Source organism: Dendronephthya gigantea, unplaced genomic scaffold (assembly GCF_004324835.1).
Source record: "Dendronephthya gigantea isolate DGI-Jeju-01 unplaced genomic scaffold, DenGig_1.0 000088F, whole genome shotgun sequence".
Lineage (NCBI taxonomy): Eukaryota > Metazoa > Cnidaria > Anthozoa > Malacalcyonacea > Nephtheidae > Dendronephthya > Dendronephthya gigantea.
Window position 1 is genome coordinate 753081 of NW_021163098.1, and position 72089 is coordinate 825169.

General features: G+C 36.7%; 7 protein-coding genes and 1 long non-coding RNA gene across 8 annotated transcripts; 5 read left to right on the forward strand and 3 right to left on the reverse strand.

Annotated features, from left to right (window-relative positions):
• Window positions 1–16373: 16373 nt before the first annotated feature.
• On the forward strand, window positions 16374–22567 carry LOC114533290. The gene is made up of 4 exons (XR_003688037.1): window positions 16374–16626; window positions 16755–16824; window positions 21041–21307; window positions 22412–22567. It is a non-coding gene; the product is annotated as an uncharacterized LOC114533290 (long non-coding RNA).
• An 859-nt stretch (window positions 22568–23426) lies between these two features.
• LOC114533291 (E3 ubiquitin-protein ligase RNF38-like) lies at window positions 23427–28548 on the forward strand. Its single transcript, XM_028554797.1, has 8 exons — window positions 23427–23488; window positions 24308–24487; window positions 25069–25158; window positions 25875–25951; window positions 26548–26617; window positions 26710–26770; window positions 27145–27305; window positions 27547–28548. Exons 3-8 carry the CDS (start codon window positions 25156–25158, stop codon window positions 27592–27594), a joined length of 420 nt encoding a protein of 139 aa, XP_028410598.1. The 5' UTR covers window positions 23427–23488; window positions 24308–24487; window positions 25069–25155; the 3' UTR covers window positions 27595–28548.
• Window positions 28549–34537: 5989 nt separating this feature from the next.
• LOC114533252 lies at window positions 34538–35692 on the reverse strand. Its single transcript, XM_028554754.1, has one exon. The coding sequence runs from the start codon at window positions 35690–35692 to the stop codon at window positions 34538–34540; it is 1155 nt and encodes a 384-aa protein (XP_028410555.1).
• Window positions 35693–35788: 96 nt separating this feature from the next.
• On the reverse strand, window positions 35789–40324 carry LOC114533253. The gene has a single exon (XM_028554755.1). The coding sequence runs from the start codon at window positions 40322–40324 to the stop codon at window positions 35789–35791; it is 4536 nt and encodes a 1511-aa protein (XP_028410556.1).
• Window positions 40325–46181: 5857 nt separating this feature from the next.
• Window positions 46182–50060, forward strand: LOC114533254 (trace amine-associated receptor 7e-like). Its single transcript, XM_028554756.1, has 4 exons — window positions 46182–46700; window positions 47937–47972; window positions 48413–48533; window positions 49054–50060. The coding sequence occupies exons 1-4, from the start codon at window positions 46182–46184 to the stop codon at window positions 50058–50060; spliced, it is 1683 nt and encodes a 560-aa protein (XP_028410557.1).
• Window positions 50061–52569: 2509 nt separating this feature from the next.
• Window positions 52570–53664, forward strand: LOC114533255 (octopamine receptor Oamb-like). The gene has a single exon (XM_028554757.1). It carries the CDS (start codon window positions 52570–52572, stop codon window positions 53662–53664), a length of 1095 nt encoding a protein of 364 aa, XP_028410558.1.
• Window positions 53665–55527: 1863 nt separating this feature from the next.
• Window positions 55528–56487, forward strand: LOC114533256 (alpha-2B adrenergic receptor-like). The gene has a single exon (XM_028554758.1). It carries the CDS (start codon window positions 55528–55530, stop codon window positions 56485–56487), a length of 960 nt encoding a protein of 319 aa, XP_028410559.1.
• A 13527-nt stretch (window positions 56488–70014) lies between these two features.
• LOC114533286 (collagen alpha-1(XII) chain-like) lies at window positions 70015–71440 on the reverse strand. The gene is made up of 3 exons (XM_028554791.1): window positions 71425–71440; window positions 70743–71135; window positions 70015–70584 (listed from the first exon to the last, which is right to left on the reverse strand). The coding sequence occupies exons 2-3, from the start codon at window positions 71089–71091 to the stop codon at window positions 70283–70285; spliced, it is 651 nt and encodes a 216-aa protein (XP_028410592.1). The 5' UTR covers window positions 71092–71135; window positions 71425–71440; the 3' UTR covers window positions 70015–70282.
• Between the last annotated feature and the right edge of the window lie 649 nt (window positions 71441–72089).

The window sequence follows — 72089 nt, forward strand, 5'->3', positions numbered from 1 at the left end:
AAAATATACAAAACACTTCTTGACGTTTCAACCTGAGGGCCTTTGTCAAGAGAGTTAGTACGAAAATAAATAGGGGAGAATACATGTTTTGTATATGGGAGCAAAACATGTGATAAAAATGGGCCAATAGAAAACAAAAAATCAAAACAAATTGGAATACATTACATTGCCAAAGAGACGCCTGATTGTGCGCTAAGAATAGCCCGCAATGAAGGAAGCCTGATCAGCTACGAAAATGCATTACAACCAGCTTCGTTTTGTTGTCAATCAATTACAATCAATTTGTTTTGATAATTGGTTTTCTATTGGCCCATTTTTATCATGTGTTTTTCCCCCATACAAAACATGTATTCTCCCCTATTTATTTTCATACTAACTCACCTGACTAAGGCCTATGGTCGAAATGTGCTTTGTCAATTTTTGGCAGTTGTTATACCACATTTGATGCTAAGTTGTTTGAAGACGCTGCCACGCTGCTCCCTGCATGGTTATATTGGAACTTATATTATCATCAGGTAAAAGTATTTTTTATTATATTGAAGTCAAAAACTGCGTATAACCATGTCAGTCACAACAGAAAAGGTATCCTCTAAAACCATGGCTTCGTGTCCTACTTCCCCAAGACGGTTTATGTCCCAGCTGAGAGTGAAGAATGCATGGTTTGTGCGGCGAGTTACCTAAAAAACAGCAGGAGTCTTATGAATGGAATAAACAGCTCGTGGGAATTGTTCGTTCAACAATGTCGATCTGGGTGATGCATAGGCTATAGCGCTTGACAAAAGGATATAAAAAAGTCGAGATAAAATAGATATAAATATTTGTTTAAGGCAGTTATTCATAGTAAGGACCTTTATGGCAAAAATATATTATCGACTCTTTACCAGAAAATTAATCACAAAACTTTTTCCACAAAAGAGTATATACCTGCAAATTAGCAAAAGAATACAATTGCAATATTTACCCAGTTGTAACCATTCGTTGTCACTATCTTTGACAGCCACCCAATGATCTCCTTGAATAGTTCCACCAGTGGGAGTTTTACTGTCTTTACATATATCTTTAGAGTTACAGAGTTGTTTGCCATAGGACGTGCATATTGAAACTGCTTGTTGATATGAAGTTGTAGGTGGAACTTTCTTCATTGAAATTCCAGCATCTAAAATGAAATCATAATTATACTTTGTGCTAAGATACCACAGAAATTTTGTACCGCGCCAGTAACCATGCAGTGTGTGTAAATTTTAAGGTTGTCTTATACCAAAATTTTTTTCGTTTATTTGAAAAATATAAAAATATTTTCATGCCATATTGAAAGCCGAGTTACTCTGCGTGAAAAAAACTCGTAGGAATCTTCCATCACCATAGTTACCAAGACCAGACACACCCAGTGGTGGAAAATAGGCGATTTTTATAAACAGGACAACAAACTATAGGTTTTAACTCTAAAACGATGGATTTGGTTTTATTTAGATCTAAATAATTTTGCCTCGGAGCTGAACTAGAATAAATAAAACTTGTCGAGCATTTAAAGTTTGCAAGCTATAAATACAAAACTTCTATGATCAATCTGAAATAACCATTTTACTTAGACTCAACGGAATACAAAACTTTTAGTTCAGCTCTGTGCCAATTGTCTTTAAAGTCAACCATGAAAATTTTATCAGGCTAGCTGTATTACTATTTTAGTTATCGTGCGCGAAAGTAAGGGGAGTGAGAATTTTAGTTTGCTGAGAAAAATGACGAAAAAATTTAGCATACGTATATTGATAAATTGTAGAGAAAAATACAATGGAAAAATGGAACAATGGAACAATAGAATAAGCCAATGGACCCCTTTTGTTTGCTCGGGGTTAAACCCTAACTAAGAAAACTTTTTGTTTAATTCTCGCTTTCTTTATATGTTTTTTGAGAAAAAATTTTCAGGATCGAATAGGGAGACATTTCAGTTTGGATCCCTTGAAATTTTAAAAACAGAATAAATCGTGATTTTTTTTTGTATAAGACCACCTTAAGAGTGCAAATTTGAATTTTAAAGAAAGAAAACTTTCAAAGTCGATCACAAATAATATTCCTTATGACGTTAAGTATGGCTGGTTTTGCATGAAAATCATCTGTTTCGGCATGGTTTAACGCATGCATTTCTAGTAATATGTTTGATTATCACAAAACAGTACCTGAATTCCTACTTGTTTCTTCCTTTTTCTTTGTCTATAGCAAATTTATTACAAATAGCTGTAGTAGGAAAAAGTTATTTTAGCTCACAGTTATTTTAGCTCCCTTTTCCCTAAATCAATTGCTATAAAGCTTAAAGCTTCTGAACATCAACAATGTTCATACCCAAGTTAGATGACTTGCAAACCTAAAATCTAAACGTTGTTCGATCGCGACATCTGAAAGAACCTCGTACTTTAAAAAGTATAGAGGTTCAATTGTTCAAAAATGTAAATAAACCGCATGATACGTTAACTTTGTCTTGCACTTTGGAATTCGCGCTTATATAGTCTTCAATCCTGCATGTGCAAACTGCGACGTGTCAACGCGCCCATACACGATCACATCTTGTTAAACGGCGAAATAGCAGCGATATTATTAAAATAGGACCAGTGTATTAAACATGTATTAAATTTATTCTTACTACAATTAAATCTGAACTTAATCGAACAGCATCAAAATAACGGTTTATTCAGTTTGCCTCTTGGAAGAATTGCCGCATCATGCGAGCGAAATCAAATCGCGCATCGGACAATTAGCCAAAGATTTCGAGCTGTGCACCACAACTCTTGGGAGACAAAACTTTGACGTAGATAAATACGGTCAAATACATTTTTCAAATACTAGTATATTTTGCGCCAAAACACACTTCCGACGACGAAAAAAAAATTTAAAAAAAATGAAAAGGCGAAACAAAATGTAGGTGAATTTTCAACTCCGTCGCTGACGCCGGAATATATAATTACATATTAATTAATTATTCCGACAGTAAAGCAAAAGTATCATATAAAAATTGCCTACTTCGCATATGGCTATATTTTCCGTACTACTTCACGTTTTGCAGCCAAACTTGGCAATTATATTAATTTCAGTATGCTCTATTTTATTTATTTAATTCCTTCTTATAACCTAGATCACAAGTTGGTCTAGTATGCAAGTGGTCCATTTTTAGCTACATCGGTTTTTCGAAGCCTGGGGTAATTATTAGCTACCAAATGAATTTCCGTGTATATGAAATAAACAGTTCACAACAATACAGAGCTGACATAAAGCCATTTCTATAATTATTCGCATGCACGCGAGCTTTGATATTTTAATGCTTGTTTACACATGCAATTTTAATTTTGGCAATTTGCTACGATTTTCTTTTTTTGATATATGTAAACGAGTGAATTAGTTACGACTGTTCAAATAGAAACTCGTGCACATCTGATCATTCGTAACTTTATGCTTTTTTGCTTCCAAAGCAGAAAATCGCTCATAAAATTGCATTATTTTATGATTAATACACTTTGCTTGTATTGTTTGTTCAATAAATTGCGTCGCTATAACAACTGCAGGGACCTGTTTTTAGTTTTGGACACAGAATTCAGAGTTTCAATATTTAAGAACACAGAGTTTCAATATCACAAACATAAAAATTTTGAAAAAATCCCGTCTTACAAATTTCATATAACCCACCGCTTCAACGTCATACATCAAAATCCAATCTCCTTTCAAATCGCTACTGATATTGAATACATTGGTCAGTTGACAATTCTCAACATCTTTTGTTGTTTTGTAATTGAATCCAACACACTGAGCTTCGTCTTTGCAGTAAGTATAACATTCTAAGACAACAACCGAAGAGGTGATGTTGTGCTTTGATATTATCTCATGTGGGGACAGTGATGGACCACCTAAAATTCAAAATTTTAACAATGAATAAAAAATTTTAAAAATTCTCTTCCTGAATAATGGGCAGTCTAATAAGAAACTAACCCGATGTAACGATGTAATCTTTCTGTCCACATTGGTTTCCAAAAATGGTTGCAAATTGCAAGCAAAAGTAGAGACACGCGTTAACGATTTTGAGCATGACCGACTTTCTCAAAAGCTATCACGTAACTTCTGGCGGTCAAGCTAGCTGCTGCTGCTAACAAGTCCGTCAAAATCATTTGACACCTGTGTATAGTTTTGCACTAAGAGAACGAAAAGAATCAGTGGGAAAACGAGCCAGTAAGGCCCTTTTTCCACGTTATTTCGAGTTCTCCAAAACGCCAATAAGTCGTTTCTAAAACTGCGTAGACACAGCAAAATGTTTTTTGTGTTTCTTTTATGGTATAACCCATGCAATAAAAGGATTTTAAACAAATTTAGAAATCGATTAACTTAAAAACTCTCATAATATTATAATTCATATAATTTATTTATTTAGTGACACCGCGGAAATTCGTAAGGGTTGATTTCCACTTGCATAGGAATGGTTCGCCAGCGAAATATTTACATACTTTCTTTAGAATTTTAACAGCAGAAATAAATTAGTTCAACTTGAAAATACGCTTATATTTCGCGGGCGAAGTATTTCTCTGCAAGTGGAAATCCAACATAAAGGCGTTAGCATGCGCAAATTTATTTCAGGATTACTTTCGTAATACACTGGCGGTCAAAAAGAACTGCTCAAATGTTGCTATTATCGTATGTAACAGGAATCTTAACAATCAATCTTTTATTGTACACTGGCGGTTAAAAAGAACTGTTTATAGATACAAATTCAAAAAGAAGAAGCTAATAATAGGAAAGAGCTTCATAGGCATTTTAGATAATTCTCTTATTCCAAGCAATATTTCAGTAATGTCATGCAACCTGCCACACATCCAAGATAGTCAAACAATGGTTTCATGGGAAGAGGGAGTTACAGAAATGGATTGGCCTGCAAGTCAAAAACCTTAAACCTATTGAAAATCTGTGGGACAATGTCAAGGGGATAGTGCAAGAAAGGAATTAATTCATAAAGCATCCATGATTTATGCGTTGCTGTAAAGACTGTCCCAAGGATGAATTTCTTTTGACCATTAAGATTACCACCTTAACAAAAAGTATGCCACGCCAGTGTAAGGCCGTCATAAATTATAAGCCCAAAGAAGGGTCAACAAACTATTAATATTTCATATAGCTTAGCATGTAATCTAGTCTATATTTACTCGTATATATTGTTAGAGGGACAGTTACGTTCGTTTGAGAGCATTTTAACTTGTTTTGAGCAGTTCTTTTTGACCGCCAGTGCATGTATATAGTACTTAAGCTCTGAAACAAATAAATAAAAAATAATTAAACCTGTCACACACATAACTCTTCAAACTAACTATGCAAATGGTATTGTAGACGTTCAATTTTGAAAAACTTAAAAAAAGGGAATAAAAAATATAGTGCTTTACAAAGATTTGAACCGGGTTACTTTCACACGCAGCGAACCTCGCCTAACGAATAATAGCGAGGTTCAGATTTGATTTCCACTACAACTACCGCTACCTTTTGCTGACCTATTCAGCATGTGATTGGTTAATCAGGTAGACTGGTCGCATCTGATTGGTTTATTTCCAATTTAAGGTCTCGGTAGTGGTAGCTAGTGGAAGTCAAATCTGAACCTTGCTAATTGCTAAAGCCCAGCGTAGTTTAGGTATATTTATAGTACTCAATGCAACAAATCGGATTGTTTAGTGCCGAGTTTCACCCTCTGCCTTCTTTGTGCTAAGAAATCGAAGACCCAGTTTATTAAAAGGTTTTCGACATTAAGCAGCTGCATCTTTTCAATTAGGATTTTATGGTTGATTCTATCGAAGGCTTTACTAAAGCCTAGAAGAAAGACACGAACGGCCTCACCATTACCATTTCTTTTTGAGTACCAGCAGTGGAGGCTGTGGAGCATGCTAATCAGAGCATCAGTTGGCAACGAACCAAATTGCCTTGGGTCCAGCAGAATGATATTTTGAATAGGAAATGTTTAATGGTTTAGCTGATGTAGGTATGTGTTCTAAATCATGCATCCACCTACGTTTTATTGCCTTAGAGATAACAGAAACTGATTTTCCTGACAATATTTTCAACAGGTGAACAGCAAGCAAAATAACCCACCTTTAATTGTGGCGTCGTATCTCTTCTGCCAACAACTGCTGGCGTTAATATTTGCAGTTACAAGTAACAAGGTCAAGCTTGCGAAAATAAGCGTAATCATCATTGAATTCCTATCTCTTTTGACTGGGTAATACAAAATGTCTTCTTGATTTTGTGAGGAAGGCATGGGTAAAAATAGCGATAGCCCTCGCAATGATTTTGCCTATTTAAAGGAAAGTAAGACGACTGAAACTTTCTTGATTAACTGTGCCAGTGGCCTTGCTAGCCTGACGATCATGTTCCGCTATGTAAATTTCGAGTTATTATAAAATTAATATTCATTTGTTTAGAAATTTATTATTTTCACAGCCAATGAACTCGAAAATATTAGCATAGCGGGATAAATCGTCAGGCTGGATACGCTACTGTAGAGCAGACATAAAAATGGACGTTTCTCATAATTGCGTCAATTGCGTGATGCAAACGTCAAACGAAATTTGATTTGCTTCGCAAAATTATTTAGCTAATCGAAGTAAACTGTAATATCAGACTTCCGTGTTTTATGTCATTATAAGCTAAGTCATTTTGGAATTTGATATTCACCCGTGTGAAATTTGAGGTTTTATGAGGTTTATGCCCAACCAAAGTCCGTGCCGAATTAGGTCACATGCACACCCTGTATACCCTACACAAATTAGCTTGAATATATATATATATAGATATGCAAATCAGCTACAACAATGCACTATAATTTTTGTCAAAAACTGCGGTCAATTGACCAAACTTAGGCTCCAATATATGAATAAAATCTCAAGATGTCAATGCGTATAATCGAGGTTCAGTAAAGACCTATAGGGTTAATAAGATAAATATAAGATTTTGCACCCGAATGAGTCGTATATCAGATTGTTTATCTTTACTGAGCAATTATTTTATCTGAATACACACGAGGATTCGGAAAAGTAGCTTTATTAGACTTGAGATCGCTTGACGTTCATCATTTAAGCCCGTTCTCCTTGACAAGTTTTCCTTCCAAAGTTTTATTTGTTCGTGTGTACGCGAAAAATCGACAAGGAGCCTTGTTCAAAACTAGTCATGCCAGCTTTTCAAGTAGGAAACTGGGCAACAATATCTTCGAGCCAATTGAGCGGTTTTTGGATGTTTTATCATTTCTGTTTGTTTTGAGATTCCATGGTATACTCATTTTATTATAAATTATTGTCGTGAATATACTCGACATAAATATTATCGCAAAACTTGTCAATAAAAGCTTGTCTCCGCAAAACTATTGAGCCAATCAAACTTCGTGTAACATCATACTTTCCGCGTTTGACGTCATTATGAAAAAGATCTATAGTATAAACATCTGCGGAGGAGAAAGGTCTTCATCCCCTCAGCTAATGCACAAAGTAGCAGAAATATAATATTTATGCGACGCTGAAGTTAGCACGAAGAAGCAGGAATTAAGTGAGCTGCTGCATGGCCGTCAATAAGTTGGTAACATGCAAATATGTCACATGCGACCCAGGAGGCCGGGATATAAAATTATTTAGACTGGCAACATGCAATTATGATTGGCCGCGTTGCAGAATAAGTTCTGCGCAAAAAATACAATTATGTTTTCAATTAAAATTCACTGAGATATTAGTTTTCAAAGTTAATGTATCCTTTATGTCATGTGATTTATTTTCGCATCGATATATTGCCAGTCATTAATTTTGCATACCTCCTCCGCAGCTCAGTTTTCTAAGCATCATGCAATAATGACACATTACATTTTTCGCCGTTTTGGGATAATTTTGGCTAGGAGTAATGGTTCTCCTAGGCGCTTTATTTCTATCAAACAAAACTATGATTTATGAATACATCCATTAAAATTTCAAATATTTATGCTCAGAAAAGAGTGGAGGCAAATTACCGATTTTCACCATGATATCACCCGTGTTCTGTTTATTCATGGTGTAATACTCACACACACAGGTTTCATTGAAGTACTGTATATACGCCTACTAAAATCGCTAATTGAGATATAACGGTCATCTCTCTATATAATTATATCAGCTGCTGTAAATCATCCAATGTACACAGTTGCTACTGGATGCTTTGGGGAGGAGGTTGGTTCAACTTTAGAAGAGCTCTGTTTTCTGCGATGTCACGCTTACACTGACCGTTTGTGGTTGAGGTATTCGCTCCTGTTAGTTTTCAAATTGTCGCTGACCTTTGACCACCTTTGCCATATTGCGTGCACTCCATTTCTTCGTAAATATTTTATTATATTTATAGCTTTGTCCAAATTATGCCAAATCGCCGTATAGCAGCAATTAACAAGTGAAGCATTGCTGGCGTTAAAGAATTATTTGGACATTATCTGAACTTATATTTCAATAAACCTTCGAGACAATTTTGTAGTGAGTAGTGCGAGCTTCACTTCAGCAAAGTTTACTGTTATATATTACCACATGCATGCAATCACGCTTGCATGAGTAAATAGAGTTTTCAATCACCCGGAATCAGTACTCTCCTTTCATGCATATAACACATATTTCTTCTTACTGCATATATTCGCGCAAAGAAATTAAAAATATTTTGCCAGACTACAACCTTTCAAATAGTCCTATAAGAGGAGATATTTTTCTATGTCGCCTAATATATGCTCAAAGCCTCAGTTATATCTGCATGCAACAGTACTAAAATTTTCAGCATTAAAAATGTTTGCAAACCTGAAAAGCATCCACAAAGTATATTTACTGTATAATCTCAAATTATTTTGAAAATGAAAAGATTTCTCGGGATACGCCGAGAAGAAAATGACACTTGAATCGAAGCTTCTTTTGTATTCATTTCAGTTATAATGGCGTTGACATTATAACATTGTTGTAGCCGCATTATATTTTGTAATAACTCTTTTGTTTGGTGTTTTGCATTCACCAAATACAGTTCAAAACTTAGTTCACAACATAATTTAAAGAATAAAGGTCAAATAAATTAATTTTGAGTGGTACGCCGAAAAGATTTTAGGTTTTGAGCGTTTTCCCGCCAAAATACGCGACATAATAAAAAATCTCCTCTTAATTAGAACAACAATTTGGCCATTATGAGTCATTTACAGAAAATTCAAAATTGCATTTTTAAATACCTTAAATTGCCGTGGAAAATATTAAAACCAATCGAGTTTATATTCTTAAAAAGGTAAGAAAGCCAACTCACCTCAGTAGTTTCTGCGAGATTTTCGGCGAAGAATTTTAAGGGAAATGTATCACACTGATACTCTTAGTTTTCCGGTCAAAACTTGAACTGATCGATGCAAAATCTGCTATTTCCTTTTCGGAACAAATTCTCCCGTTCATATGGCGACAACAATTCCGTTTGAAAGCAACATACAGCCTCCTACCGTCATTCTTAGCGGGCATCGCTATCACGCAAATTTGCATATCACAGTTTGAAGCAGCATCATGTTAAAAGTTTCTGGAATTCGCCAAATAATTATTTTGTAATCGGCGTTTTTTTGACTCGAAGATTTTTTTCCTGATATTGTCATGAAATTTCCTTGGCGATCATGTAGCCGTATTTAATGGAAAAATGGCAGAATTATTTATGATTAAATGCGTCTTTATATTAACATACTTTATTTACATTAGGCGAATCCGTGACATTTAATTTTGAGTAAAAAAACGTTCGACTACTGCTTTTAATAGTGAATAATTATTAGATGTCTGATCTATTATCGGGTTTGTTTATATTTCGTTCAGTGTTATGACATTTGTTCAGATTAATGATCGAAGCTAGCCGTTCTAATGATTACTATAGCAAGCGGGCTTTCTGCGCAAAACAATACACACACACATGCACACGCGTTTTTTTTTGGGGAAGCACAGGATGTAATTCTTTGTGGTCAATCTATTATCCTTGCTATATCTAAACTCGTATCTAATTACTAAACCCAAGTTTGGTCGTTTTGAGCAAATAAGGTATGCGTTGCTTTGAAGACGTTGAGCGAGGAAGACTATAAGCAGAACCTTTTTTTATGAGATGACAATTTTATATTTCATTAAAAAGCTATTTTTTTTAATCGGCGAATGTGTGTTATCTACTCGCGACTGTATATTAAAAACTTCCTGACACTGCGGGCTCAGGCGGGAAACGGTCAAAAATATAGGAGCAGATATTACAGTATAAAAGGCAGAAAGTGTTGACATTTGAGAACAATGGTGAAATGGATCGAGATAGGCAAAATGTTTGGATTAGACGGTAAAGACTTGTTGGAGTTTGTGAAAGATCAGCAAGAGATCGAAAGATCAGCAAGAGACATATTAAAGTACATTGCCACCGTCCGTTCGTTTTTAGTCACGTAGTCTTCTAAACTATAAAAAGAAACACTGAGAAAAATTAAAAAATTTTAAATTTGGTTCTACCTCGGTAACCGGGTCAGTCCGCTTGGAGTGTTTATATGAAAATATTTTCATCGCGCTTCAAGCGAGATCTCGCCTCTTTCGATTTGAGTTATACTGACCATAATAAATTATCATAGTTGTTAAATTTAAAAATATTAACAAGTTTTTGTGGAAAACCCTCGTCCGGCTGGAAATTTCAAGATGGCTTTTTCTTCGGAATTTGTTTCACTTTGTAGTTCACACAAAGGGGAACTAGACTGTCTGTTGGACTCAGCTTAGTCACAAATTCTTGACTGTTTCTATTTCTTAAATAGCAAGCAAAGGTTCGTCACCCGTGTCATTAACTTTCCTAGGCTAGTATTATAGTTATAGTTTTCTCAATTGAAAATGTCAATTTGAGAGGAATTCAACTAGCTAGTTCATTTCCAAAGGTCCTGGAATCAATCATAAACAACACGCTTCGTTACGATACGGTTGAAGTGGAAAACAGTCTTTAGACCCCTCTATCACTACAGCACCCGATTCGCTAATCACGCCATCGATAATAATGTCGTTCATCAATAAATTTCTCCATGAACACATTTTAGTACACTGATTTTTGTTCCGTTTTGTCAAATGGTGATTCTATAAGCAACTAAAGCATTATTCGAGTAGTGACCCGGACAAAAGACGAATAAATAATATTTGCCCGAATAAAGATGGCATATGTTTTTAGAAAAAGCTTTTGCTCCAGTGACGGCAGATAACACAACATATGGCCATAATGTATCAGAATACGACAACAACGAATCAAAGAAAACAATATAATTAAACGGCAAGTAGGAAGTAAACAGTTATACGTTTCACACTCAATTCTGAAGCATAAAGCCATCGAATTTTAAGACAAGAATTGAATTGACGAATACGCAGCACGGGGTTGAGTAATTACCCTTTCTCACGATGACGTTTTTTGGGGGAAATTTCAATCTTCTGAAATGGGTTTAAAAATTATGTTTAAAATCAAAAGCAATTTTTTTAGACAGGGGCGTAGCCAAGGGGGAGGGGGGGGCAAGAGGGGGCGGTCGCCCCCCCAATGGTCTTTAAAACCGTTCTCATGAAATGTTTAAATCCAGCGGAATATAAGGAGGGGGGATCAAGTTAGGTAAGCAACGAGTAATCAGTAAATCTAAAGAGATTTTCACGTGTATTGTTCGTTGTTCTAATGTAATAATGACAGAATTTTGCTATATGTAACCTTACGATTACTTTTAAAAGCTCGTATCAGAATGCTGGAAATGGCGTTTCTAAGCCTTAGAAATCCAAAATTTTCCCCGGGGGAGCATGCACCCGGACCTCCTTAGGTAGTTCGTGGCTTCCTCACTCACTTGTCGCCCCCCCAAATTTTCTACCCTGGCTACGCCACTGTTTTTAGAATAAACAGACCATTTGAAAAATAAATTCAGCCTAAAATTAAAGACAGTCGTCGTTACCAAATCTTACGCTCACGGTTCAGTGAAAAAAATACCCAAAAAATGGCGGCATATTCGTCATCGTGAGAAAGGCTAATTGTCAACAATTTCCCTAAAATTTACAAAAAAACACAAAGGCAATGCATACAGTGAAGAAGTGAAGAAGTGAATAGTTGAAGAACTGAATAGTTGAAGAACTAAACCACTTCAATGGACGACTTGCGCTTTATGGTCGAAGTAACTAGAAGAAAATAATAAATCATCACAGCTCGAAAGACCTTGCTTAAATTAGCGCAAATGCAAAGTTTGGCTGCGAAATTTTGAAAATATAGCCATGCGAAGTTGGCAAATTTTGTATACTTTTGTACTACGGGCGGAAATGTGTAACTAAATTAGTTACACACTTCAGGTCGTAATACAAAAGTATGCAAAAATCGAAAACTTCGCATGGCTATATTTTCCTTAATTTACAACACGCAGCTAAACTTTGCATTTCCACTAATTTAAGTAAGATCCTTTCAGAAAATGTCCTTTCTATCGCAAAGGTAAGAAATTAGTCTAAAGCGCAAGTCGTCCATTACCTAATCTTGATTTTCAGTTGACCACCAGAGAAATCTATGACGTTTCTGGAAACCTGAGAATAACAGACGAAACATGAAACTGGATTTATTGAGGACTACCGGCAAAGGACGCAGAGTGAGTGACATAGTGCAGAAGTACAAAACAAAACAAATATTTCATTCGAGTTTTCAAATTGTAACTGGATTGAAAACGTGAAAGTTTGTTTGGTGATCCTGAAAATTCAAAATTAATGCATGTTCCACATTTTTTTGACGGCAAAGTAATCTTTAACTGTTTTACTGACCTTGACGGGTTCTCTTCCTTACAATAGTCAAAATACTTCCCTATATAATATCGGTAACCTTTTTAGACACTGAAAAATATATCGTCGCGCGCGGCCTGCTGGGAAAACGTTTGTAATTATGCGGATTGCCGCTAACCTATGATGCATGGTGGTAATTGTTGGTAAGATATTCTGCCCTAAAACTTGTTCGGATACCAAAGAAATGAAGGCCGTATGCATATGTATAAGGTGTGTGGGATGTCACACTCCTCTCCGAAAAGTGTTTTTTAATATCCACTAGCCCAATCCCGAGAAACTCCGAAAATGGCCCTCGACTGAATCAGTCAGCACTAGAAAACCGATTGCGAAATTCAGGCTTTTATACATTATAAAGGATATTCTGTGCGATTGTTGCACTCCTTTGCATGCTTGTTATTTTCATAATTTCATGGCTCTTAGCTCGTTCTTTATTTCGTATGTCATACACTAAAAATAATTGCGAGAAAATAATATCCGGTATGTATATCTGCTTAGTAGATAACTGAAAGAATTTGCGATCTCTATAAGAATGTCATAATGCTATTGTTCACTTATGCCCCCGCGCTAGCAGCTGTGAAGTATGGGATGTATTTGAAGACGCGGAATCAAGCCAGAAAACGTCACAATGAAACCAGTTCAAAGTAGGTATAAATCTTAGTATGATCATTTGAGTTATCTTCAAACTTTGGCGAAACTTGCACCGGAGTCATAGATCCCATATTTGATTTACGAATTGCACTCCTTGCTCTCTTTTGATTTTTTTTGTTTTAAGTGCCCTCTAGCTTTTTGCATACGAAGTGCCTCCCACGAGTCATTTCAAGTGTTCGGCTTTGTCTACCACAACCGCATGTAAATAATACGTCAAGAAATCTCAACTGATACTGATGATGATCACAGCTTTTGTATTCTATTCCCAAACACGTCAAATTAATTACCAAGGATCTAGATCTGCAAATGGTTGTAGATAGCAGAGTTTAACTTGGCAAATGGCAACCAGCCGGAGTAATATGTTGTAATAAACGATTACACAAAACAGCTTGCAGTATGGACTAAATTATCAGCCCTCGTATATAGGAAACATAGAATGCATGGCCCCGTTGACACTGTCGAAGTTTAGACACTCGGAATTTTGCATTGGTCTGAAATACTAACCTTTGAAGGATATGACTGTATAATTAGTTGTACGGCATAACTCAGAACAAGTACGGCGTACAGCAGTGCCATGCTTCCCTATATATGAATATATCCAGCAAATCCTTGAAAACTTACACGTTCGAAATGCTTGGAAATTTTAAGTGAGGTCACAGAAACTTTGACATGCATGCAAAATAACCTTGCCTAAAAATTAATGAACATGCACAGTTGGCCCACTTAAATCGGGGATATGCATGGTATAGTGTAAGGCTAAATCGTTCTAATACTAGCAATTGTTAGTGCTGTTACATACTCGTTATATATACTGAATATTCCTTAAACTGTACTGCGAAAGGCTTGACTCTACATCTTCTTACCCAGGCTTCTTGTGAGAAAAAAGCGGACCACGATACCGATACAAAGATTATAATATTCATAACTGAACACCTTCGTTTATCACATAATTATGATGGGAAGCTTCACATGCACTGATTTATTTTAACGTACGTTTATATGTTTCTAAATTAAGAAACAGACGCATCAGTTAAGATACACTGGGTGTTTACTTTTTGTGATCTCTTTTTCCCCAATCATATATTTAGTTCGTTTTAACTAACAGCTTATTTCAACTCGCAAAGGCCTGATGGCTAGAGCTGGTCAAGATGTTTCACCTTGCATATACAGCCATTTCAGTTACAATTCCCTTTTAATTAAAGTCTGAATGATAAAGCTGAGCGCTCAAAGAATGAGCAATGCTCACTCGCAATAATATGTTTACCTATATTTTTCCCACGAGTGAAAAAAACTAACTTGATAGATAATTTCCTCAATGCCCCGATTGCTGAGTTTTCTCACGAAAATCAACTAACCGCCCACCGTCCACCAAGCTTTTAGCACTACAAATAAACGAAAAAAACTGTTAACTTAGCAAACAGCTCTCATTTGCGACGATGTATTAATTCAGTTGAGTAAAGCGTCACTGGATTGTCGTGCTTATATAGTCATAGACTATAGCGTTAAGACTATAGACTATAGCGTTAAGAATATATATCCTACAGTAAAAACGTCAGTTTTTTCGACTGTGCTGGACTGCTGGTGCTATTTATTGTGGAGTAAAAAGACAAACAACTTTGATAGATTGAAGATGTGTTGAAAATGTGAAAGATTAGATTATTGACCTATAACGCTAGGAGCATGCAGGGACAATTACACTAAATTGGAATTGGGATATTCGTGAAGGCGCAAAACTTGTGATTATATGAAATATATCTAAAAAAGCGATTATATGTATATTTATAGTTCGAATTTGAAATCATTGTCATAGCTTTAGACGTTTTTATCCAATCATCGCCGCCAGCTATGAATCAAGCATGCATGGTGAAGTCAGGAGGAAACTATAATGATATTTTAGAAACCAGTCGATCTCCGGATCAAGCTGATCTGAGATCTTGACGTGAGTGACGTCATGAGGTGCCTCAAAAAACTATTATGCCCCCGTTTTTCCTGGTACATATATATTGCTGAGTGCTGACTTCCCAGCAATTTTTCACTTTCATATTTCAAAGTTTATACTAAATCGCAAAACCGCGAACTAATTTTAAATGCTTTTTCTAGCAGCACTTATATATGAATTATTGCGTTCAACAAGGAGAATGTTTCCTCAGTCTGGATGCTATGTCGTCTTGAGATATCTGTGTGGCATTTGCCTCCATCATTCAGTGTCATTTTCTTCGTTTTTGTTGTCGGCGTCAAGGGCTAGTGTCCCTCCCCTACTTTTCTGAAAAGAAAGAATGAAAGATGAACCCCCTTTTTAGCAAAGATGCCTTTCTTTGAGTCATTAAATGAATAAATGTGTCTCTCTTAGAGCAAGTAATTAAAAGTGCCTTATCAGTGATTGTAAAAAGAAACGCCAAACAGTTCAGGAGTACGTGACCTCAACCAAGATTTGTGAGCCGTAAAATAAGTGGCTAGAGCAAGATACTGGATTTATGTTTTTCAGTGGCTCTAAAATGCTCGTTTTTCGGTGTAACCTGGATCAAACGTTGATATTCTTAAATTGGAGACTCTGGGTGCAAAACTTAACTTTGGGTGCAAAATCCATCTACTGACCCCATTGCTTTCTAGGCCTTGTTTTTCACGCGGTTAAAAATCACTATCCAGCAAGCAGCAGTGGATTGCGTTACGGTACTATATGGCTTTCGTACAAACGGGCATACCAAGCGGCCAAACTGCAGAACAGACTGTATGGGCCATATTGCGAAAGCGTCACAAAACGTACAAAAACGCGTGTTTATATTTCGAATTAGACATTTTTATTGTCAAAGTCAAAATCTCCGCTGTCGTACACAATGACGAAAAATTTGTAATTTTATAAACACTTTAATTAAATATTTTGTGCATTGTAATGAAATGTATTTCTCATTAGCGTCCACGCGTAGTTTAGACAGCGGTCGTCCTCGGCTAATTATAAATTCACCTAAATTAACCGTCGTGATCCCATGAAGCCCCCTGAATCACTGTGACACAACAATTTGAAAGCTGAGAAAGTGCCAGCGAGGGAAGCATTGTTTTGTTGGCCTAAATAGACGCGAAAGCTTTGTCTTGCCGATTTGTTAGCTTTCTCTTTCATCATCTTACCAATATTTTCACACTTGCTGGCAAAGTTTTAGCTGAGAATTCAGGTTGGGTAAGTTCAAAAATCGTTTCTTTATGATGTAAAATGTTTTGTTTCTACGAGTACACGAGTACTCCCATCTATTATATAAATATGTAGCCAAGAAAATTTTGATATCTTTGCATCCTTTTGTTGTTTAGGAAATATATTTGGCCGATTCAACAGCGGGAAAGAGACTTCAATCGCCACTTTTCTGAACTAAATACTAAGGTATTTTCTTTCAGTTGTTCGTCTCGAACTTTAAGCGAGATATTTAGGGCAAAATTGTCTTTGGGCAAAGGAAATTATTATGAAATTTTGTGGAACAACGTAATATAACCTCAGTAACAATTCATGCATTACGTTGTTCGTATATTTTGAATACTTCCTTTATATTTATCATGGGATATTTCAGCCAAATTCTCTGTTTTATATTGAAAAATACACGATAGCTTTCTGTCGAAGGAATTTTTGTCGATGTACTGATCTTTCAGCAATTTTATGCGACTTGAATTGAAATGTTCCTCGCATATTTTAATTTGATTGTTGTTTTTCTGCCGTGTGTGACGCAGTATATTTTCTTTAGCGTATTATCAAGGAAATGTTTTTAAGGAATAGAAAATATTATACACTATCGATGAAATATTTAGCTAAGCGTTCTATGATTCAGCTAGAAAGCTTTGATGTGAAATTGGGCTGTGGTATAAATTGGCCCATATCCAAGCCACATGTAGGTATATGTTCTATTTCAATGCTGTGTGGCTCTTAATATCTAAAGGTTCACTTTCCAATCTTGATGTATATATGAGATACTATTCTAAACATTTTTGTGATAGCAGACTGCCTGTGTTGAAGTACTTTGCATGGCCTTTTTTATTAGAGAGTCTAGCACTGGGCCCTGCAGCTCCTTGTTCAGACTTCACAGCTTTGACTCACTTTTCTAATCAAGGGATTTGGCTCAGATATGACAAATATCAGATAATTTTTGACTTGTGATGAATTATCTCTTGTATGTAGTAATGCTAGTCATTTTCAGATTCACTTTGGGCTAGCATTAACGTGAATATTATAAAGGAAAAATACAAAAAAAACTAGTTGAATTAATTAATACTTGACAATCTGTCTTTATCACCCAGTGTATATTTCAGGGTGAATACAGCCATGTTTTGCTCAAAGACTTGAAGGTTACCACTGTAAAGGTTTATTACTCTTCAACAGTATCGATTTAGCAACAAATGTGGTATAACAACTGCCTAAAATAGACAAAACACTTCTCGACGTTTCGACCTGAGGGCCTTTCTCAGGAGAGTTAGTGTGAAAATGAATATGGGAGAATGCATGCTTTGTATGGGGGCAAAACACATGATAAAAATGGGCCAATAGAAAACAAAAAATCAAAACAAATTGGAATACATTGTGTTGCCAAAGAGATGCCTGATTGTGAATTTCTAATGTCTGCTTAGTTATAGAAGATGGGACATTTTAGACATATTTATCTTTCTCTATTACATGTATATCTATGTGAAACACAATGCCTAAGAAAAACCAGGGTTACTACATTCTGTTTGTCCCAATATGCAGTGATTGTCCATTACTTACCACTTGTAGGTTGTATTATGTGCTACTTGGTTAGTAGGAATCGCTGATTGAAAATTTTTGTATTTATTACCATTGGCAGTACTGCAATAATTAACATTAGAATAGAATTTTTCTCACCAATTTGACACCACCCATCTATTGGGAAGTAAATGTGTTAGCCGTATGACAGAAAAAAATAATAAAGTTGGGGGAAAAGCGAATGAAAACCTTTTTATACAATATACAATGTTCTCCCTATTTATTCCTAGCTTCTTGTGCCACATACTCCCAATTGCTTCATAACATCCCATGCTTGCTTTCACAGTTCCCACTCTATCTATTAAGTCTTGCTATTTGTACAAAAACATGCAAAGAGTTAACTAAGGTACATGGATTAATTGAACTATTTTTCATTTAAATATGGGTTTGGGCTACTGCTATTACTTTTAATTTCATATAGAGAGACACATGTATATATATCTTTGCAATTTTGTTTGAGTATGTGGGGTATGCTGACTGACAATTTTGTGAATTTTTCTAATGTTTGATATATATGCTATGATAGTGGTATAAGGGTACCCTAATTGTTCATTCATTGGGTATCTTACACAAAAGATTACTTATACATTATAAATTCTTCTGTGAACTCAAAGGAATTTAAAAACTAGTGAGGCAGTAGTAGAAGCATTTGGTCAAACATTTTTCTTGAAGTATATATGCATCCATCATTCTGTCTCTAATGCTTTGTGTGGGTTCAAAATATACTGTATGTTCCTGATTAAAATCTGCTTAAGAATTCTTTATAGTTGAATATTATTATATACCCACATGTGTTTGTTAGGGAATAGCAACCAAGAGCTGTTACAAGTGAACAAAACATGCATTGTCATAATTTATTGTTTCAGGTGGTATTCGATATTTATACTAGGCTTGTATTGTCGTCACTGTAGCAGAAAAATGTACATAGACAAAAAATTTTGTATCCCGCATTCTAGAATAATCCTTGCAAGTGGGAATCTTGATAATTACATCCATAAACAGTCAGTGCTTCTTTCTTTTAAATATTTAATTAAGTGCCATGTAATAAAGAATAACTGATCACTGTATGTAGCTCTCCTAGTTCCTCCCAAGTTATGTGTACTAATAAGTAAAGATACATTATCACTGTGTGTAGCTCTCCTAGTTCCTCCCAAGTTATGTGTACTAATAAGTAAAGATACATTATCACTGTGTGTAGCTCTCCTAGTTCCTCCCAAGTTATGTATACTAATAAGTAAAGATACATTATCACTGTGTGTAGCTCTCCTAGTTCCTCCCAAGTTATGTGTACTAATAAGTAAAGATACATTATCACTGTGTGTAGCTCTCCTAGTTCCTCCCATGTTATGTATACTAATGATACATTATCACTGTGTGTAGCTCTCCTAGTTCCTCCCAAGTTATGTGTACTAATGATACATTATCACTGTATGTAGCTCTCCTAGTTCCTCCCAAGTTATGTATACTAATGATACATTATTGTGCACTATGTTGATAGCAGAATGCAATTGTCTAATATTTTGTTAATGTGTTTTATAACTCAATTTATAAATCAGGATAAGTAATGGTCTATAAAAACATCAAGCCACATTTAGGTACCATATGCTCTATTTCAATGCATTGTGGGTCTTGATATCCAAGTGTTCACTTTCTAATTGTGATGTACATATAGGATACTATTCTATTATCTCTTGTAAGTAAGGCTTGTTATTCTCATGAGATTCATGACTAAAGATGCACCGTGTGCTGTGCCATGTTGAGAATAGAATGCAGTTGTTTGAATATTTTGTTAATATGACTGTTATAACTCAATCTATAAGACAAGATAAGTAATGCATAAGTAAAGCATAGTTTTGTTGATTTATACAGCTGCAAAATTACCATTTTCAGTGATATCAAATGTTGGTATAATGTAAATGCAGTTTATAATTTTAAATTGTACACTGTGTAAATTGTTTTATCTTTTTGTGCCTGTATTTTTCATCACTGATGATGGTAATTTTGCACCTAATTTCAATCAATAATAAGAAAATCAAGTTTATGCAGTGGATATTATGTATATTATTTGTACAATATTTTGCAATATATAATATATCTGAATCCCACCATATACGATAAAATGCAATTAATAATCTTCTCTACAATTGTAATTTGTCTTAAAATATTATATAAGAAGTGTTTTTGCATCAAGCCATATATGAAAAAGTAAGATTATAGTTGTGTTTGAGTTTTAAAAATTGCTTTATATAATAAATATTTTGGTTGTGTGAAATAATAGTATAATAAATATTTTGGTTGTGTGAAATATCAAATATGATAATTAATGTGAGATTGTTAGTCAATAATATACAGGGTGTATCAAAAAAAACGCAACCACTTAATATTCATGAATATCCTCTTTGTTCTACAACACAAAAGACGTTTGGCCCCTGGAATGCGAGAAAGCTTGTAATCATGTTCTAGCGGCACAATCGTTGGTAAACAAAGTCGGGTGCGTAAACCAACGAGCTGAATTGAAAGTATTTAACGAGTAAAATTTTATTTACAATTTATCTTACAAGGTCGACAGTTAGCATTCAAGTTATCATGCACGACAATAAAAACTCGTAGCTGCGCCGTTATTAGTTTAGCTGATTTGACCATTAGCAGTTGAACTGTACGATTAGAAGCCATTTTAAAATCCCAGGGGCATAAAATCTATTGAGCTTATAAACAATATGAATTTTAGCCCTGCATGCTTGCTACATTTGCATCCAGCAATACTATGTTCACACATCTAAGGTTTGATTATTCAACTAAAGTACTGTAGTTATCTTCGTTTCTTCTCCAGCACAATGGTAAACTCTTGCAACTCGAGGTCACCTATTCTTTTGGATACACCAGAACGACCAACCGGCACGGGGGGGAATACAACAGTAATTGAAATACCTGACAGTAATGAACGAAGTCACCCGAGAAGAAGACGTCTCGAGTCTGTGGATGGTGTCATCATAGCTGATAACTCAAAGAGAGCCCGTGTTGATGTACCCGTTATTGATCTGACCACTGATAATGAAGATGAGAGCTCCTCCGTTGACAATAACGCTGACAGCCAAAGGTACAGTGTGAGAATTGGCACAGTTTATTTTCCCTTCTCGTTGAATTTCTGACGCGAAAAAAATTAGATTGGAAAATTAAATTTCTTACAACATCGAACACGTATAAAACTTGCGGATTTCAAATTATCGGAGCAAAATACCTTTGGATAGGTTTTTCTAACCTTGGGTTTCTATATGATTGTTAAACTCAAATTCGAGATATGTGAAACGTTTAATAATATATCAAATAAGTGATTTTTTTTACTGTAAAAACGGGTTACTTTTGTGCTTGCTAGCAGGGCCGTAGCTAGTCCGCCCAATTGGAGGGGGGGTATTTATATATATTTATGTTTACATTTCACAGGAACAATAGCGTACAAAAGAAACCAGTCGGGCATAAGACGGACATATATGAGTATACAATCCCCCCCCCCCAAATAAGCATCTAGTACGGTCCTCCTTGCTTGAAAATGGTGCATTTCTCGATTATGGTTACTTTTGGCACATTCGAGACTTTTCACCTGGAACTCAACATCACCAATACAATATTTTTATATTAAACAGCTAGGGCTCAAAATAACGGTCGGTCAACCGAGAATGGCCGACCAAATGTGCTTGTTCACCGTTCAATTTTTTAGCTTGCCAGGCGTTTGCTAAATTTTATTAAACGCTATGTATAAGACGATTCACTAACAATGCATGTTGTACATTTGTAGCGACACACATTCACGAGAATCTGTGCGTCTCAAAACATAGGATTTAGTTTCCGGTTTGATCATGTTGAGTCAATCATAAAGGTACAAGTCGTGGATGTAGTGACACGTCAAACGCCGATTCTGACCGTGTTAGAATGAGGCTGGTCGGTCGTTTTCTCAGGAGATATTACGGATGTTATTTTGAGCCCTGTTTTGCTAAAAAAAATCCGCTATCAAATAAGCTGTTTCCAAAATGGAATTACCTCATTTTTTCCATCACCTCCTTAATAGGCCCCCACGCGGCAATCTTAAAAATCAGTTTTTTAACTTTAGATATTTGATTTCATATGAATGCAATGACACGGAAGATTTTACCGCGTGTTTAAATGAATACTAGCCTTGACGAATTGAACTATTATTTCTTTCTAGTTTCCTTCGAACCCTCGAAAGCTCGCCATATTACGCTGAGATCATGCGTGGTCGCTTCCTCTCAGACCATAACAGATTACGTATAAGACGAGCTATGTCATTACGTCATCGTCAATCATCACACCACGCAAGTCATCCAGTGGAAGAGCGTCATAATGGTAGTTTACCTCAAGAGGCGATACTGCGAGATATAATCATTTCTTGAATAATCTTCGTGTTGATAATTCCGAGCCAACTATCCTTGTTGATGATGTAAGTAGACTGCAGTACTCAGTGTAGCTATAAGGCCTTAATATCTCCCTCCCCTTGTTTTCCCTTGGTCGAATACATTCCGGTTAACTCGAACTTTCGTTTCGAATCATAGATCAGCAAACTTTAAAATGCGAGATAACTGGAAACTATAATGGCCAATACACCGTGTAGAAATACACCGTATACATTACACAACAATTTAATCGGAATAATTGCATAAATGATTATGAATTTTAAAAGATTATCTGTGGTGCCACAAGCGTTATTGATCTAGCGTTTTCAGTTCCGTTTGTAACATCTCTTTCAGTTCCTTTCGTAACATCCCGTTCAGTATTCTTGTTGAGCTTACTCAATTATATACGCCAAAATAGTATGCGTGTACCTAAATACTGTAGTATGTCTGTATACTTAAATAAAACAGGACCGATCTGACCGTTTTTACTGTATAAAGGAAAGAACCCTAAAGGCCCGTGTATACTTTAAATTTCTTTGCAATATTTTGCGATCGTCTTCCCTTAGGAGATGTTAACGATTAAATTAGTTCCGGATGTTTAAATAAGACTTCTTATGCGTCAGAGTATTTATAACTAATTACTCGTTAACAGCTATCAAAATCGCACTTGCAAGTTAAGGCTTTGATTTTTTTTTTCTATGTTGATAGGATGATTCTTCTGGTCAGCCTGGGGTTGCTGGTGAATTTTCCCGCCCTAGCTGTAGTCGTATTAGTCCACCAAGATTAACAACAGACACTGACAATTTAGACCACATTTCCTGCCTAGAAGTGAATGGAGTCGACTATCCACTCATTCAAATCTTCATTCCCAGGTTAGCGGCATGCTTCATGTACCAGCTCTTTTAACCATCAGGAGTGAGTCCTCAGTAGACATTTCTAGTTTCTAGCTTTTCAGTTCTGAAACGTCTGTGACACGAAATTTCACCCCCTAAATATTTGTGCTTGTACTGCACAGATTACGAATTGAATGAAATCACGGGGGTGGATCCTAGCGCCGGTTGTTATAAAAAGTCGGTTATCTTAACCCTTGGTTGATGCAAATCTTAGTACAAAACAAACTTTTCAACAGCTATTTTGTAAGCTGAGTGGGTTGTTTCAAAAATCTTCCTGGTTCAGTAGTTATTGTAACCTAGCTTTAAAGGTTTTTACGACGCCCATCCAGATATACATAGACGGAAACAGAAAGTTAATATTTAAACTTATTATATGGCTTTTCAAAATTTGCAATTTTTTCTTATTGGTTGAAGAGCGGTCCGGACCGTGGTCCGTATATTTCGTTCAACCATATAACAAACCGATTATTGACCTCGCTACTGTGAAATATCAGACCGAGGCTTTTTATGAGTACAGAACTCACGCTCGGTCAAAAAATGGGCTAGGAACAAATTAACAGCTGAAGGTTTCATTTTTCGCTTGACGGGTAGCTATATGAGATAATAAAAAATTGCAAGATGTACAGTATGTACATATCTTCGTATATTATTATATTCTTTACATTTTAAAAATCATTTTGCATGTATAACTTGCATTGTTGAAACCTAGAATTCAACAACAGAAATTTTCCGAAAAAAATTGTCAAGATTATTGAAATATCCGCGTTTAACATTAACCTGTTTATCGAAACGTTCCAGGAATCTCACGAGGGACACAATGAAAGACGTCGTGACGCCAGTCACCAGATACGCGCCGTTCGACGAAATCAAAGACGACTCAGAGAACAAACAAGACAACTTAGAGAACGACTTGAACATATTTCTTCTCCTTTTACGTCTTTCTCAGATGCTGCTGAAAACTTTGATAGAAGTGTTCAGGTTTGTTTCAATGTTTCATATATTTGTCAGCATCGAATGCTGTGTAAAAATGTTACATGAAACAACTTTCAACATGAACTTGCGTTCCGTGTAACATTAACTTACATTTGACTAAAAAAAACGCATCTCGCAGTCTCCTGACGAAATCTCAACATCGAGAAGCGTGTTTTGTCATATTAAAACTTGTTTTAGTTTTGTTCAAGTTATTCTTACCAGTATTTCATATCAAAAATGCAGCTTCAATATTTAGGCACTTGAAGTCAGTTGTATCAGGTCAAGTTTTGATCTTTACCTAAAATGTTTCTGCCAGCTCAAAAAAGATAAAATGACGCCGAAACGTGATGAACAATGTGAACATTTTTCTGGGTATTTTGAAAATAATTGGGTATCTAATTGGGAAAATACAAAAAAAAACTTGGCTTAATAAGGGAATGCCAACTCGACTTCGACAGAGTTTTCTGTTTGAAAGAGTTTCTCTGCCTCACGCAACTTCAAATTGCCCAAATCCCTGTATAAAGAGGATCCGGCTATTTTTATTGCCATAGAGAGACTGAGTGAGGTTACAATTCTTGTTTCTCTAGAACGGAGCGCCTGAACGTCAAGAAACTGGAGTACATTCTAGTGTTTATACAAGGCCTAACCCAACAATTGAAACTAACCCCGTTCGTATGGTAAGTGTTTATTCCATTATAGTGCTGCAAAATAAGGCTTAACTTCATACGACCTAAGGGCTGCTTTCCACTGCCCCCTTTTTATACGCGCACGTACACGCACGTGAAAGTCAAAATCCTTATATATGTCATATTGGGAAAAGCTGCGAAAATAGGTCGAAAGAACTTAGTTTTCCGCATATTTTATTACTCGTTTGTAAACCAATTCGTTAAATAATAACAATTTGAAGGCATTTAAATTTTTCCACGCATAAAAAAAACGCTACAGTGGAAAGCAGCCTTTACGTTAATCACCAATATACCTTTCTTATAATGACGTCAAACGCGGAGAATCTGATGTTACACGAAATTTGATAGGCTCCGCAAAACGTTTGACGTCATTATGAAAAAGGTCTATATTAAAAACGCAATATTAAAACAAGATATTGTATTACGTAGTTTTAGCTACTTCTCTGTGGTATTTCATTCTTGAAGCCTTAAATAAAAATGTATTCCGTAACTGAATCGTCTGTATATAGTTGTCTTCGATGGTTCTGCTCGTAACAATAGGTAGCTACTACTTTTCGTATATCTCTGAACTAAATATTCTAAAAGTTCTTGATATTTGAGAAGATATGTTTTAGGAAATACGTTTGTTCACATTACGGACTGTACCCAACGCTTAGGCTATCGTTGTGTTTTCCGATGTTTTCTAACCTTTATTCAAATGTTTTTAGAATCTTCGAACATCACCTCCGTTGGAAAGAGAATTGAGACCATATGATATACCAGATCTCATGTTGCCTGCCTTGCTGTAAGTATTTTGCAGTCCGTAGCTTTACAATAGTGAGTTAAGCAAATGACGTTTTTGACAACACGTACGTTAACCGAAAGTTAAGTTTTTGTTTTTCAAAAATCATAATCCTTGACCCAGTCTTTTCACGTTACTCATGCCGTTTGTGTTGTCATACCTACAAAAAAGGCTTCATATTCCGCCATCTTGGCTTCAAACTTCCGACAGAGTGAACGTTCCAGTCTTATTTCAGTTCACTTGTTAAGACGCGTTAGAGGCGTTCGCTGGGAACTACCCGTTATTTCGTGAAGTTCTTAGTCGATGTTGTCCTAATCACAGAATATGAAAGCGTTTAAAAATGACATTCTTTAATGATAGCGGTCGCGCGGAAAGTTGTCTGAATGTTTTTTGCTAAAGTTCCGTTTACACTTGGGCACGGTACGGATAAAGTCGCTGCCCCAATCCAATTTTATCCATGCCCAGACTACCAATACTAAAGTGGAGCACTGATAAATGTGGATTGGGGTGCCGACGTCAGCTATACCGTGCTTGTTCGGGTTTGGATCAGTCACTGAGTTGGTTAGTTCATGAAGTACAATTGTTCTTGTTTTGTACAGATCCTGGTGGGGTCCAGATTCGCGATTACGTCATTTTGGTGACGGTGATGAGGAGCGTGAGGATTACGAGGTTTGTACTCCGCGGTCATAGAATACGTATAGCACGGTATAAACCAGAGGTTTAAAACCAGAAATTTAGACTGGAGATTTCCTGCTTTTTAGGCCTTGTGGAGTTTGACGGAAAGATTGGGTCAAGTTAAACCAAAGGGTCTGTCCAAGGGTGGTACGTATATCGTTTTATGACAAAATGTCTTTCATTTGCATTCCCTGAAACACTCCGTCTTATGCCTTTATGATATACAAGTGCCCGAACGAGCTAGCAGTTATGATATATTCGTTACTTGTGCCCTCTCCTCTTTTTTACATCTATCAAAAGAAAAAATCGCACATAAAACGCAAGTTATACCAGCAATAAACCAGCCTGTATATCATATCAAGGTTTACCTATTTACCGGTACCTAATTTGTGCATTCATACTAAAAAATTAAAGATCCATCTAGGTATTTAGGGATTTTTTCCAACACATTCAAGTTTCGTTTTTAATGTTCCTCTTGATGGATTCGTAACATAAACGGTGTCGTCGTTGTTTTATTTCAGAGATGGAAGTCATTCCAGCGTTTCGCTACAGCGCGGCTTCTAAAGATTCCTCGAATGGATCTTGTGTTGTTTGTATGATGAACTACTCTAATAAAGAGAAATTACGACGATTGCCATGTAATCATGATTTCCATGCCAAGTGTATTGACAGATGGCTTAAGGTAAGCTGCTATTTTGTGAACAAGGTGGAATTTCGTTTCATTTCTACTCCTGAGGCATCTAAGGTTGTCAAATGCGAACATTTCTTACGATCGATAACGTCTTCTGAGCATTTTGAGCCATCTTTACAAAATTAGAATTGCATTTCACATTCAACATCCCTCAAAATTAGAATTGCATTTCACGTTGCAAGGAAAGTTGCATAGTGTAAAAGCGCCTTAAAACTATTTTCTCCCATTGTAGAATAACCGATCTTGTCCAGTGTGTCGAAAGGATGTCACAACCAAATAGTTTGATAGTGGTGGTGATGATATAATGTATATATGAAGAGAATATTCTCGGAAATTCCAATTCTAGTTCTACGCACTTAGCTAATGCACATAACAAATATATCCCAAAAATATAATAGACATCTATTAATGGAAACAGAAGTTAAAACAGATAAAAATTGTAAAAATATCGTTTCATATACTTGCTACTTGGTGTAAGTTGAGTTTATAAAGTGTTAGAATTAACGTTTAATATAGCAGCAATATTAGTGACTGTAAAATAGCTGGGTATACATTTTTGTACTAGCGGACTATAATATTTGGAAACGCTGCTTGATGTGGTAATGTATACATAGCATTGATATTCCTTTTGATATAGTTAACTAGATATATCGTGATATATAGAGTGTACCAAACGTGAGTAACCAAACTTTTGAAAGAACCTAGTATTCTCAGGCACAACATTTTATGCTTCTCGTATGTAATAAAGGTTTATTTTTGTTACTCGTAGTGTTAACATAGTGCACAGTCATTAAAGAAAATCCTTCAAATATCACTTCTTTGGGAAGAAACCCTGTATCAAATCATTGAAAGTACAGTAGTATATAAACCTACAGAATCTGTTTGACATCAAGGCTGTGACAGCTTAGTGTGAGGAGTGAATCAACATAGTTTCAATTAAATTTTCCGCAGTTCCAACATGGCCGCTTATGCCTTAGTCGATTCAGGCGGTTTGTTTGGATGCGAAGATGACATAATGCCTCCAGAATTTGGGGTCTAAAAGCGTCGTTTGGCGTGCACCTCAACTTTAAGTTTAAGCACAATATGTTACGTGCCTGATCATACTACAGTCGTTAAAAACCCTCTTCAATTATTGTGTATTGCGTTTTACATTGTGAATATTCAAGATGGTTGCCTTCAGCTAAACCATAATTCAAAGCGCCACCATTTTGAATAGGAGGGAAACTCGATTTGCCAGCATGTAAATAGTTGGTTGGCTAATAAAAATAACCATTATATTAAAAAGCTGCGAGCATCGAAGCGAATATTTTTTGCTTGAGTACACTGTATTCTGTAAAACAATCCCTTGAAAGTTCAAAGACTTAGTAACTATTGATATATGCTCTCATAGTAAAAATTTGGTATAAATCATTGGTGATGATTCAAGTGTTCTCGAATCGATAATTTACTGGTTATTTTCACGTTATACGGGGTAGATAGATAGATAAGCTTTATTTAACCAGGGTGACCCAATCAGTAAAAACTGTTCTCCCTTGGGGCCCTGGAATATTTTTTGCTTGAGTATTCTTGGGTACTAAAACGAGTCAACGACTTTTATTTTTGCCCTTCGAGAAAGATCATTACTGTTGTTTATTTCAGTAATCATGTTTACTGTTTGGATTTTACAGAAATCTACCAAACCCTGAATGTAAACGTACTAGTGTAGACCCCCGTAGGTATCCCTACACAATTTCCCTCCACGTGATTATGCTGGTGATAATTACCGCATACCAATGATTGTTTTGGATCGATGACGCGACTGGTATTTTTAAAATTTTGTTGGTCACAACCCACAAATTTAGTAAATTTCTGTGAAGAAACTACAGAGTATCATTAATAATGACACATTATTGAGGACACAAGAAGTCAAGAACTAAATTTCAACACCCGTAATGTTTGATTTTCAAAATCTACGGTCAGAAGTTGTCAAACTAAGCAAATAATATTCAACAGTATGGAATAGTGACAGGAAATTTTTGATGGTGAGAAGAAATACATGAATAAGGAATAGTTAGTACAGGGATTAGTACCGAAAATTGTTTCCACTGAAACTGATTTGTTATGCAACCCCAAATAATATGTGATTATCTTTCAGTTAAACAGTTTTTTCAAAATGGCGGCGAGTTTCTGCATGAAGAACTAGGCCAACTCATTTGCATATGCGAGATATGACTGTTCTCTTAGGGAGTAACAATTACAAAAGAAAGAGACAAAGAACTTTTGAAAAGACTGCATAATATATCCTATTAACATTGATCCCTCCCTCCCTCGTGGTTGCCATTTGTACCGGGATGCGGTATAATTCATAGTCAAAATTGATAAAGCGCACAGAAACAGGTTTCAACACGACATGTCATATACGTAAACATACAAAATATATTCAAAAATCTTGCTTCTTACAATTAAATCATAAAACTTAATGTTGATCCAAACTTCGACAAACAATAAAGTGAAAAGAAGCCGCTTGATGTTTAAATAAGTCGGTAAAACACTGTTTTGTATCTCTATCTTGAATAATGGCGGGCTTCTCTCTTGTTCTCTTTCCCAAGTCACGTGACTGAATTTGGCGCGATCGCTCGAAACACGCGTGCGGTCCTCGCAATTGCACTATCCTAATACACCATTATTAAGGGAATTTCCTTCAATAGTGGAAGCTCTGAATTTAGGCCTGTGAACTCTACATGAACGGGAACGTTGATCCCAGATAGCCGTCAGTTATCGTTTTACTTCCTGTCCCCGTAGGCTATCGCACCCAACGCTATCTTTCGGCTTCAGAAACAAAGTGAACCGGACTATCCGGATATAATCAAATATTTTGTTAATTTAGGCTCAGCGATGGTCAATATTTTACATTTTGACGCCCCTCAAGGGCCCAGGAACGTTTTTAGTGTCTCTATCGGTTAAACCGTACGGTGGCACTTTTAATTAATTCAGAAAATGGCAATTTCAGAGTATTTGTAAGGAACAAATATTTAATCGGCGGTAACTGACAACTAGCATTTTCTAACATATATGATTTAATAAATAAAATGAGTAAATGAATATTAAATCAATAATAGAGCTTGTTCAAAGTTTGCAACTTTTAAATACGGTCAATTACTCTTTAATTTCACATTTTTCTGCTAAGACATTGGAGTTGCAAATAACTCTGTTTTCTCTTATATTCTTTCGCTGGAAATGTTTGCAAAAACAATAGGATTAGACAGGAGTAACTCAATGGCAATGCCATATTATTAGAATTATTAGAATTAGTCACCGGAACTTTTAACTATACGGTAAAAATACCTGGCCTGGTTTGTTTGATGACGTGATAATCATTCAAAAGCAAGATGACTTGAGATGAACTACTGTTTTTGCCGTTTCTTTGGCCTTTTTTTTACTAAAATATGCCAGATGACACAATAGAAAGTGGAAGAAAAACATCGAAGGGCAGCGAAATGGACAGACAAAGCGAGAGTGAGACACCGCTTACTCTTGAAATGGAACAAGACACAGAAGAAAAGCCGATTGCCTATGCCAGACTGGTTGTGAAATACTCGAAATACGCCTTCGGTAAGCTTTCTTGTTTTGTGTTTATATGTGTTCCTTTCAAATATTATCGACCTGATCTATACTTGAATGACATTTTTGCTTGGCTTTTTTATAATTGTGGTGATTAGTGAAGAAAATAATCGCAAAACATCCGTAGTCGCAGTCATATTCGCAAAATATTTTGTAAATTATATAATTTAAAAAGCACTTCATTTTTTTCGGATAAAAACAGTTTACAGCACGTTTTACTTCTCTTAGGAGTGAACACATGCCTGTAGGAATCATAACTTTATCGGAAATATGTTTTGAAAATGATTGAATTTTCTGAATGTATATTATATTATTTTTTTAAAAATGGGTAGAAAAGAGTTAAAATCGAATTGATTACTTATTTTGCGGCTTATGTGTGTTTCTACTGTTTGTTTTTTGAAGGTATTGGAGTGTGTGTTCAGATCTTCATGATTTTGTTAACAGTAATCTTACTGCTAAGTGGTTATGATATTGTAAGTCCTGATTTCTCAACTCTGCCATTATTCCTGAACGAAGACTCGACAAAATTGCGAACAGATGCTTGGAAGAACGTTCACAGTGACGATTCTATCACACCAAGCTCCTCCGTGACGACTGGGCAGAAGGAAAGAAGTATTCAATACTCTCAGCTGGAATTGTTCTATGAATCCAGAGATGGCAATGTATTCACCAAAGAAAACCTGAGACGAATCAAAGCAAACGAAGATTCACTATTCGAAGACCAAACGTACAAAAGTGAACTGTGTCAAATGCAAACCGTCGGCTCAAATCAGACTTGTAAACCACCATTATCCATCATCAGGTTTTTTGACGGTACTTTTAAATCTATCGATGCTACTTTTGATGATTCGGGCTTCGATAATATAGTTGCAGTGCTAGAAAGAGCAAAAAATATCACATTGACCGCAGCCATCTTGAATTTTCATATCGGAAGAGACGCTGTCATCGACATGAACAGAAACATAGCAATCTCGAAGTACACAAGATCTCTCGTGTACTTCGGTTGGCCCATGAAAGGATACTTTTCAACAGAGCAGAAAGAACAGGAACAAAAAGAGAAGACTGATGATATCATAACTGATGTTTTTAGTGACAGGATGAACGAAATCTACAAAGATAAACTTGGTGATATGAATCTTTATTATTTTGAAAAGGCACTCCTGGGCAAAGCAATGGAATCACAAATTATCTATGACATGGCTTTGGCTATCGCAAGTTTTGTGTTCATATTTGCGTTCATGTTGCTACAAACGGGTTCTTTTTGGATCACATCCTGGGGTATCTTTAGCATCATATCCAGCTTCAATATCGCCAACTTCATCTACCGCGTCGTGTTCGACTACAAATACATTGGTATATTTCATGTTCTCGTCATTTTCATAATTCTTGGCATCGGCTCTGACAACATTTTTGTTTTTATGGACACATGGAAAGAGTACGGTCGCAATTATCCCAATTTGGACCTCACAATTCGATTGTCAAAGGTATTTCGAAGTGCTGCTAAGGCTACCTTCATTACTTCCCTCACAACGACCATCGCATTTCTATCAAACGTCCAGTCACCATTACTTGCAGTCTCATCTTTCGGCCTCTTTTCGGCAATCCTGGTCGCCGTCAATTACTGTTCCTGCACTCTCTTCCTGCCAACGGTCGTTATTTTTCACGAAATGAGACGAAAAGGTCGTTGCTGCTTCTGGCCGATATGCCGCCGCACAAGACCCCAGCAACCGCTGGAAATGCAAGAGGTTGAACAAGCGGACGGTAACGTGGACGGACCAAACGGAAATTTCGTAATCACGTTTCTTGGCGGTTGGTTCTATGAGAAGATCGTTACACAAAAATATACACGCTGGGGGGTCGTGGCGTTTTTCAGCATCCTGGTTTGTGTGTTTCTTGGATTCGCTGCGCAGCTCGGACCGGACAAAGAACAGGTAGGAACTAATCATTATTTCAATTTTTGTATGAATGTTTTCAATCTATTCACAAATTGTCTTATGTGAACAGCGTCACTGTGCTTTTCGCTTCTCATTCTAAAATTGAGTCCATAACATTGGTTGGAAAGATAGCTCGAAATAAGGGTAGTAGATAGATATAAAAATGCTGCAATCACTATTAGATTGATTGATTAAACAAAGCTGAAGTTGATTTCTTAAATATAACTATCAATGCATGCAATTCTGAGGGTCAGAAAATATCGCATGCAACTGGGGATTGAAATCCGGGACAGGGAAGATACGGTGTTCCCCTCTTTCTTGATGCACTAAGATGTGCCCTTTTTTTCAAAGGAATTTCAAAAGTATTAGTTCTTAAGTCATCTTAAGTATGAACATGTCTTATCATCCGTTATTACCCCTGAACTAAAAAAAATACTTATGCTTCCTCGCCAACATGCATGCACATAATTTATGTTGGAAAAATGTGATTACCATTTAGCACGATGAGCTAAACATCAAAGAGGCGAAAAATAGCGAATAAATGACGTGGTGCGTCTATATATGGACATGCCACGCTATTTACTCGCCATTTTCACGTCGTCTTTGACGTTCACGTGTTCATCCTACAAGTACCTATTGAAAAGTTATATTGATGAGTGAAATAATTATAATTTCATAGCAAGAATGTTTTATTTTGTTTCAAAGACTCAGGTGTTCGGTCCGAACACAAACTGGGGAAAAGTCGTTGATTTGCGGAAGAATGCGTTCAAACCAAGCCAAGAAGACAATGTCATTGTTGTGCATATTATCTGGGGTTTGAAAGAACAAGACCGTAGCGATTGTCATATGACTGATTTCAAATGTAAAGGAAGAATTGTGTTTGATGAAAGCTTTGACATGAATCTCATTCCATGTCAAACTTCTCTGCTGGTAGGTTAAGCATCCTTTATTCTTTTCAAGGGCTTTGTGCTGCTCCTTCAGGCAACGTTGAACACGTGTTGCCCTTCAGCAGCCGTATAACGAACGACGAAGCAATAGTTTTAAAATCTTTATTTACTAACGTTTGTCCGTAAAAAGAGTGTACTTGTAAAGCGTAAATAATACACAAGCAAAACGAAGGAAGGGACCCCCCAGGTAGAACCCAGCGAGCCAATGAGAGCCGCTATAGCAGTAAATTAGCGCGAAATGAAGAAACAGGAAATACTAATATGTAAATGTAGTGTAGGGCCAGAAGGGCCAGAACACTCCCCGTCTGGTACAACGGTACCACTATTAAACGTTTAAATTAACTATTCTCAAGTTCAGTTTGTCTTTTGAGCAGGACAACTTCTGAAACAGGCCTTTCATAGGTCTGTTTAGAGCCATTCTTCGCGGTGCTGATTTCCACTTTCCGTACTTTTCCATCGTTGCTTTTTGTCGTTTTGGAGATCAATCCGATCGGCCAATCGTTCCGTGCAGATTCTTTGCATCGAAGTAACACTAAATCACCGACTTCTACGTTTGGTAGAGCGTGCTCCCATTTGCGTCGACGTTGCAGGGTTGGAAGATACTCCCGCTTCCACCGAGACCAAAAACGATTCGCGAGACATTGCACTTGTCGCCATTGCTTGGCATATAGGTCTCGGGGAACAAATTTACCTGGGGCTGCCAGAAGAGGTTGAGTTTTCTGTGTTAGGAGAGCTGCTGGCGTCAATATTTCCGGAGCCGCAGGGTCGTTGGAAACCGGTATGAGTGGTCTGTTATTGACGATCGCCGAGACTTCGCCAAAAAGGTGGATAGCACTTCGTGCGTTAAGTGGGTGATTTGGGATGTCAGTAGTACAGAGTCCAATATGCGTCTGCAGACTCCGATCATGCGTTCCCACGCTCCACCCATGTGCGAGGCGTGAGGAGGGTTAAACTCCCAGGTACAACCTTGCGAGGTAAGGTAGGACTCGATGATATTCCTATCCATTTCCTTTAATGCTGCCTCGAACTCGTTGCGCGCGCCAACGAAGTTGGTTCCACGGTCTGAACGTATCAGTCTAACAGGACCCCTAATTGCCATAAACCGCCGCAGTGCGTTAATAAAGCTTGACGTGTCCATGCTCTCGATTGGCTCGATATGGACGGCTCTTGTTGCTAAGCACGTAAATAGCACCGCCCACCGTTTGCTCGAAGCGTGTCCTCCCCTGGTGCGACGGGCTACGACATACCATGGTCCAAAAACGTCGATTCCGATGTTGGTGAATGGAGGAGAGGGGTGTACGCGTTCTGGTGGGAGATCAGCCATCTTTTGCTGTTGGAACTTTCCTCTTAGCCTTCTGCAGGTGAAGCACTCATGGATAACCCGATTGATCAAGCGTTTTTCTCCGACAATCCAAAATCCCTTTCCCCTGACCATTCCGTGGGTGAAGTGTCGACCTTGGTGTTTTACCTCCTCGTGGAGATTTTCAACGATTAGTCTGGAGATGTGATGTTTCGAAGGAAGAATAGCGGGATGACGTTCTTCGTATGACGAATCAACGTAGTGTAAGCGTCCTCCGACTCTCAGGATGCCCTCGGGATCTATGATTGGGTTAAGGCTCCGTAATTGTGACGATTTCGAGAGAATTTTCTTATTCTTCGAGCAGTGGATTTCGTCCTTAAATGATTCACTTTGCACGCTTCTGATGATAAGCATTTGAGCACACCGCTTTGCTTCGACTACTGATTCTTCATCGTCTCTCTCTTCTTTATTTCTATGGCGTTGTAACCTTCGGGCCAGTCGTATCAGTCGTGACACTCCATTTACGAGGTTAGTCCAACGCGAGAATCGGAGGAATCTGGTTGTACCCAAAATGTTCCTTTTTTCCGGGTCTGCCATGGTGGCAAAGGTGTTTACGGATGGTCGGACTTCCGGGTCGTCGGCAAGTGTCTGAGTCTCCTTGTTTTCTTCTTGAGCGTGGTGGGGTGTACTATCTCAGGAATTTGGACCGTTCAGCCATATGGAATCCCTGAGATCACTAGCCTTGATCGAACGGGTGGCGAGGTCAGCTGGGTTAAGATCTGTCGCTACGTATCTCCATTGATGCGGTGATGAAGACTTTCTGATTCGTTGTACCCTATTGGCGACGTAGACGTAGAAACGTCGTGTCTCGTTTAGGATATAACCCAGTATTACTTTGCTGTCCGAATAATACGTTACTGACGAAGCCTTAATGGGCAACTCTTCCAGGACCAACTCTGTGATTTCGACCGCTAGTACTGCAGCGCAGAGTTCTAGACGAGGGATCGTGGTTGCGTGAGACGGAGCGAGTTTAGCTTTTCCGATCAAGAAGGAGACTTCGATTTTGTTGTCGTTCAGGACTATTCTTAGGTAGGAAACGGCCGCAATAGCTTCTTGCGAGGCATCGCTGAACGTGTGGACTTCAATTTGCTTGGCTTCCGAGAGAGATGTTGCCGTGTAGCTCCTTGGCAGCATAACCTGTCTCAGTTCTGTGAGTGACCTCCGCCAAACTTCCCACGGTTGTCGATATTCTTCCGGAAGAGGCTTGTCCCAAACGTCCAGTGGGTTTCGTTGGAGGCTTGTCGTCATTGTTCTTAATAGCATCTTAGCCTTAATGACCACAGGAGCAGCGATGCCAAGAGGATCATATAGACTGTTAGTAGTAGATAGGACGCCTCTTCTGGTGAATGGCTTTTTCTCATCAGCGACTTGGAAGGTAAAGACATCGTTGTGTAGATCCCAAGATACCCCGAGCGAGCGTTGAACTGGGACGCTATTATGGTGAAGATCGAGGTTACGCAGTTCTGTGGCTCGATCTTCCTCGGGAAAGGCGTGTGCTACTTCAAATTTGTTGGAGGAGACTTTATGAAGGCGGAGGTTAGCGGTGGCGAGCATTTGTTGTGTGCGTTTTAGCAGGCTGATCGCTTCTTCACAGTTGGATGTCGACTTTAGGCCATCGTCTACGTAGAAGTCACGTTCCACGAATTCCCTAGCGTCCGTCCCGTAGTTACGTTCTTCGGTGTGTGCGGTTAATCTCAGCGCAGTGGTGGCAACGGCTGGTGAGGAGGTGTTGCCAAAAAGATGCACTTTCATACGGTATTCGATCACTTCTTTGCACGGGTCGTTCTCTTTGTACCAGAAGAATCTTAGGAAGTCTCTGTGTCGGGCGTTGACAAAAAACGCGTGAAACATTTGTTCGATATCGACTGTGAAGGCGACTGGACCGGTGCGAAAGCGTAAGAGAATTCCTATCAGACTGTTCGTGAGATCTGGGCCGGATAACAACATCTTGTTTAGGGAAATTCCACTAGTCTCTGCGGCCGAATCAAAGACTACACGGATTTTTCCTGGCTTACGAGGGTGATACACGCCGAAATGAGGGAGATACCACCGTGCAGCGTTGGAATTAAGGCATTCGTCGGGGACTGGTTCGGCATGGCCTTTTTCAAGAAGCTTTCCCATGAATTCATGATAATGTTTTTCCATGTCGGGCTTTCTCTGTAACATCTTTCTGGTGTTGTTAAAGCGTTTAAGAGTGTCCTGTCGGTTGTCAGGGAGTTTCGCCGCAGGATTTCGAAAGGGCAGTGGTGCTTCCCAGTTTCCTTGAGCATTCTTTGTCATTTGGGCTTCCATGATTGACGCAAATTTCAGATCTTCGATGGACTGTCCTGGCTTATTGTCGTCTTTCGAGGTGTTGAATACGTTCCAGCCGATGTTGTCGTCAAAATAGCCGTTTCGGAATTCTTCCTTTCGCGTCGAGTGGAGACTTGGGGCTGTACGAAAGAAATTTGGGCAAGGTTCTAGGTTTGAAGGACGTCCGTTTTCTAGGATGTTGGATCTATAGCAGGCAAGATCGGGCTTGTGGGCTCCATTCAGGCAGACGTTGCCAACAATTACCCATCCAAGGTCAAGAAGCTGGGCCCAAGGTGCGTTTTTGGGACCATTTAGAGACTTGTGGACTTTGTGCAAAGGTGGAACGTTACGTCCGATAAGCAGGAGAATGTTAGCATCGTTACATATGTCGGGCATTTCCTTTGAGATGCGCTGCAGATGTGGGTATGCGGCAGCCACCTTTGGGGTAGGTATTTCGTCTCGTGAGTCTGGTATATCGTTACACTCGTAAACGTTAGGTATTTTATATCCTGTTTTTCCATCAAGGGATTCTACGACCAAGTCTTTGGTGCATCTTCCTTCGATCTCGCTGGTTCCACCACATGTTTTCAGTGAGTAAGTGGTTGTCTGTCCGTGGACGTTTAGTACATCAAAGAGTTCAGGCTTTGCGAGGGAACTGTTACTTTGATCATCTATGACCACATACGCCTTTAGCTTGTGTCCAGGATTCCCATGTAGATAGACGTTGGCTAAACATATCTTAGAACAAGACTTTCCACCGCGAGTATTACCACAAAGTTCAGTACATTTCGTGGTTATTTCTTCATGGGTGTCTTCTTTTGTTTCGTTTGATTTCGGCGGGAGCTCCCCGCCGTTCTTCGGATGGGCTTCGCTATGCAGTGCGGCCAGATGCTTGTCACTGTCGCACTCTGTACAGGTAACCTTTGTTTGGCAATCTTTGGCACAATGTTCGCAGGAGGCAAGGCATCGAAAGCAAACACCGTTTTCCTTCACTATCTTTGTTTTCTCTGCTAGGGGTTTGGCCAAAAAGGCTCTGCATTTCCGTAGTGGGTGCGGCTTTTGATGCACAAGACACCAGTTGGATGGGTCACGAGGTGGGGTTTTCACTTCCGTTCTCTTGGTGCTGATAACCTCTCTTGATCGACTTCTCAAGCCTGGATCACGTTCAGGCAAATCGATGATTAGGTTGGGGTTGTTTCTTTCTAACGAGAGTTCCTGGATAAACGTGGAGAATTCTATGAACGGTGGGTAGTCCATTGCTGCATGTTCTTTTAAGTATCGGTATGCGTATCTTTGCCATCTCCCTTGGATGTCTCCTGGTAGCTTTGCGATGATTGGCTTGATGTATATCGGCTCATCTAGGATCTTGAGTCCCGGACATCCGCCGTCTGATTTAGCACATTGGAGTTCTAGCAGCAAATCGCCAAGTTCTTGGAGTTTTCTTATTGTCGCGAATCCTACTTTCGGGAATTCGCTTAGTTTCTTCAAATGGACTTGCGTTACGACTGAACTAGATCCAAACCTCTGATTGAGTTTCTGCCATAGAACTGAAACACCTTCCGCAGGCTTTTGTATGTAGGCATTGCGAATACGTTGGGCAAGTGTATTTGATTCACCGGTTGTATGTTCTATTATGAGATTGAGTTGTTCACTGGGAGAGATGTTGACGCCGCGTATCATTGTTTTAAAGGATTCTCGCCAAGTGCAGTAATTTTGTGGGTTGTTGTCAAACTTTTTTAGTTTGTTTGCTATTAGTTCGCGACGAGCGATGAATTGAATGTAGGGGTTGATAGGGTCGTGCACTGGGTCTGGTGTACGGCTAGGGTGCTGAGGGGCAAATACATTTGCTGATGGATTCAAGGTAGGCAGTTCCTTTTCGCCATGATGGGTGTCGTTGCTCATATTAAGTTGGAGGTTTTGTCCTTCGACCGTTTGTGAGTGGACATAGCGGTGGGTTCTTTCGCTAGGGTCTTCCTCAGGCAGATCTATTTGTTCAGGTTCTCCTAAATTGAGTTCTTGATCTATTGCTTGAGCTTTTGTCACTGCGATTTCAGCTTCTTCTTCTAAGCGTAGCGTTTCCATTCTAGCCTTTTCTTCTAGTTTCCTTTGATTCAAAGCGAGTTCTTGCCTTTGCAGTTCTAATGCAGATTGAGACTCGCGTTCTGACCGTATTTTTTGGATTTGAGCCTTTTTCACTGCTGCCGAAGCTTCGGCTCTAGCGAGTGCTCTAGCGGTCGTAGAAGACATAGTTGAACCACGAGAGCTGCGTGAGCGTTTGAATGAGCCGATTTCGAGGAGTAGTTGGGTTTTACGTTCGTTGGCTTCATTTATGTTAGCTTGAACATAGTGTTGGCGGTTTTCTAATAATCTGCGATTTGTTTCATAGTCCTCTTGATAGTTGGAGTCGTTTAGAGCTAAGAGGAATTCTATAAGGCCTTGAGATACCGTTTGGTATTCGTGGAATCGCGAACGTACTTCTGAGGTATGGAATTTAATTTCATCCAAGGAGTCGGGTGTGTTTTGCAATTTGGATACAGATTGTGTTATATTTCGCCATAGTTTATCTAGTTTATTCGTGTCCGATTGGATTCTATTCTCTATGGACTTTCTTGATGGCTTTACTGTCCTTTTAGGACGACTGTGCGTCTCGACATTCTTGTTATTATCGGTTAAATGTGGGTTTATAGTCCCGTTCGGAGTTATATTCTCGATATTTTCATTATTTTGCGATAAGGCTTCAGCTAATTCTCGACTTTCTCGTACCTGTACGTCTTCTGAAGTCCCCGGTTCGGTAGGACGAGATTCAGACTTCGAGAGAGAGTTTGGGTCGATGTTTGGAGTCGGATTTGTAGCGTTTTCATCTTCGTTTACATCCATGCCACGACTAACGACTATGATTTCTCGATGCAAATATCACGCAAAATTGTACTCTTTTTACTGTGCTGCTCCTTCAGGCAACGTTGAACACGTGTTGCCCTTCAGCAGCCGTATAACGAACGACGAAGCAATAGTTTTAAAATCTTTATTTACTAACGTTTGTCCGTAAAAAGAGTGTACTTGTAAAGCGTAAATAATACACAAGCAAAACGAAGGAAGGGACCCCCCAGGTAGAACCCAGCGAGCCAATGAGAGCCGCTATAGCAGTAAATTAGCGCGAAATGAAGAAACAGGAAATACTAATATGTAAATGTAGTGTAGGGCCAGAAGGGCCAGAACAGGCTTACACAGCAAAGGGAAAGAGGGGATAGCTGCCCGGGCCTCACCCCTTGAAGAAATTTCAACCTAATGAATCTACTATTCTAAACTGGGCAAGGTTACGTACAATACAATTGAATATTATTGTGAAAGGAGCATCACTTCTTCCCAGATTAGAGATCCCGCGTAATCCAGTCTTTTGACTTGGCAATCTGCATGAACCTCATTAATATACAAGAACTGCACCCTTTTTTTGAAAATTTTATGTGTTATGAGAAACGAAAGAGAAAAACAACCGGAGTTGCGCATGTGCATGCTGTTAAAGTCACTGTTGTTTCCTATGGATTGTAGGAAACGTAAGTGTAAGAAAGGTACACGGAGCGTGGGAAACATGAAAGTTACGTAGTTGCCAAATTTTTTACATACATCTCTCAAAAGTAACATTGCACTGAAAATTGCAAGTTGTAACAGAGCCTTTATCCTCCCTGAAACATTCATAAACACAAACAAGTTAGCGAAAATTTTAATTAACTCTAATAATTATTCACCACATTGTAGACATTTTGTGATGATCTTCAAAATTTACGAAGCGAACAAGAGTATGATCTAAGACTACGACGAAGTGAAGTCACCGGAAAGGTTGAAGTACAGTGTATTTTCGAAAGACTGGATGAGTGGTTGACGGTATGTGTTACGTTTGTTTCCACAGAGCAACCTTTCAGATTATTTGTTAATTTTTAAAGGTTCATCTCAGTGTCATCAACTTTTGGAAATTAATTTTTTTGAAAGTTCTTGATAGCGAAGAAAAAACTCGCTGCATGGTTGCAACTTCGCTCAGCGATCGCATTGCCGAATTTTGTTCAGCGGCGTAACTAGAACGATAATTAATTAAGGGGTGGGAGGTGGTTTGTTAATTCATATAATTGTTCAGTTTTGCCCAACTGACGTCTTTTTTATAAGCTATTGCACCTACAAATGAAATCCGTCGGGCAGAACTGAATATTTGAATAAACATAATGTGGCTATATAGGTTCGGTAACTTGGCTACTAGGAGCCGGTTGTATCAAGCCCGATTAACTTAAACGGTGGATAAGTCAAAATTAAATATAACACTCTTACATCTCTCTTGAATGAGTCAACTTGAATATTATGCACTGAATATGTAGTTGTAGACAGTATCTTTGTATTAAGGTAAAGAATATATAAGGTAAAGAGTATTTTGGAAGAGAACGGGCTTTATCCGATTTCGACAGTTCCGGTCACCTTCGTAAAGGTCCGGAATCACAAAATATCCTATTTTTTCTGGGAAATATTTATGTATACGAGGCTGTATTTGCCATTTAGCTTCTAGCTGAATTTATAATCTGTGTGCAAAAATAATAAATGTTTTTGAATAATAATAAACTGAGTAACTGAGATATTCTTTTAAAACTTCATGCACTAGTGATCTTTTGTTCCAGATTGAAAGTAACAAGTCGAAATATCCTGATGGATCTGATTTCAGTCTTCCTACAAGTGGAGAAAAAATACGACAATTAATGATCGCTAATCCTCAACTTTTTAACGTCTCCTTGTTGCCAGATACATACTACAGGTTTTTTGAGGTGGCGCTTGGATTTTTTATTTTTGATGGTAAATCCCCCGAGTACGCAAATAGTTACGATTTTAAAGTGTATAGTCCATTGATTGGAGGAACTCTAGATACCAGCATGGAAAAAGGATCAAAGAATCTCATTCAAGGTGATCAATTAAATTATGAGAAAAAAACAGCAAGAAATTGTAAAGCACAACAACGAGAGGTTGTAAGCTAGCTGTTTGTTTAATCAACCTTGTTTCTTCATTTTGAGCGATTTCATTTGGATTTTTTTAAAATGAGATTAAATATATCGGTTTTGGTAGTCTGAACTTTTATTAGAGAGCTTTAGCAGTGACTACGAGTAAGAGATTCGTCATTTTCGCGCGTTGTTTGCTTACGCCATCAGCCAAAACTCGTAGTCGTTGGGCTTTCGAGTACGAAATTTATCAAGAAACTCGTACTCAAAAGCTCGGCGACTACGAGTTTTGGCTGATGGCGTAAGCAAACAGCACGCGAGAATGACGAATCTCTCAGTCGTACTCGTACTCGTAGCCACAGCTAAAGCTGCCTATTAAAGCAGTTACCGGTAGATGAATTATAAACATTCATTCTCAAAGAACAGTTTTCACGGGTCTAACGTTCATTACATCTTATATTTCTTAGGAAATAAGTACGGTCATCGTTTAAAGTTTATGGCCATTGCACTGAACACAACATTGGACCCTTCTTCCCTATCCTACAAAGATGGATTACCAATCTACAATAATTGGGAGGACTTTGTTAACGAAAAGGTTAAATCATATTTCAGTAGCTGTATATAGAGAAACAAAGTTAACCCTATTTAGTTCAAATGAGTTTGGGCAAAGCAGTAAAACATTGTTGTGTAATTTAAGCTCTGTCATTACTGATGCTCATGCGTACTCTGCTGGTTTGGGAGGAGCATAGGAACCGGAGGGACAGAGGGGGGGGGGGTGGCACGTGCCCCCAAAAAGTTTTCAAGGGATCAAAAAGTGCCCTTTTTGTAATGAAAACCGGCTTTTCGGAGAAGCTAATGCAGCTGCAAACACCATTGTAAAATCGAAGGTGCTCTTTTTGTTTCTGCGCATTACAAGAGCTTCTATTGTTCTATGGTATAAATATATATATATATTACGTAGAGCTTCTATTGTTCTATGGTATAAATACATTAATTTTTTGTTCAGTTGCCTGAAGAAAGTGCCCTGATATACTCCAATTGTTGATGATTTTATTTCGTAACGATCTTCCATAAAAACTTCAACCTGTTCTCTGATTTCAGATGAAAGAGATGCCGCCATCATGTGCCAACGGTTTTCAAGCAACAGTAGGGATTAACAATGCATGGCATTGGTTAAAAGTTCAAGAGGTAACTACACTTTACGAGACTTTTCAAAGCATATAATTATATAATGAGCTACCAGTTCTCTCATTTCTCCTTTTGGGAAAAGTTTGAAGACCACTGGGTTTAAACAGGAATTTAAATAATTTTATACGATCATGTTTAATTTACCAATAGAACTCGTTTAACATTCACTTCCTATAAGGCTCAGATCATGACACTCAAGCACATTTTGGGAACGTCCCTATTAAGGTGTTTGATTTTTTAAGTTGGTAGATACTTGCTGAATATGCCCTTACTGCATAATTGTTATAATTTATTAATTTACCTTTTGGTTTTTAGATTTTAGTGCGAAGTGCAATTACAGGCATTTTAATTGGTCTGTTTTCGTCCTTTGTCGTTCTTGTTATGGCAACAACGAATATCATAGTTGGAACTCTTGCTTCGTTGACCATTTCCCTGATCACATGCTCCGTACTTGGTATAATCGCAATGATTGGCTGGAAGCTCGGAGTTCTCGAATCACTGAATCTCACATTAGTCGTCGTCTCGCAGTTGACTATGTGGTTCATTTGGCAGAAGGTTACATGGACCTAGTTGGTCAAGATCGGCTGACTAAGGTCCGTCACACCCTTACCCATGTTGGAATCTCAGTTCTCTCAGGCGCTTGTTCTACACTCGGGCGTCGGTTTTTGCTGGGAGCGAAAATTGTTTTCTTTTTTCAATTTGGAATTTTCATGTTTTGCACCATCGGGCTCTCAATCTTGTTCTCCCTGGTATTCTTCACCACCGTGCTAGCTCTGGTTGGACCAGAGCAAGATGAGAAAGGCTCGACCAAGCCTCCTCTAAAGTATTGTATCGACCATATTTGGGGAAAGAGAAAGAATAACACATACTGTGAAAGATGCGGTGGAAAAGGTTTTGTTCCGCTGGGCAATGGACAGGATGAAGACGAACGGTAACTTATAAATGGTCACAGTGTCATTGTTAATAAACTGAGTTTAGATTTTTAATCTATTTTTTAAAAGAATATTCCAAATTCTTGTATGATTTTTCAAATAAAAGTGCTTTTTTATGCTTAATCCTATAGATTTAAGGCGATGTATTACCGTATAATTTATATGCATGCCGATTTGAATTTTGCCCCAGATTGATCAACCTGTGTGAATGATAAGAATAGTTTTTACAAAATCTGCTGGTGACTTAAAACACCAACCGAACGTACCTTATGATATAAAACTATGCGTTGTCTGACAATGAGACTTTTCCAGAAATGATCTCTAGAATCCGTGAATACAATAGTTTCGAAACCGATGTTGGTTAACAAATGAAAGCCGCCAGATTATATTCCAATATAACCAAGAGGCAGCGTGGCAGCGTCTTCAAACAACTTAGCATCAAATGTGGTATAACAACTGCCTAAATAGACAAAACACTTCTCGACGTTTCGACCTGAGGGCCTTCGTCGGGAGAGTTAGTATTAGGAGTTAGAGGGCTTTAGTCAGGACAGTTAGTCTTACTAACTTTCCTGACGAAGGCCCTCAGGTCGAAACGTCGAGAAGTGTTTTGTCTATTTAGGCAGTTGTTATACCACATTTGATGCCAGATTAAATTATATAATAATTTATCTAAATTCCTTTTAAACACGTTTCTTCACGAGGAAGGCATATGTCAGTTGAAAGCCTTTGTTTGTACAAAATGCATTTCTCGTCTAGTTATGAGAAAGCAAATTATAAAATTCAAGAGCGTCATCCCTGAGCCAGGTTTCATTTAGGCATTAAATGAAATATAATCTATGTTTTAATTGTCAACAACATGTCAGTATTGATGGAACCTTCATCTGGATTTTATTACTTTCTGCAATACTTACTGAAACATTAATAATCAACTTACGATCATGTTGTAGCTTCATTAAAGCCGTCGTGCAGCTGAAAGTATACACCGGTTTGTAAAACCTTGAACATCGTCAACATCTGAATTTTAACTCAGAGGGGAAAGAAAGTGGGAATATTAGCGATATAAACTAGAAGGTAAAATGCTGCATGGTGCTATTGAATTATCCAGCTCAAATTATAAAGACTTTCATTCTTAGTTTCAGTTCAAATTCGTTCGAAAAATCATGTTGATTTTCGGATTATAGAAAAAGAAAAGCTTCATGTGTTCTAGGTATATATTTGCTCTTTTGTACAATTATTTTAACTCCATAACCATGCAGATCATATTGAAAATTGTGCCTATATTTCTATCCTAAATCATTCGTGCACAGACGCTTCGAAATTTAATGTAAATTTTTTTACCGGGATTTAAATAAAACGATCGAGCAGCTGCCAGGGCTCGTTTGATTATTAACTATACCGATTGTATGAGGACAGAAATGATCTGCCTGGTCCAGTATGGCACAGTATTCTCTACATCATTTTGTGGTGCATCACCTTATTTAAAAGAGCATCTGCCGTATGCGTTCCAAATTGCAAGTAGTTTGGACCTAAAAACATGTTAATGTAAATTTTATTTCAGTTCGGTGAGAAGTAAACGTCGCTCGATCTTTAAATGAAAAGTTGAAGTTTTTTCCATGACATTGATGTCAAGAACTATATGCTGGAAGGATGAACTTGGACTTGGACTTTCAGGAACAAATTGCTCTTTGCTACCTCATTATCTTGGTTTTCATCGCCATCTTCACACTTCTAGGAAATACCTTAGTCTTGATTGTGACCTGGAGGGAAAGAGGTCTTCATCAACCAAATAAATATTTTATTGCTTTTCTGGCTGTGGCTGATCTTCTCGTTGGTGTGTTGCTGATACCATTGAAATTGTACCAACACAATCTAGATCATGAATCACTAAGTACAATGTCTCTTCATCTGTGTAGATTTTTAGTGTGGATTGACACCTTTGCTTTCACAATATCAATTTACACGTTGACATTCATCAGTTTTGATCGATATCTCAAAATCAGTAAACCACTTCAATATAAATCACGAATGACAACTTCCAGATCAGTAAAAATAATTTTCCTAATTCTTATCATTTCAACTTTCATTGCAACATACGCCCGTCACCCTTCATTCAGGGGCATTGGACACTTGGTGAATGGCGTCGGTCCCTGCAAATTACGAACCAAGGTATTGAATGAAATGAAAGGATTGTTCACCTTTTTATCAATTGGTGGTTTTTTTCTTCCCTCCATAATCATAATGATTATGTACGTTCTCATTTTTCTTGTTGCTCATAAACGAAAGAAGATGTTCCTAAATGGGGAACTGGGTCAAATAAACAATCAGAACCAACGTGGCTCATTTCGTCAAGATCTAAAAGTGATTAAAATGTTATTGGTTGTCGTTGGAGTTTTCATATGTTGCTGGGGTCCGTGGGCTATTGTGATGTTGGTGATGTTTTATTATGGAAATGTACTTGGTGTTGGCCACGGATATTATATAACATTTTTTGTAATAAGCATACTTCCTTTACTTAACAGTATGTGCAATCCAATTATTTATGCCTGTCTGGACAAAACATACAGAGAATCTTTCAAACGTCTTTTTCACCGAATAGTGCGATGACCATGCAATCAACTATAAGAACCTAACGTTCGATTCTACGTCAATGTTATAATTTGTTTTCTATATATGAATTAACTTCTTATTGATTTTTGCCGAGATATATCTCAAAATATGTCAAACAAGATTAAAATTCCAGGGTGTCAAAACAGAGTCAATTTCATGGTAGGAAAATGCACTTCGCATTAGTTATACTCAAAAAACATGTAATTTAATTTCAAAGTGATGGTGACGACATGTCCTAAACTTGCGGTTTTATCGACTGTTGCACTCTATTCGATCTCGATTCGGTTTCGGCTCGTTTTCCACCGTCCACATTTGGCCCAATTGGCTCCAAATCGATCTCGGATCGATCTAAATGGCTAGTGTGAACGGCCCCTAAATAAAACCTGGTGTTTATAGTTTCAGTCTCAAAATGGCCATTTCACAGGCAGGCGGCAGGCCACAGATTGCAAAATACGAATTTAGAAAGAAATTTGGACTTGTGTTAATTATTCAGTAGCATTTTATTCAATTAAGAGCAGAACAGAAATGGACAAATATGAATTAGAAATGAGATTCATATAAACATCAATAATCTTGGGTGTCGATTAAATTCAGCTGCTAATGCGGCGTTAATTCGAGCTCGTTGTAATTTAAAGTAGGAATTGATTATCTCAGCTATTGAGCATATTGGTTTAACGTTATATTAAAGAATTTTCCCCTGTCATTTCTGATTGGTTAAATGTAGCGCGTTTTATCATATATAATATAATGACGATACATTTATTACCTAAATCCTAGGTATTATTGTTGTAATAGCAAAATCCATGTTCCTTTTGGCAAAATGAAATGAATGTTAATCTGTACCAAACATAGAAAAGCAAACTATGCAATGTCGAACTGAAAAATATTGTTCTTAATAAACGTTCATTGTTAATAAAAGAGAGATTGATTACAGTGATGAATAAATATTTTTTGAGTTACTCATTTTATTATAATGTCAACGAACGTTAAAACGAAATAGTTGATAATAGGACGTTATCCAATAACGTAACTTCATCGGGGTTTGACTGATGGTGAAGCGAAGCCATAAATTATTACAAAGACCGTCGGTCAGTCAGCTGAAATCTATTGTAGCTGAAAAGTCTGATGTAAAAACAGACGATGAATATATAAGAGTTTGACTGGCGGAAGTCAGGGAAGAGATTCCAAATATTACCTGGTGGATATTCAATGATAAATACAGGTAAAGTCAGCTTTCAAGGTTGTCCTTCCTCACAGTTTGTGTTGCTTAGTTGTTAAATAATATATTAATAATAGCCTTTATTGGACCTTTGTATATCAGTTTATGTTCTGTAATTTTACAAGAGCTTTTCATTTTTAATAATGGCGTAAAGCACAATGTCATTCAATCATGTAAGGACCAACCCATTTTGTTCCTCCACCATGGCATTAAACCAGAATGCATCCACTACCAGGGCAGCTAGCGGAAGAAACAGTTCTACAAATCATGCTTGCTGAAGTCTTAGAAATTTCTTCAAGAAAATAATCGATTTGGCATCGGCCTAAATTTTCATGATTTCATCCGCTCAAATTTTCATCGATAATTGTTGCATATTTTACATAGCGAGAGACAAAACAGAAATTCAAATTTTCTCTAAATTAGAATCGCATAATTTTGTGCTTTTATCCAGGGTTTGTTTTGTTTTAAAGAAACATTATTATGATCGCACCCAAGCATATTCATTTCGAAAATCTATGATAACTTTCAGACAATTCACTGAATCTTTACTATCTGCATGTGTTATGCACGACCAATTATTGCTGCCTTTTGTTAAACGAGGATTAACGTGGTTGAATTTTTTTTTTTAATTTAGAACCAGTGTAATCGAGCGTTTGAAAAAGTATCATGGCCACTGATAACTTCACAAATCAGTCAGGACGACAGATATTAACAAGTGGACATACGTGTTAGCACACGAGAAACAATCTCTTCCGTATCACGTATCTTTGTTAGTTTTAATCGCCATCTTCACATTCTTTGGAAATATTTTGGTGTTGATTGTGACCTGGAAAGAAAGAAGTCTTCATCAACCAAATAAATACTTTATCGCTTTTCTGGCTGGGGCTGATCTTATCGTTGGATTTGTTGTGATACCATTGAAATTGTATCAACTCAGTCTTGATGCTGAACAGAAAAATGCAATGTCAGTTCACCTCTGTCGCTTTTCAGCGTGGATTGACACATTTGCGCTAACAACATCTATCTGCACACTTAACTTCATCAGTTTTGATCGATATCTCAAAATCAGCAAGCCACTTCAATATAAATCACGAATGACAACTTCCAGATTAGTAAAAATAATATTCCTCATTGTTTTCATTTCATCGTCCATTGCCACGTACGCCGCTGCTCCACATCCTGGAAACATTGCACTTTTAGAAAATGGCGTTGGTCCTTGCATTTTAATCCATCTTGACGACCGAAGCAAAGTATTTTTCACTTTTTTATCAATCATTGTGTTTTTTCTTCCCACCATATTCATGCTGATTATGTACGTTTTCATTTTTCTTGTTGCTCATAAACGACAGAAGACGTTTTTAAACGGGGAACTGGGCCAAATAAACAATCAAAATCGACGAGCTGCACTTCGTCAAGATATAAAAGTGATTAAAATGTTGTTGGTTGTTGTTGGAGTTTTTATATGTTGCTGGTCTCCGTGGATTCTAACGATTTTGCTGTCGTTTTATCATCCATATATATATGGTGTTAGTTACAGATATTACATAGCATTTGTTGTAATACGCGCACTTCCATTACTGAACAGCATGTGCAATCCTGTCATTTATGCCTGGTTCGACCAAACATACAGAGAAGCCTTCAAACGTCTTTTTCAGCGAATGATGTGTCGACCAGACTCAAGAAGCCAACACATGCAGTAGCTTTGGGACCATACCGGAAAGCTAACAATCGTCTTCAGTTTTCATCTGACCTGTCATTAAGCGCAAGTTCTTGTTTTCGAGAACATTTTTTGCATACTCAGTTTGAAGTGACCTCGAATCGAAACAAATTGTTTGCGAAATAGGTTTACCTGATAGTTTTTATCAGATTACAATAAAGAAAAAAGCCAGCTAAAATTTACATGCAGGAAATGTTGTCCTAGACTTTAAGAAATCTGAAAATTTTCTGGGTGTGGCCTATTACTTTTTGAGATATACCATGCTTCACGCGAAATATCGCCGAATATAATTTAAAAGTTTTACAAATGCATGGTGAATAAGGAATATCAAATTGGTTTGATAAATGTCTCTCACTTACAGAAGCTTCACTTTATCGAGTGGAGGGATCGAGCGCGTCATTCTTTCTGTAAGACAAAGTAACCAATAATTTTTAAATATAAATTAATATCATTGTCGTTTTTCCTCGGTAATTTTCTTCATTTCCGTTAATGAAAGTTTGATTATTTATAGTATATTAATTTTACTTTCCTTATCTTTTTTAATGAAAACTTTTAAATTAATCTTACAGAAAACTGCTCATTTTAAGAATGTTTTAATTCGCGGTCGCTTTTTCATCAGGCTACAATAAAGTCAGCCCTTCCAAAATTTCTATCTTAACACATTTTTTACATTGTTTACAAAACAAGCGGGCGGCAGGGGAAAAGAGGAGTTCTTTTTTTTGCGATCTATTTTTGGAAATCCTATACGAAAGGATTACACTATATATACTAGGATTATACTAAGGGTGTTGTTGTTGTCCATAGGAGCTTAAAATGAGGGGGTAACAAGATGTACATGCAAGGAGACATATATAGTAGTGTCGTTTAACGTTTGAAATACTGAGTACTACTATTGACAGAGACTTGATAATTATTGAATTGACTATGCAATAAAAGCACATTACTTATTGATCGAAACGTTATGACCAGTATCATTATAATTATAATATTAAAAAACGTATCTTTTGAGAACTGGAAGAACAAGTCGTTGTCTAAAATACAAGCCTTTATAGGAAGTACCAAACTACCAACGGAAATAATCTTTCTGATGGTTTTCGTTTCATTCTCCTTTATCCAAATTAATTTTTGTTGTATAATGAAATTTTTAATTATGTAAGCAGTATATTGACAGTCGAGGGTCTTTATTAATTTGAATTAAACGTTCATACTCTTATTCAGCCGACTCCTGCTATAAATAGTTTATATACTTAACGTACATTTAATAGCAATGAAATAAACATGGCGGTAAACTGTCACGATTTACATTGAAGAATACATAGCTAAATATTATATGACTATTTTGACAGAACCTTGATTGTGATCAATTGGTGATGCAATAAAAGCACAGTCGTTTTTATTGAAACGTCATGACAAGTATCTCGTTTATTGAAGAAAAATAATCACCTTTTGAGAACAGCCGGGTGCGTAAAAGCAGACAGTCTTAGTTGATAACACAAGCCTTTCGCAAGCACCAAGCTACAAGCGAGGAGAGCCTATACCAGGAAAATACCAAGAGACTAAAACCTTTAAGGAGATTTGATCGTAACGAACTGGTCAGAATCACGAGTCTCCGAGATATATTTCAAATTATTATGTGTTTGTGAGAAGGTAAATAGACGAAAAATTAGAACTTGGCAGCACAATAAGGTTTTCCTATTTAGTATTTACTGTAGCTGTGAATATAGTAACCATTGCCGCTTTCATTGCATGTAAAGCTTGGAATAATTAGATTTTTAAGTTTACAGTTTTCCCTATAAAAAACTGTGAACCAGCTCAACTTACTCAATTTACAAATTTACTCGACTTTTCTTCCCCCAACCACTTGCCAATCATTTAGTTACAAACGTTCGTGCTTCAGAGACAAATGATCAAAATCCGTAATTCTTGAACATATTCTATGGCTTTGTCAGTATTTCTACAAACTTTAAGTTATGCCTACGGGAAGCAAATTACGTACCCTGCATGTCTGTAAGATTTCCGCATCGGCACAACCATTGACAATTTCGCAAAATGTTACCTTTCATTTCCAATTTGTATCCTTTAATTTCAATAAAGCTAGTTTTAGAAATAATGTTGGCAACTAATATCAATGGTACACAGAATAATCATAGGAACCAATCAGGGATGACCGACAGCAGATTGTCCAACATGACAGAATTCATTAAGCGGCTGAATTTATCCTACGGAATTATAATAATTTTCATCGAACACTAATAAAATTGGGGTCGGGAAATAATTTTAGCCATTCCGTGCCAATAAATCGAGTGTAGTGTAAACGGGGCTTAAATCATGTTTACATGCCAGCGTTTCTGATCACTGTTTGATCTTACGCTTTTTATACAATTTATTAATGACTTTTCCCTGGCGGGCGCATCAGCGTAAATATATTGACTACTTTATTCGGATTCAAAGATATTTATTCTGTAATTTCAATAGAGCCAAGATTTACAATAATGTTGGCAACCAATATTAATGGTACACAGCATGATCAGACGAACCAATCAGGGATGACCGACAGCAGTTTGTCCACCATGATAGAATTCATTAGGCGGCTGAATTTATCCTACGGAATTATAATAGTTTTCATCGCTTTTTTTATTATTTTGGGAAATACTTTGGTCTTGATTGTGACCTGGAGAGAAAGAAGTCTTCGTCAACCAAGTAAATATTTTATTGCTTTTCTGGCTGTGGCTGATCTTCTCGTTGGTGTGTTGGTGATACCATTGCGATTTTATAAACTCCTTCTCGATATTGAATCACTACGTACAATGTCAATTCATCTGTGTCGCTTTTTAGTTTGGATTGACACATTTACCCTATCAACATCCATTTACACGTTGACATTCATAAGTTTTGATCGATATCTCAAAATCAGCAAACCACTTCAATATAAATCACGAATGACAACTTCCAGATCAGTAAAAATAATTTTCCTGATTGTTTTCATTTCATCCTCCATTGCCACGTACGCCGCCACTCCATTTGCAGGCAGCAGTGGAATTTTGGACGGCGGTGTCGGTCCTTGCCGTATAAACAATGTTAACGACCTGGATAAAATTAAAGTATTTTACACTTTTTTTACAATCATTGCATTTATGCTTCCCACCATATTCATAATGATTATGTACGTTCTCATTTTTCGTATTGCTCATAAACGACAGAAGATGTTCTTAAATGGGGAACTGGGTGAAATAAACAATCAGAACCGACAAGGTGCATTTCGTCAAGATTTAAAAGTGATAAAAATGCTGCTGCTTGTCGTTGGAGTTTTTATATGTTGCTGGTGTCCTTGGATTATAATAGTATTTCTTTCGATTTATTCAAGTGCATTTGTTGTTACCTCACTAAACACCTTTTACTTCATCTTAATTTTCGGTTATGCAATGCGTGCGCTTCCATTACTGAACAGCATGTGCAATCCAATAATTTACGCTTGTCTCGACCAAACATACAGAGAAGCCTTTAAACGTCTTTTTGAACGAATAATTCATCGGCCAGATTCAAGCCGACAACAGCCACCATTAGCGTTACGCCCATCGAGAAGTTAAAAACCGACTCTCCCTTGAATAATCTCATGAGTTTATTAAATGCGGCGTTTAAGAAAACGTTGAATATTAGAAGATTATTTTCTACAAATAGGCAATAAAAATTTTAAATTAAAAAGAGGTGGAATCAATAAAAATTTTTTAGAACATAATTTCTCACTATAAATAGATAAATTTTAGTAACATGTAATGAAATCCATGCAGTCACAATACAGTCTTTTTTCGCGTAGCTGGAAAAATACAGTGAGACCAAAGCCTTACCTAAAGCCTCTCAAAGGCTCTGGTGGTGGGAGATTACAAAAAAAATAATAAAATTCGTAAATTGAATACTAAAAGTCCATGCAAATATTCTGCTAACAGCAAACAAGAAACCGGAATTCTTTTTATTTCATTATTTTTATATCAACATTCTCTATAGCTATATATAGTGGTTATTTTACGAGCCATCCAGTTACACTATTCTTATTGCAGTCCTAGGTTTACAATTGTTTTCATCTTAATAACAGTTAATGCAATGTAACGTTGCACTCCTACACGACCCCATGCACTCCCCACGTGCGAGCGAAATTTATACACTTGACATTCTTTTTGTTAGACAAAGCAAAAATTAATAACATGCACTAGCACTATGAAATATGTTAATTTTTTTCTTTTTTCTTTTACGTTTAATTATAAAAAGCAGACTCACACGTGAGTGTCCTCAATTAATAAATAACTAAGACAAAATAACAAAGACTTTCTAAATTAATCCTTGCTACTCTTATTAAACAAACGGTTTTGCCAACGCAATTTTCTCCCAACCAATTTCATTAAATCATTCAGGAATATACGATTTTTGCTGAGTTTAGAGCAAAGAAAATATGAAAAACCAATTCCTATCTTTTGGTAAATGATTGTGTGAAATGTCAATAAAGGATTATACTTAAAGTCCATGGAGTTGTAGTTGTGGATTTGAGAGTAATCAGGTAAACCTCAAAATAAATAATGAAACATCTCATTTAAAAGTCGTATTACAACCTTCAGTGAGCTTCCCGTCATTTCATATAGTAATGAAAAGTTTACGTCGGGCTACCACAGGAGATTTTGTGCATGTTTTGGAATAGCGAGGGCTTGCTGCATGTGCTTATTTTTAGTGTAACCTGTATGTACTTGGCAATGATTTAACAAATAGATAACATTGAACCGTTGTCTATTCAGTTATAGCCACACGGTATGACATGACTATTTTATGATAATAATAAAACAAAGTGGCCACGACCCGCCGGGGCGAAAAATTTTTTGTTCTCATCTTGTCAAAGTAGAAATTTTGCAAACATGATTTATACACGTACATGATTTATAGGATTGAAGAAATGCCATTGGATTGAAGAAATGCGATTGGCTAGCTTAAGACACGAGCTAAAATGTGATTGGCTCAAAAAATAAAACAAGAGATGACTGAATAAAGTCGTTAAAATTATCTGTGACGTCATTCCGTGCGTCTGTCCGCTGGTAGTTCATGGTTCTCGACACAACGAAATTGCTTGAATTCTTAACGTTATTATATAATTCGACTTTCGTAATACATGAATATTTCCTAAAAGGCCTTGTAAGCCGTTCGCAAAAAGTTTCAAACATGCTCGAAGGAAACAAAATAACGTACAAATGTGTAGATATAGGTAAATTTTGCCACACCCGTACACATTTCTGGCCGCAGGCGTTGACTATCGTTTTCTAAACTTATATTTCTAAATCTATTTTAAATAGTGCCCAGAAATAATGTTGTCAACGAATATCAGTGGTATACAGTTTAATTATACTAATCAATCAGGGATGACAAATAGATTGGAAAAATTCCCGGAACGATTTTTTTTATTTTACGAAATTATGTTGAATTTCATCGCCATTTTCACACTTCTGGGAAATGCTTTGGTCTTGATTGTGACCTGGAGAGAAAGAAGTCTTCATCAACCAAATAAATATTTTATTGTTTTTCTGGCTGTGGCTGATCTTATCGTTGGTGTGTTGGTGATACCATTCAAGTTGTATCAACTCAATCTTGATCCTGAACAGAAAAATGGAATGTCAATTCATCTGTGTCGCTTTTTAGTGTGGATTGACACTTTTGCGTTGACAACATCCATTTACACATTGACATTCATCAGTGTTGATCGATATCTTAAAATCAGCAAACCACTTCAATATAAATCACGAATGACAACTTCCAGATCAGTAAAAATAATTTTCCTGATTGTTTTCATTTCTACTTCCATTGCCACGTACGCCGCCACTCCATTTGCAGGCAGCAGTGGAATTTTGGACGGCGGTGTTGGTCCTTGCCGTGTAAACGACCTAAATAAAATCAAAGGATTTTATACCTTCTTATCAATCATTGTGTTTTTTCTTCCCACCATATTCATAATGATTATGTACGTTCTCATTTTTCTTGTGGTTCATAAACGCCAGAAGATGTTCTTAAACGGGGAACTGGGTCAAATAAACAACCCGAGCCGACAAGCTGTATTTCGTCAAGAATTAAAAGTGATTAAAATGTTATTGGTTGTCGTTGGAGTTTTCATATGTTGCTGGTGTCCTCGGATTATAACGATACTACTTTCAATTTATCATCCAACATTGCTTTATGTGAGTAATAATTCCTCAATAAGCACCATTCACGGGATTTACATTCTCTTTTATACAATGCGTGCACTTCCATTACTGAACAGCATGTGCAATCCAATAATTTACGCCTGTCTCGACCAAACGTACAGAAAAGCCTTCAAACGTGTTTTTCATCGAATAATTCGTCGACCAGACGTAAGAAGACAACAGTCAGCCATAACGTAACGTGCACAAAGAAGATAACAACAGATTCTTCCTCATAGAATCTTGTGATTTATTGAAAATACAGCGCGAAAGAAAACGTGGAGCATTCAATAAATTATTCGCAAGTTTATTCTTGCAAATACGCAGTGATATTTTGAAATAAATGAAAAAGTGGAATCAATATAGTGAAACCAAGGAGCACATAAAGCCTGGAAAAAAATTACAAATTGAAGGTTGGAGGTACCTAAAGATTCCTCATTAAACAGCGTTTACCAGATCTACATTCTATTCTATCCCCGAGCCGGTGCGGAGCATCGTGGGAGGGTACTAATTCCGCCCAGAAATTAGGAATTACACCCGGAACCGGGAAAACATAGCGGAATCCAAAGTTGTCCAAAATGTCATGAACCTTGGACGCTCAATGGTCATGGTACTTGCACGCATGCACAAAACTTGAGCGAGTAAAGACTAGTCATCAGCAAATTGCTGATTGGCTAAGACAAAAAGTTTGTATTGCAATGAAAAACGTCAGCAATTTAACTAATTTTTTTAAAAAATAAAATATGAAATGTGGAATCAAACAAAGTGATATAAACACTGGAAAAAGATTAAAAATTCAACACTAGCGTTGAAAAGGAAGGCCTCGAAGTGGACAAGTGGTAGATGACTGTCTATTTTGTTTATTTCGAATTCACTGGTAAGAATGCATTTTATTTTCATTGAGATATTTGAGTATGAGCTTGGTATGTCGTTTTACGATGACCTAAGCGACAATTTGAGGCTTTACATCATCGTTTTAAATTCAAAACGAGTTCTTAAATGTGTAGTTCCTAGTTTTGATAATTATAACAAATATCACTTTAAAGCTTTTAAAGAGTCGACTGCAATCACTGCATTATTTCAATAATCGAAAAACAACATTCGACGTTTAGTACAGCTTGGGGATTTAAGTTATTTGTGCTGTTTTGATGTTTTGAAGGTTTTATTAGCTATAGTGAATTATTAATTCTCACTTAAACTGTGAAAGTCTAGGCTATAAACTGCATGCAACATAGCTAAAATGCAGCAGGAAAGTAGGTGATTTCACTTCACCTTTTAAATGACTTCATGTGTTTGTTTGCAAAAAAATTGAGACATCAGCTATCGGCTTCATATTTATAAAGTCATTTCATAATATAAACTTAGAGGGTTAAATATTTGCTTCGTTGGAAATGGCGAGGGGTTGCTGCATGCATGTATTTCTAGCACAATGCGTGCACTTCCATTTCGTAACAGCGTGTGCGTTAACCCTATCAATTTTGCCTGTCTCAATCAAATGATTATGGTGTGGAGGTTTCAAAAGTCTTTTTAATCAAATGACGCGATAGTATAATTATACGTTCGAAGGTACTGTAGATACTGGTAAAAATAAACGACTCGGTTTGCTTGGAAAGGGTTTTACATATCTTTTCTTTATTTGGTTAGTGAACATAATTATATGTGTCCTCAAATAACAATTAATGCTTACAACAGTTTAGGCTTTGTAAATGTTTTATTTCTCCTGCCGTGTTTGTTACTACAGTACTGTCTAGAAATAAGTAGCTAAATTGACGCGAAGCGTACCCAGTCTCTTTTTCCTTGCTCGAAAAAGTAAATGCAGGGATCGATGATCCAAAAACAGGTCAAAGCTAATTGCTTTTCAGTTCGGCCAAGAATAACGTACCTATGCGCTTAAATAGGATTAGTCTGACCAATTCTATTTTGAAGGTGATAAATTTTAATGAATAGGAAATAATTATTATGTGAATATGCAAATTATTCCCGTTACGGCCTTGAAGCCATGCCTAAGTGAGCTCTTTATAGACTTCGTTGAAAAATTCAATGAACTTGTTTTTTAGCAGCAAACGGCAGCTGAAACAACTTCCTTAATTCGCCAAACTGCGTATTCCGTCTGTAATAAAAAATAACGCAGAGTCGAACAATACAAGATCTTTTTACATTATTATCCTTACTTCAAACCAATCAGGGATGACCGACAGCAGTTTGTCCAACTGGAAAGAATTCCTTAAGCGGTTGAATTTATCCTACGGAATTATGATAATTTTCATCGCTTTTTTTATTATTTTGGGAAGTACTTTGGTCTTGATTGTGACATGGAGAGGAAGAAGTCTTCATCAACCAAATAAGTATTTTATTGCTTTTCTAACTGTAGCTGATCTTCTCGTTGGTGTATTTGTGATACCATTGAAATTGACGTATCAACGCAATCTCGATAAAACTTCCGGCCGTAAAACAAAAGTATAAAAACACTTCGCATGGCTATATTTTCCTTAATTTACAGCCAAACTTGGCAGTTTTACTAATTTTAGTAAACTCTCTCAGAAAATCTCCTTTTTACCGCTGAGATAAGAAATTAGTCTAAAGTTTTCCTTTGGCTTGTAGTGAGTGTCTCCGAACATTAAAATTTTGACGGGCATAATTTCATTTTCTTAATTTAAATTCGCCGAGTCGGCGTTTCCCTGAAGAATGTTAGATTTGTTGAAAAGAAAAGTAAATAGAGAACAGATAACGATGTCAATTAAAAAATAGAAAATATTTTCCGTGTTTCTATACAGTAGTTATAGAAACACGCGTGGGAGTTCGGGAGAACGAAAAATAATCAATGGGAATTTTCCACGTTATTTCGAGTTCGCCCAAACTCCTACAAGTGTTTATAAAACTGTATAGAAACACAGGAAATATAACTCAATAAAAAGATTTTGTACAAATATTGTAATCCGATTCAGTTACAAATTCTCATTACATTACTTCGCTTGTCAAGTTCCGCGGGAAAAGTCCCGTGTTTCTATACAGTTACAGAAACACGCTTCTCGACCAATCAGCACGCGCGTACTAAAAATGTTATATTATAATGTAAATTTAAACACGTCAATATTTGATGATATTCTTGATACAATTCTCGTTTTTTTTACAAGTAGTAACAGCGTTACGCTAATCTTTAATTATATACAGATGATTTTGCATTCATTGTTACTGATTATTCCGGCAGTGTTATTACCAGAAATACATTCGTGCATGCAGTAAACTACGTTTTCTTTCTGTCTTAGTCAGTCAGGGTTCGGTTGTATCAAGCCCGTTTAGCTTAAATTAACGGTGGCTCAAAATTAAATAACACTCTTACATTTGTCTTGAATGAGTCAAATTGAGTATTATGCACTGAATATGTAGTTGTAAGCAGTGTCTTTGTATTTATGCTATAGATTATAAACCTTTAGTTCGGTTTGCTGAATAAAACGGCAGACGTGCATGCTTTCTACTTTGAACTTAACCACCGTTTAACCTAAAAGGGCTTGATACAACCGGCCCCAGAACGTTATTGATTACCATTGTTTACTCTTTTATCATATATAGCGCATGCGCATAATTGACAATGCGTCGGCCGTCAATGACATAGAATTTGGACAACTTTGTATTCCGCTACATTTTGGCAAAATATAGGTGTAATTTCTGATCTCCGAGCAGAATTATTACCCTCGCCTCGGAACCAACCAGAATCGATTTTCGGGAGAGTTGTCCAATATTACAGCAAGGATACCACTCCATACAGGAACTATAGTTATCCAGACCAGACACAACCAATGGGGGAAAATGGATGATTTTTTAAAACGAAATAACTAACGAAAAATATAAAAAGCACGGAATAACAAATAGCGTTAAATATGTTGTTCTGGAAGGTGAACTAGAAATATTAATTGTGCAATAGTAACGTCAGGCAAGCTATAAACATAGTGCGCCAATTATTCGTATCTAAAAAAATATTGTCACCATTTTAAGTACAACTCAACGAAATTTGATCACCTGAAAATATCATCTAGATAGTGTTATGTTCGCCAGTGAGAACGTACAAAAAATGAGAAAAGAGTTGAGCATTTTTAAACTTTTAGTGAACTATAGCAATTTAAACATGACAAAGTAGATTAACATTAGCCTATTTCTTAATATTAACTTATCTGGTCTGTGTAACATAGTTCGATATTCTGACTGGTAACTTGAACGGCGAATAACGCTCTAGTTGGAAATCCATGTAGAGGTGTGTTGACATTACTGTTGCCAATTGTCAGCTTAAAGGACATTGGCAACGAAAATTTTTATTTGCCAAATCTGTTGAAATCATCTAGGAAATACTTAATTTAATGTTTTTGTGTGTCTATCGTATTTGGTTCTTAAGAAAATTTCCAAAAATGTTCATCGGTGGTCCGCCATTTTGAAAATCGAGCCTTATGCTAATTTATGCTAGCATACATTTGTGACGTCATTTGATGGGTTTGGGAAATATGATTATATAAACTATTGTTGTATTCTCATATGGCAACTTGAAAAACGTGGTAAAATAGAGTATAGAGGGGGGACAGAATCAAATACCTATGCAAAATTAATGCATCAACATTGCGGGGACATGTTTTTCAAAATATTTGGAAGAGAACATTGAATATGAACTATGTACACACATATTTACACATGCAGTGCACGTCGATACACAACAGGACGTTACGGTGGCAACACAACACAACTAATAACCAATCTCCCAAAGTTTAGAATTCTACTTATATTTAGATTTATACTAAAGCTAAGGCGCGCATATTTTCCCCTGCTAACAATTTTACTATATTTTAGCATAAACAAGACGCCTTTTCTGGCGTTAACTCCGGCGTGCCGCGCACGTGCTAGTCTTCAATATAAAGGCTCTGAACATAAACAATACTATGGAATGCCATAGCTGTCTTACGTGGTATATATTCATCATATGCGGTGCTTTTGTCTCTATAAGCTGTCCTTTTGACATTATATGCGGTGCATTTTTCTTTATATGCTGTCTTTTGACATTATACGCGGTGCGTTTCTCTTTATATGCCGTGCAATTGACATTATACGCGGTGCATTTCTCTTTATATACCATGCAATTGACATTATATGCGGTGCATTTTATACAGTTCATATTCATTTAGATGCCTTGCAAACCTAAATGTTGTTCGATCGCGAAATTCAGAAGCTCATTGTACTTTAAAAAGTATAGAAGTTTAATTGTTCAAAAATGTAAATAAACCGCATGATACGTTCACTTTGTCTTACACTTTGGAATTCGTGCTTTATATATTAAATCTTCAATCCTGTGCAAATTAACTGCGACGTGTCAACGCAACCATAAGTGATCATATCTTGTTAAACGGCAAAATAGCAGCGATAATATTAAAATAGGACCAGAATCTACATGTATTTAATATATTCTTTCCCCAATTAAATCGAAACTTAATCGAACAGCATCAAACGCACGGTTTATTTGTTCCTTTTAGAGGAATTGCCGTATCATGTGAGAGAAATCAAATGAACATGTCATACGACACGACAAAATATTATTTGAGTGACCACACGACGAAGCGCGAGTTTGCGAAATGTTCGTATTCGTCGTACTCTAGTGCTTTTTCATAGCAGCAATAACATTCTACAGCCCTTGTTAATAATGCGCAATGTCCACCACATTTACACCAAGTAAGTTTTTCAAGGCGCCCGCATTCGCTATTTCGAACTCGCGATCGAAATCTTCGTCAGAGGAAGATGAATCACTACCGTTTTCGGCATCGCTATCGTTAGATATATATCACAAGATTTTCCCTGCGCCTCTGGCTCATATTGGTAGGGCAACACTTCCTCTAACTGCATGGTTTTCGTTAATATGTTCCATGACAATCATAAAAAAACTACAACTCCCTTTTTAAAGCAAAAAATCTCGATAAACACAGTAAACACGCTAGTAAAATATATTGATGTGTTTAGGGAACCCATCAAATGACGTCACTTCCGCCAAATATAATTTTTTCAAAAATTGATCCAATATGGCGGACGAGGTCCAAATTTTGGCTGAATTGTGGTGAAAATAACTCATAAACGAAACATTTTTGGAATAAATTAACACCATATCCATAATTAGACGGTTGAACACTTTAAAAATAGCGAATAAAAATTTTCGTTGCCAATGTCCTTTAAATTAGCATCTTCAGGTGTATGGTTCTATTTAGATCTAGCCTTCTTGTCTCTGTTCAGCATTTGTGTGTCCCTCGGTATTTCTTTTCCTTTTAATGTTATTCAGGCTATTGCCGTGTGATTGCAAGATTTGTGCTCTGGCTTTATACGCTTGGTTAAACTAAAACTACATGTCATTTCCACTACGTAATAAAGTGCGTTGTAGCACGTGCATGCTATCGTGGTTTGTGGTCGACAACGTGTTACGCGTTTGTGGGATAAGGGGTATTAGGAAATAGCTATTTGCCTACTCATGCATGTAAGTCTAAGTTTACTAAAGTTCATCGAATATATATAGTTATAGTATTAAAGTATATATCACGCTATTATGAATATATGCAATTACATGATATTACTGTCATAAAAGTTGCGTAAAAGTAAAATAGTTGTTATTGCCAAGTAGAATGTTATGTTAGATTGTTTGTTATGTGAAATAGTTGTTATTGCCAAGTAGAAGGTTATGTTAAATTTGTTTGTGAAGTAAAAGTAGTAGTAGTAGTAGTTTATTAAAAACAACATCTCGCAGTCTTAAGACTGAATTACATGTGTTGGATACAAAATTTAGAATATAGTATAGAATATCAATTTATATAGTACATTTTATAATACTGACTAATACTTTTATAATACTAATTTATTTATAATATACTATTTAAACTATTTAAAAAGATAAAATGTTTAAGTTTCCTTATAGTGTTTTTTGGCATAATAATTTATAAAAGAGTTCCCAAAGCGATTCGTACTTGCAGGTGGGACTTGGAAAGTTCTTTCTTTCCGTAATTTTCTATTGCCTGCTTTCGATGGTAGAAGTTTTGCAAGCTTGTGGTCAGCATTTGATACAATATCATTGAAGAGTTTTTCGGACAAATATTCACGTCTTTTTTCCAGGGTGGAGATACCAGCTTTGAAAAGAGCATCATTATAAGACAGGTCAGGATATATTGTCCTCAATGCTCTCTTTTGTATACGTTCAATGTCTTTTACAAGATATTGTGGCAAGGAACTATGAAATAATTGGCATGCATATTCAAGAACAGACCTAATGCAGCTACAATAAAATTTGACTAAGTCACCTGAAGCCACATCAGCACGTTTGAGTTGCCTCAATAAATATAAACGCTTAGCAGCTTTCGAAGTTATTGAATTAACATGATCCTTCCATTTAAGATAATTTCTTAAGAGAACTCCAAGCGATTTAACAGTCGTTACCCTTTCCACAATTTGATCGTTTATACGAATTGGTTCATAAACAGGTGGTGGTTATGCAAAGGATATCATCATTTCTTTGCATTTAATTGGGTTAAGTTGGAAGAGATTATTTCTTGACCAAGTAGAAATATGATCAATGTCCGATTGAAGAAAGCTATAGTCAGACTTTTTAATGACTTCAGATACCGCAGTGTCGTATCTGAAGTCATTAAAAAGTCTGACTATAGATTGTTTTGACAAAAGATTGTTTTTGCCAAAAGATTGTTTTGACAAAAGATTGACAAAAGATTGTTTTTGCCAACATTATGTTGAAACGGACGATGGACTTAACAAGATAACGCAGAAATGCTCCCTTGTGGGCGAAAGAGAACGGAACTGCAAATTGTATGTGCCAAAAGGGAGTCACCAGTTGTTATAAATAGAGAGCTAAATTGTATGAGATTGTGATTGTAAGCGGATTATGAGTAGATTGTCTATAGATCGTGAATAGATTGTTGTTAGAACCGAAAAATGAATGTAATCAGATGGAGAATTAAACGTAAATAAACGATAATACGAAAGATACAGTCCCTTGAATTAGGAACCAGCGTGTGCGAGCTTCCCTAAACGCGATTGTGGGCAAAGTTCGCGAAAATTACGGCATCATGTAACACCCTCCCCTTTGAAAGGAAAGGAAGTTCGTCAGGGATATTCTTTTAATCTTAGTTCAGATAGTTCACAATACATCCAATTATATGACCATCGAGAAAATTCAAGTGTCTAAGTGACTTCCCAAATTCCAAACAAGTTCTCATGAATCATAATGTTGTCTTTGAGCGACTTCCAGAATTGCTATCCAATCCATGTATTAATTGGTAAATTTGTTACGCGTTTGTGGGATAAGGTGTGGATAGCTATTTGCTTACTGTTGCATGTAACTATTTGCTTACTCGTGCATGTAAGTCAAAGTTTACTAAAGTTCATAGAATAAATATAGTTATAGCATTAAAGTATATAACGCTATTATGATTATAATTACATGATATTACGGCATCATGCATGCATGCATGTAACAATAGCTTTAGTATCTCATAAGTTATCTTGCTCGAGAGTCGAAAGTCTGAGATTTTCCGTTTTCTTGGAAACATCGAATCAAATAAAATTACATAAACATTGGGAGAAGATTAAAAGATTATCAGAGGAACACATCAACGGTTAGTGAAATAGGAACGACTCGTAGTTTATAATCCTTGAAATAGTTTATAATCCTTGAAATAGTTTATAATCCTTAAAGTAGTTTATAATCCTTAATTAAAGTAGTTTACAATCGTTGAAGTAGTTTATAATCCTTGAAGTAGTTTACAATCGTTGAAGTAGTTTATAATCCTTAAAGTAGTGTATAATCCTTAAAGTAGTTTACAATCGTTGAAGTAGTTTATAATCCTTGGAGTAGTTTATAATCCTTGTCTACTTTGTTTTTTTCATGTTTGCTGTAAGAAATATGATATTTTATTTTTCGTATGAACTTCGTATGTCTTTTTTTGAAGAATTACCTGACTAGGGCTTTTTTACATCATCGCTTTACACATCATCAACTTAAAAGAGTTCTTGGAATTATTCTTGGTTACAGAATAAATATGATTGTTTATTATCTCTCCGTCCTTAATTAAGACGATCGCACAAACGAAGAAATAGAACGTGTATATCTCTTTTTCTGTATTTCTAAAATGTATTTCTTATTTTTTCATTGTCGGGAACACTACAATCTTAATATGATGTTATATATTAATTTCTGTGAGTACCTCTAAGGTAATTAATTTTTACCTTTCGCTGTATCTGTCTTAGCCAATTTCTTTCCTAACTATACTTATACATAACTGTTCTTTATACCACTGGCTCCAGCTCTACCTTTCTGATGTTTAACAAAGTAACAGAGTAGACAAAACTAGCTATAGTATATTTAATTGTTACCATTGATTGAAAATCAAAACAACACATGCTAAGCACTTTTGGAACATGTTATCAAATTAAAATAAAGATATATTTGGTACTATATGCACGTACAAAAGGATGAAACCATATAGAAATTATTACAGGCAGTGGATTCAAAATGTGGTATGCCTCGAACAAATAGTGAAAGACATGTAATGTCTCCCCATAATTTTATTCCTCTGTCTCTGTACAACTAAACATTTTCATTGTAAGTAACTTTATTTTGTCAGGCTATATCACAATCATTGTCCACAGAGAAAGATAATAAATCAACACCTAGGTCTAGAACAATTAAGCCACTATTTAGATCTGTTAATTACATTACTTTAGTCGCAGTGAGACATTTAAAGTTGTTTTTGATCAATTTATACATTAGGGCCATTTATACGAGCGAAAATAACTCGTCGGCTAAATAAATTAATAAACCGCGGCTAATTTAAGTCGGGGCGACCAAATCCTAAATTAAACATTGGTGTTCAGCATCAATTTAGGCTTACATTGCAAAAACTGTCTTAGAAGCCGGGACTTGTGAAAGCGAATTTGAGTCGTTTATAGGAGTGTTTGCATGCGACCAATTTGGAATAATATAAACGTGCTGTTCGCGACTTTAATAAGCCGCGGCTTATTTTCGCTCGAATAAACAGCCCTATTGCTTACGCCGGTTTTCCACTAGCGATATTTTTCGCGCGAAGCGACTTTATTCCTTTGTATTTGAGCAATTTGTTCCAGATGGTTGCAGTTAGAGCTCTAAAACAAAAGTAAAATGTCGCTTCGCGCGAAAATAAACGCTAGTGGAAGACCGGCCTTACCTCTATATCGAACACAAAAATGTTCATTACTTAACACTTTGATGTAAATCAGCCGTATGGAGGGGCCCTTTTAAAAAATTTTCTGCCGATTTTTATCAACATATGAGTGAAATATTAAAAAGGCAGCGCTCCCCCTCATTCCGTAAAAAAAAACACCCGGAAATCTGTGATAGACAGAGGGATAGACACAAATCCAGATTTCGACTATATATATATGCGTGCAAGAATAGCGTGCTGGTGCACGGCAGCAATTATATTTCATGAGACCATGCAGGCAGCTTTAGCTTTTGTGTGATATATGTAGAATAAATAATGACAATTGTGCGATTAATGATTTGTGATTACCTTTCAGCTTTTGTGTGGTAGCTATTTCAAGAACGGAGCAATCATAGCATGTCCCGCTATAGCCTATGCTTGTATATATTTTGGTGTTCATTGACTGTGAAAACAATGTATTTCTAAGAACATGAATAATTATAATACTTGAAATTTACATAGCGGGACAAAATCGTCAGGCTGGCTATACGTATACGTCACGTCAGTTGTGATATTGTGTGGTATTGTGACAGAACATAGCGGAGTCCAAAGTTGCCCAAATCCTATATCATGGACCTTGGCCGTGCATGCAATGGTCATGGTGTTTGTACACATGCGCGAAATTTGAACGAGTAAAGAATGGTGATATACAATTATGTTTGTATTTTAATGAGAACGTCAGCATTTTAGCTGTCATTTGGAAAATATCTTTTTAAAAACATGTTTCGTAAACTTTTTTAAATCAAAATGAAATATATAGTCAAATAAAATTACATAAACACTGGGAGAAGATTAAAAGATTATCACAGGTTAGTCACGGAAATAGGAACGACTCGTAGTTTATAATCCTTGAAGTATTTTATAATCCTTAAAGTAGTTTGCAATCGTTGAAGTAGTTTATAATTCTTGGAGTAGTTTACAATCGTTGAAGTAGTTTATAATCATTGAAGTAGTTTGTTTTTTTCGTGTTTGCTGTAAGAAATATGATATTTTATTTTCCGTATGAACTTCGTATGTCGTTTTTCGAGGAATTACCTGACTAAGGCTTTTTTACATCACCGCTTTAAACATCATCAACTTAAAAGAGTTCTTGGAATTATTCTGGGTTACAGAATAAATATATACCACTTATTAACCGAACTTGAGGTCCGTACTAGGAAAATATCAGACCGAGGTCTTGACAGTACATAAAAGACTGAGGTCTGATATTTTTCCAGTACGGACCGAACGTATTCGGTTAATAAGGGATTTATTATATGGCATACAGTATTTAGTTTATTTATTTGTACAATGCGCTGCAGCATTCTTATCGGCTCTTTCGCCAGCCAGTCGCCAAGCAAGCACTGAAGTGGCTTCAAAAACTCTGTTTTTTACTCGTTAAAATAAGAATGATACAGTAATATTAACAAAAATCAAAGATGAATTAATATAATATTCACATGTACCAAATAATGCTCTTCTTCGTCCGTTCTCCGTCGCCGGATATTTTTCGTGTCAAAAATAAAAGTGCAAGAGGGTTGCACAGTTACTGCGGCACCGGTCTAACACTGGGGGATTCCAGACCGGCAAAGAACCAATCAGCGCACGCCATTTTAGTCACGAGACCGCGTGCCATATAATAAGATTGTTTATTATCTCTCCGTTCTTAAGACGACCGCACAAACGAAGAAATAGAACGTGTATATCTCTTTTTTCTCTATTTCTAAAAGACTTATTAGAAAATACTCAGCAAAAATTTGCATGCGACTCGTAGTTTTAATCCTTGAAGTAGTTTATAATCCGTGTCTACCTTGTTTTTTTTCGTGTTTGTTGTACGAAATATGATATTTTATTTTCAGTATGAACGTGGTATGTCGTTTTTTGAATGATAAATACTGAAGAAATTATATTACATTGACACTTCAAATGATACTTATATTTCATGAGACCAGGCAGCTTTAGCTTTCGAGTGATATACAATAATAACAATCGTGTGATTAATGATTTGTGATATCCTTTCAGCTTTTGTATGGTATTTCAAGAACGGAGCAATCATAAAATGTCCCGTTATAGCCTATGCTGGTATATATTTTGGTGTTCATTGACTGTGAAAACAATGTAGCTATTTCTAAGGAGATGAATAATTATACTAACTTGAAATTTACTTAACGGGACAAAATCGTAAGGCTGGCTTCGCCACGTGTGTGGTATTCTAAAAACGGAGCAATGATGAAATGAATACATAAATATTAGGGCCTTGCTTTAACCGATCGAATATTTGCGCGGTTTGATTAAGCGGTTTTGTCTATTCATATAGGCTTGCAAGTATGATATTCGAAAGAGTGTACACATACGAATGGTATACAAATAAGGCATTTTCCAGGCAATCGCAGCGTGACAGAAATCACAGAATTACTGAAACGAAAACTGAAAAAATACCAAAAATATTAATTAGCAATGATAATTTTCCGTGCGCTATTCACAAAATAAAAAAAATATGCTACCAATGGTCCATTGCTATATTTGCTATATTATTAGATATGTGTGTATAGCGACGTCAAGCACGGAATTGACGGAAAGTTTGATATTCCACGGAGTTCGATTGACTGGTCAGTAGCCAGCGAAGGCCAGCTGGCTAGCGAGGCCAGTTAAACTTTTCGTAACATCTGATATTCCGCCTTTAATTGATTAACGTTACAATAAAAAATGTTTATTAAGAAGACCAAGGTTTGGTGCAATATATATACTATACGTTTCATACCTTAACCGTAGATCACCTGGTATTAATTGGTATTTATTTAACAAAGAAAACGAAAAGTATAATTTATATTCATGCCCTTGCTCCAAGGAAACCAAAAAGAGAAGGGAAAGACGTGAGAAACTTTTCTGTTTGTAATTATATATGGCAACTCAGACAATGCAAGATGATTATAGGTTATTGCAATTAGAAATAATTTTTTGGCTTAACTTGTTCGTTAATCAATAAAAGAGATGTTGTGTAAATAGTGAACCAATATCTGGTTTGCAAATCATATGACTCAGTTGTTGTTTGAATGCTTTCCTATTTACAAGATTCAGTATAATCGCCAAAAGTGGTCAAGCTTTAAAAATTGGCATTTTATCAGGTATAATTGTACAAGTCTAGACTGATTTAAATCTAAATTGAATTGCATGCAATCTGCTGCTGTTAAGTGTATTCAACTGATATAAATTATGCTTAATACCTTGCGGAGTACACAACACACTCTGCAAGGTAAGTTAAAGCCATTTATCGGAAGACAGAAGTTATAGTTTTTCAGCTATATCGAGTTCAATGGTGTTTACTGATGCAGGGTTAGCTAGAGATAACGAAAAGTCGTGATGCGCAAAAAGGATTACTGAAGGACGGTGGTGCCGAAAGCAGTTTAGCGCAGCGGAGGTAGATTTTAGAAAAACACAAATATTTTTTATTTTGATTGTAGCACAGCCTTAAAATGAAAATTAAGATGAAATGGTGAATGCATGGCATAATATTATATAATTATGGTATAGTAAAGGGCACAGGGCACTGTCCCCGAAAGTAACATATATCAAACAAGGACACCGACTACAGACTACTGGTATTTAATTAAGTCGCAAATTTGTTAAAAAAGCTTGCAATTGACCGGCGTACAAAGCTGCTGACATTACATCTCTATCAAACTAATTGTATACAAAGTGATGACATGGAAATACCGTGCAATAATTTAATGCAGGGAGCATCGGTGCATGAAGTTTCAACATGGAGGTGGAACCTTACTAATCACTTTGTAAGTATCAGGATCAACTTTTTTGACAACAAGTTTAACGACGCCTAGAAAGTCTCCAACCGTTTTAACTCGGAGAAGATGCGTTTCAGGCGACGACGCAATGTCCACTACCTCGTTGATGTCACTAGTAAAGTCTCCCACTGCAACGACATAGATCTCAACATTGTGATCTTTCAAATCATCAGCATTTGGTATTGTCTGATCTTGATTTTTGTTTGACTTCCCGTCTGTTAGTAGGAACACCATCTTTCTCGAAGGAAAATGGCTACCTGGAGAAAATTCAGTGCATGACAAATAACTAATTACTTTCCCAACAATTACATACGGGAATGCCTGTCTACGGGGAAGGGACGATATTGGTTAAGTCGTAGCTTGGGTTTAGCACAGCAAATTACTTAGATTATAGCGAGTTACTTCGTAATCATACCTGAATTTTTATCAAAGAGCAAATCATAAGCTTTACTAAGCGCGTCAGCAGTATTTGTAATTCCTCCCTCATAAAAAAAATCATTCATTTTCTTAGCAGCTTCAAAGGCAGGCAAAAACTTAAATTTCACAGTTGCCGTTGTTGAATACACAACACCAGCATAGTAATTCACAAAAATAGGAGGACGGCGAATCATCATCAGATCTTTCAAGGCTCTCTTTCCTTTATTAAATTCACAATCTCCAACTGACCCAGATGAGTCCAATATCGCCACCGTATCTTCCACTTTAGTACGACGTCGTGGTTTGTCTTTGCCGCTCACTCTGGCTGTGGTTAGAAAACTTTTCATCAACTTTTCAGCTGTTTCTTCCTTCGTTGGGATTGCCTTGAAGCCTAAAATACAATAAACATATATGTTCGCTATAAGCGGTAAATCGCTGTATACTGATGCAGTTTTATTTATTTAATAGCACTTGCGAAGAAGCAGCGCCGGATCTAGGGATGTGCAGAATAAATTACTAAAGCTTAAAATTGGCAGATTTTAATGTAAAAATATTCCTTTCAAATCTATAACCATTAGCGTTGTTATTAAGGTGTTTTGAATTTAAAATTAAGCTGTGTTATTTATTCTGCACACCCCTAGATCCGCCACTGCGAAGAAGCTAGAAAGGGCTCGACTTACTGTCATAATACGCTTGTGATCAACTGGTCTTGCGGTGGTTATTTTTTGCCAAAATGGAATTAGTGATTCCACGCTTGGAGTGAGCACAAATAAATAGCTCACCACAAATAGCGAAATGAAAAACGACATGATAATGATTTCTTTTAATTTCAAATATCAGTTCTTCTGTTTCGTTTATACTGCTGCATGAAGAGGGCGCGCTCTGACAACTTTCTGACTTTGCCTAATATGCTTTGTTTTATAGCCTACAGTAATTCATACCGGATATTTACCGGCTAATGTTTCAAGTGCTCTTTACTTGAGTTCAAAGGGCCATTATGAAGGAATCGAGGAAACGGTGGTTACAAACCGATATTTATTGGATCCACCAACGGGATATTAGAATTTAGAGACGCTCTGCAAAGGTAAACAACAATGTTCACATATAAAATAGGAACGGACGACTCAAACCGTTTTTTTAACTTACTTTGTCAATTATGTGAAATGGAGGTTTCTCATATGTCACGGATACCCATATGTTGCGGTCAGGAACGACGAAATTTTATTCAGAATAACAGAGCACTTCATGTCATGCTGTGATCACCGACTATCAATCAATCAATCAATCAATCAATCAATGAATCAGTCAATCAATCAATTAATCAATCAGTCATAATTTATATGTA

What these genes read in the sequence shown, in the direction of transcription:
- LOC114533291 (XM_028554797.1), top strand. An exon ending in CTCATGTTGCCTGCCTTGCT is followed by an intron (nt 25,952 to 26,547) that starts GTAAGTATTTTG and finishes TGTTTTGTACAG; the next exon opens with ATCCTGGTGGGGTCCAGATT. An exon ending in AAAGGGTCTGTCCAAGGGTG is followed by an intron (nt 26,771 to 27,144) that starts GTACGTATATCG and finishes GTTTTATTTCAG; the next exon opens with AGATGGAAGTCATTCCAGCG.
- LOC114533252 (XM_028554754.1), bottom strand. Translation starts at nt 35,692, where the DNA reads ATGGCAGACCCGGAAAAAAGGAACATTTTGGGTACAACCAGATTCCTC.
- LOC114533253 (XM_028554755.1), bottom strand. Translation starts at nt 40,324, where the DNA reads ATGGATGTAAACGAAGATGAAAACGCTACAAATCCGACTCCAAACATC.
- LOC114533254 (XM_028554756.1), top strand. Translation starts at nt 46,182, where the DNA reads ATGAACTTGGACTTGGACTTTCAGGAACAAATTGCTCTTTGCTACCTC. An exon ending in CCTGCAAATTACGAACCAAG is followed by an intron (nt 46,701 to 47,936) that starts GTATTGAATGAA and finishes TTGTTGTAATAG; the next exon opens with CAAAATCCATGTTCCTTTTG. An exon ending in GCACAATGTCATTCAATCAT is followed by an intron (nt 48,534 to 49,053) that starts GTAAGGACCAAC and finishes TTCACAAATCAG; the next exon opens with TCAGGACGACAGATATTAAC.
- LOC114533255 (XM_028554757.1), top strand. Translation starts at nt 52,570, where the DNA reads ATGTTGGCAACCAATATTAATGGTACACAGCATGATCAGACGAACCAA.
- LOC114533256 (XM_028554758.1), top strand. Translation starts at nt 55,528, where the DNA reads ATGTTGAATTTCATCGCCATTTTCACACTTCTGGGAAATGCTTTGGTC.
- LOC114533286 (XM_028554791.1), bottom strand. Translation starts at nt 71,091, where the DNA reads ATGAAAAGTTTTCTAACCACAGCCAGAGTGAGCGGCAAAGACAAACCA. An exon ending in GCTCTTTGATAAAAATTCAG is followed by an intron (nt 70,585 to 70,742) that starts GTATGATTACGA and finishes AATTTTCTCCAG; the next exon opens with GTAGCCATTTTCCTTCGAGA.